This window comes from Myodes glareolus, chromosome 13 (assembly GCF_982192425.1).
Source record: "Myodes glareolus chromosome 13, mMyoGla1.1, whole genome shotgun sequence".
NCBI classification, from domain to species: domain Eukaryota; kingdom Metazoa; phylum Chordata; class Mammalia; order Rodentia; family Cricetidae; genus Myodes; species Myodes glareolus.
Window position 1 is genome coordinate 4,469,037 of NC_142038.1, and position 60,948 is coordinate 4,529,984.

A 60,948-nucleotide genomic window follows, 5' to 3' on the forward strand; every position below is an offset into this window, starting at 1 on the left:
GTTTTACTGAATAGTCATGATAAGGTGGAGATGGATATTATATTATATTATATATTATTAATCTCATTGATTTCAGAAGTTCCCCTAAAATAATTTTTCTTCCTCCAAAATGATTTCCTGGTAGCAGTTGATCGATCCCCATTCTTCACTGCCCTTCTCCTCCAAATCTCTGAAACTCACTCAATTCCTCTCTATCCTGAGCTTTGCCACTTTGCACACGATAGCCCAGCAGTCTGCTGAAGAAGACAGACCACCAAGTGTGAAGTTAGTGTCAGTGCCAGTGTTAGTGCCAATTGAAAGCTTAAGAAATGCAGACTTAACTAAGATGGAGGCCTCAGGCAGTCCTGCAGTGGATTGTCAGATCATGTTAGCCCGTGGATGCCCCTCTAAGGATTACCCTTTGCAAGTCCACCAAGGTGAGAAGACCCACCCACTGTGGACGAGACAGTTCCTTGGGATGGGACCCAGGAAGGACAAGGAGCTGCTCACAAACACACATCACTCTGTTTCCTGACTCCAGATGTGATGTGACCAGCTGTTTGAAGCTGCTGCTGTCTGGACTTCCCCAGCATGGTGGAATGGGAACTGTGAGCTGAAATAGACCCTCTCTCCCTAAGCTGCTTTTGGGGGATATGTTAGCACAGCCACAAGAGTGTGTCCCTCACGGGCTTCAGGGAGGTGTCTATACTACAGACCCTCCTGGAGACGAGATTCCCTGACTCTAAGGTGGTTGTAAAGTGTGCCACACCATCACCCTATCACGTTCAGGACAGTCTCCAGCCAATCTCACAATATACTCAGTGTTTTCTCATAAAGGAGGCTTCATGATAGATGGCTTTTCTGGGCTGTAGGCTGCTGTGTTTTGAGCAAATTGGAGGTAGAGTCTAATAACTCAACTGTAGTGTTCTGTAGGGTAGGTGTAAGTAGTGCATTTCCAGTTCATGATATAATCACGCAGTGATGGTTTATCAAGGCGGTCCAGATTAGCTGGAGAACAGCTGCATGACTTCACTTACTGCTTTGAGTGACCGTTCCTCCTCCCTTCTACCTCGTATGAGTGCCGTGACTGTCTGGTGCATCTTTGAGTCCCTGTCACCCAGCCTAGCACCTGACTCCCTGGCACCTGGGACTTGTGGAATGAAGGATGATGGGTAAAGTTGACTCCGTAATTCCCCACCCCCTTTCCGATTTCCCTCTCCTTGGCCCACCCAAAGTCAATGAAATTCCACAGCTCGCATGACCTAAGAGGGGTGACCGCACCGAGACCAGGCTCCACACAGTAGAGCATTTTCTACCTTAGACCTGCACAAAGCCAGCAGTTGTCACCTCCTTTCCTTCTGGATAGGGCACAGGACAGGAGGGACCCACCTCGAGGCAAACGCATTTCTAGGTTTCATGTTTCCGTGGCTCTGCTCTCTGCTTTCCTTGGCTTTAACTCAAGCCTCTTGGGCAATTATTTTTGGCTCATTCAGAAATGGCTTTAAGCCAAGTTTTCATGTCCTGAATACTTGATGTAGGGCTTGTCTGCTTGTAGCATTTACGGCATTACTGCTGGTTTCTTGGTAGTAAGTCTTTCCGTCCCTAACCCAGTTTTCTGCTCGTGTTCCGAGAAGTCAGCTAGCCCAATAGTGTACAGAGCAGAGATGAGTTCTGCAGGTAAGAGAAGTTTCTCGGATCTGTCTAGAATGTCCACTGGGTTTGATCTGTTCAGATTAGCAAGAGACCTTTCGGATCCCTAATGGTGTGGTCAGTGGAGAGGCTGAAGAATCCAGTGTCTGTCTGCTTCCTGTTTCCAGTGGCTGCAGAGTTCACATCAATGGGACTGAAAATGTCTTGCCTTCTGTCTCCGGGCTCTAGCACTCTGTGTTCTTGCAGATATCTTAGACTTTTTTTTTCTCTTTTTGTTAATTAGAAAACTGAGACACAGGAGGCCGGGAGACGGCTCAATGTATAAGTGGACCCGCTGCATAAGCATAAAGACCTGAGTTCTAATCCCAAACAAACAAATAAGCAGCCACATATGGCCACCTGCACCTGTAACCCATTGAAGGAAGACGGTGGAGACATTCAGATCACAGGAACTCTCTTGCCCACTAATGTGTGCACATGTACACACACATGCACACACACACATAATGCCACACACAAAAAATAAATAATACTGAAGCATATGCAAGTAACTTGTTGTACTGTCTAGTTTTATAGGAACTCGATACAAGCTAGAATCATCTGAGAGGAGGGAGCTTCAATTGAAAAAATGCCCCCGTAAGGCCAGGCTGTAGACAAGCCTGTAGGGTGTTTTCTTAATTAGTGACTGATGGGGGTGGGCCCAGTCCATTGTGCATGGTGCCATCCTCGGGTTGGTGGTCTTGGTTTTATAAGAAAGTAGACTGAGCAAGCCAGTAAGCAGCACCCCTCTGTGGTCTCTGCATCAGCTCCTGTATCCACCTTCCTGTCGTATTTGAGTTCCTATCCTGACTTACTTCAATGATGAACAGTGATCTGGAAGTGCAAGTCAAATAAACCCTTTGCTCCCTGACTTGCTTTTGGTCATAGTGTTTCATCACAGCAATAGTAACCCTGACGACGACACCGTCTACACCACACAGCTATGCAGAATTAGGAGTAGGCTCAGATTCTAGGGGAGGGGTGTGTGGGCTGTCTCATGAACAGTGGCCTAAAGTTACTGTTTCATCATAGGAGGTCAGCTGGAGGAAAACTGATTTAACCTAGGTTGCTTGTTTGCTTTTTTTGTCTTTTTTGCTGAAAGGCATGAAGTTATATTTCCTTTTGAGAGCCTTTTCTCAAGTGGAATATACATTTATCCCAATCTTAAAGGAGAGAAGAGTGGATGATACTCACTAAAGAACAATCAGCTTTGCAACAAGTCTGGACTTTCTAGGCCCCAAGCGGGAAGCTAAACTCTCTGTCTCCAGGAAGGAGAAAGGCTTGATTCCATTTGTGCATTTCCCAGAGCATTTATGTGCTTTCTCTGTAACCTAAGGAGATGTAATAGCATTTGATATATAGATGGGTGCTCCAATGAGTGCCAGCCGACTGGAATTGCATGTCAGCCCAGGTGAAGAACCATCTGATGAAGGACACCCAACATAAAAGCAGGGCTCTGCCCCACCTGACCAGGCCAAACCAGGAGTGGTCCTCATACTCTTGTCTTCCCAACCTTGCCCACAGATTCCTTGAGCCTGGTAAAGATGACCAGTACTAATACCACCATATTCTGGGCCATTACCATGAAGACACGGGATGCTTTCTTAATACATTTCTAGACACTCACATCTGCATTGCCGGTTTCTGCGCTCACTATAGCTCCTGTCAGGCAATATTCTTCATAGAGGGTCACATATCTTTGGTTTGATTGATCACTCCATGCTTAGTTTGATTCCCAGCACTGTTTTTAACAGAAGCTCTATCAACTGTGTTCTTAATCACTTACTGATTAGAGGAAGACTGCTAATTTTATGAATTTTAATAGGTATTTCATCTGTAGATACCCTCTGTGGGCTTCTGTTCCTTGTGTCTGTTGATTCCTTGTGTCTAACTGTGCCTTCTGACCACCATCTTCCATCCCCTTTCCTCTTGACCCTTGCCCTAGCTTCTTCCTATTGCTGTGAGAAAAATCACTCTGGTCAAAAACAACTTAGGGGAAAGGGAGGTTTATTTGGTTTATAGTTCTAGGTCATAGACCATCCTTGAGGAAAATCCAAGCGGGACTCAAGCAGAAGCCATGAAGGAACACTGCTTCCTGGCTTGTTCACTGGGTCTCGCCCTGGCTTATGCACAGCTGGCTTTCTTATACAGCCTAGACCCACCTACCTATAGACGGCACCATTCATAGTGGAATGGCATTACCATATCAACCATCAGACAATCCCTCGGAGACATGGCATGGGCCACTCTGATCAAGACAGTTCTTCAGTTGGAATTCCCTCTTCCCAGGTGTCTTTGTTAGGGTCTCTACTGTTGTGAAGGAACACCATGATCACAGAAACTCTTTCAAAGTGACACATTGAACTGCAGCGGCTTACAGTTCAGAGGTTTTATCGGCATGCTGGGACATGGCGGCATTCAGGAAGACATGGTGCTAGAGAAGGAGCTGAGAGTCCGACATCTTGATCCACCAGCAACAGGAAGTGAACTGTGTTCCATAATTAGCATAGCTTAAGCAAAAGGCCTCAAAGCCCACCTCCATAGTGACACACTTTCTCCACTAGGGCCACACCCACTCCAACAAAACCATACCTCCTAATAGTGTCACTCCCTTGGGAGCCATTTTCTTCAAACCACCACACTAGGTAACTCTAGATTGTATCAAGATGACAACAAAATCTAACTAGAACACCTCTGTAACTATGTGCCCCTGCTTCTGGGTCTCACATTTTAGATGGACACCTCTGTAACTATGTGCCCCTGCTTCTGGGTCTCACATTTTAGATGGACACCTCTGTAACTATGTAACCCTGCTTCTGGGTTTCACATTTTAGATGCCACATGTAAGTGGGACCACTTGCCTGGATAATTTCATGCAGCACAATGTCCTCCAGGCTCATCCAATCAATCTTCAAAATAACAAACTATTTGGGATTTACTTCTTAAGACCGTCACATGATTCAAAAACTAACAGCAAATTTATTTTTTCCTGTGTTTGTAAATCTTTCATATTTTTTCTTATATTTGTGCATTGCCGTGGTCTGCATCCACTTCCAAATAGATTCTTACCATCATAATATTGTGTTTCTTTTCCTTGCTTTTTATTTAGCACAGGTTGACTCCTTATACCTAGCCCATGGCCAGCCTCAGCAACTATGGTCAGACTTCTGTCTCTCATAATTGCTTTAACTAGAAGTGTTTCCAGCTCCAGCATTGAAATGTAAAGATTGGTACCAGGGAGAAAATAGTCCCTCTGCTATCTGAAGTCCTTCCCAGCCTTTGAGGTTCCTGCTGTGTTATGGATTCTGCCTACTGAACACATGAACTCAGGAGGCAGGGAGGGAGGAGAAGAAAAGGAAGGGAAGGGGAAGGAAGGGGAAGGAGAGGAGGCATATTCCACCCCAACTCCCATAATCTGGAAAATGAATACAGAGACTTTCAATGGAAACAGATTTCAAGTCATATGATTTTTGTGGGAGAAAAATTGGGAGTGGATATGATCAAGATAAGCTGCATACACATATATTGTCAAAGAATAAATAAGAGCATTCTTAAAAAGAATGTTGGATACCAATTAAAACATCCAAAGTTTTTCCTGGGAATTAGGCTATGGAAGGGGTGTCTGGGCTAGGGACACTTTGGGAGGCTGCCTTCCTTTTTCCCATGCCCCATTCTGGGACTCTGGCAGGGCTGTTTTCTGCCTATTCAAGGCCTCCCATTCATTGGACTACAATGCCTCACTTGATCTAACCGATGACCCAAATAGCTTCAAGTAGCTCTCCATGGGTGGCCAACTAATTACGGAGGGTGTCTAGTTACAACTGCTCAGACCAGGCACCTTGTCTATCCCATAATGGCTTTATGAAGGAGATGGGGCAGTGTCCTGATTAAGACGTTCCTCTAATACCCTCTCTGGAGAGGAGAAGGGAGAGGCCTGTCTGTCCCAGCCATGGGCACTGCTAGGGGAGGAAAAAGAAAGAAAAGTGAGAGAGGGGAGGGTGGCAGAACACCTCTGCCAGGGTCTCCAGCCATTGAGCTGGCCAGTCTGCACCTTTCTAGGCTTGAGGGAACCACGCATGCACGTAAGAGATTCATCCAGACCAAGGAGAGGCAGAAATTGAGAGTTTCCAAGACACACTACAGTCTGTCCCGAGTGTGCAAGGCCATAAGCAGCAAACTATACAGACATTCTGGGGGGGACTTGATGGGAGAGAGGGTATATGTTGGCGCTCGGGGAGTGTTTCCGTGGCACTGTGCCCTGGTTGTTTAGGTATTGCCATGTGAGACACGTGTGGGCTCCTATCTGGATGGGTAAGTAGACATTTCACTGCTTTCATGAGCAATGTTTTGCAGGAGGACTGGCTTCCTGTAAAAGGCAGCTCAGGAACCCAGAGATTATAGTCCTCAGGGTGAAAGCCTGCTCCTGGGACATTCTTAGGCTGGCAAAAAGGCTCACTGGACAATGGTACTTGCCACCAAACCTGATGACCTAAGTTTCATCCCCAGAATCTACATGATAGAAAGAGAGAACCAACTCTCTCATAGTGTCCTCTGGTCTCCATATACCCAGTGTGGAGTGTGTGTGTGTGTGTGTGTGTGTGTGTGTGTGTGTGTGTGTGTGTGAGAGAGAGAGTATGTGTGTAACTAATAAATATGATTTTTAAAAATGGCATCACTACACCCTAAGACAGACTGCATAAGGGTTTGTTAATTATTTCTGATTCTGCCCAGAGGTTAACAGAGCTCTGAGACCAGCCTGCTTTAAGAAGGCCAGAACCTGGGCGGTGGAGCTGGCTCAGTCACTGAGGTGCCTGCTACGCAAGCATGAGGCCCTTGATCCAAGCCCTCAGGAACCCCATGATGAAAGCTTGCGGGTAACAGCTCTGAGACTCAGGAGTGGATGTCGGCCACTTCCTCCTACTTAGCACCCAGTGCTGGCCGCTCTGGTGTGGGTCTGCCCTCTGGAGCCATTTGCACCAGCATCGCTCGAGAGTAAATGGCTATGGTCCACAGCTGGGGTATCTGGGACTCTTGTCTCGGTGTGAATGTGATTGAGCCCTAGGTCACCTATGATCTGGAGCAGCCCATGGCTGGACACCAAAGTCAACACACATAGGAGGCTCTGGCAGGAGGCAAGGCTCTTCCAGGGCAAGTAATCACTGGCAAAACACAGGCACAGCCATGGGGTCACAGAAGAACACAGCCAGGGACAAGAGCAACCGAAGAAGAAATCTATGTCTGATCTCTCAGATGCCATCTGCTCCTGTCAGAAAGGAATTCTTCCCTGAAGTCAGACCTCGGAGCTCCACAGTGAGGTCCTGTTACCATCTACCCGTCTTGATCAGGTTCATCTTTTCTACCAATTAAAGAATTAGAAAGCAGGAAAATTCTCTGACACAGCAGGCAGTGACAGGCAACAGGTTTATTAAAAGTGAAGATGTATGCACAGCAAGACACTGGGAAACACCCACCAGGCCTTTATCTCGGGTAAGGAGGGCAAGGAAAGAGCTGGAAGTTTGCCACCATTCTTATCTGTTCTGTGGTCTCTTTCTCTGTCTGCCTGTCAAGGATCTAGCGAGCTCCTAGCCCCTCAGTCAGCGTGCAAATACAATCAAAAATTATCAGGGTAAACCAGAGTGACCCAGTAAGGCCCCATTATGATGAAGAGCTCACAGTAATGTGTATACTGGAAAGAAACCAAATTGTACGTCGGAGGAGAGGAATCTATAGTGCACTGACATTCTTTCCAGGCAGAATAATTTGGGGAAATAATTGGCTTTGCTCCATTGGAAAAGCTTCTGGGACACAAACGGCACTTAAGACAGGGCCTCCCCGCCCACTTGCTAAAGGTTCTAAGGTTTAGCTTCCACCAATCTCAACATACGTCCTAGCCTTCTTCTTCTTCTTCTTTGTGTGTGTGTGTGTGTGTGTGTGTGTGTGAGAGAGAGAGAGAGAGAGAGAGAGAGAGAGAGAGAGAGAAAGAGAGAGAGAGAGTGTGTGCGCGCGCGCGCATGTGTGTGTGTATGTGTGTGAGAGTGTGTGTGCGCGTGCACGCATACATGTTGGTGACTTCCTCAGTCAGGGTCTCTCACTGAAACTGTAACATTTTCTGGACTGACTGCCCAGCAAATCCCAGCCCCTCCTGTCTGTGTCTCCCCAGTGATGGACTTACAGCTGTGTACCCCCATACCTCCTGTTTCTGTCTCTCCAGTGCTGGGATGGCATTGTGTACCCCACATCTAGCTCCTCCTGTCTGTGTCTCCCCAGCGCTGGGATAGCACTGTGTACCCCACACCCACCCCCTCCTGTCTGTGTCTCCCCAGTGCTGGGATAGCACTGTGTACCCCACACTCACCCCCTCCTGTCTGTGTCTCCCCAGTGCTGGGATAGCACTGTGTACCCCACACCCAGTTTCTCCTGTCTGTGTCTCCCCAGTGCTAGGATGGCATTGTGTACCCCACACCCAGTTTCTCCTGTCTGTGTCTCCCCAGTGCTAGGATGGCACTGTGTACCCCACACCCAGTTTCTCCTGTCTGTGTCTCCCCAGTGCTGGGATAGCACTGTGTACCCCACACTCACCCCCTCCTGTCTGTGTCTCCCCAGCGCTGGGATGGCACTGTGTACCCCACACCCAACCCCTCCTGTCCGTGTCTCCCCAGTGCTAGGATGGCACTGTGTACCCCATACCCAACCCCTCTCTGCTGTGCTTTTCTCCCTCATGTGTGTCTCCAGGCTGAGGTGACAACCCTCATGTCCTTGTGTTCAGCACAGGGGAGAACTATCAACCGAGCCGCAGAGACGAGATTAGAGTGACCATTTTAAGTAGGAAAATCAGGCTTGGGAATGTTAACTGAATTTTTATGGACTGTAATCACCCTCCACTCTCTATTTACAGAGCTTGCTAGTTAGAAATACTGTCACATTCAATAAACGTGTGTGAGCGGCAGCTGTGAGGCAGGCACCGTGCTGGATGCTAGAGTCAGGAGTCCCGGGCCGAGTGACGGGAATGCGATCGCAGAGCAATGGCAGCACAACCCTGCGGTAATTGTTCCTGACAGACAGCCACCTCTGACTCTCAGACAGAAAAGACAAGGGGTGCTCCAATCCGTGCGGTTTTTTTTTTCAACAACAGCCTATATGGCCTGCCAGGCTGCAGCCTTCAAGGCTAGCTGTGCCCGATCTTTTCATCAGCACATCATGCTGACACCCAAGACTCCAAGCCAGCAACAAATCTTCCACATTAAAAATCAGACTGGGGTGGTGCAGCCAGGACAGGAGCTGTCTTCCAGGGGAACACGGACACACGTCACCATTCAGCCTTTTCCTTTCCGACAGAAACGTGAGCCGTTCCCCGAGACCCTGACTTTTTGCAAGGACCTGCATGTCTTTGCCCTCCCTGGGGCCTCCTCTTGGCTACCCTAGTCACACAGATTCTTTTTCCTTTGGGAAAGCTGGCGAGGGAGAGAACACATTCCCACACTCAGGGGGAACTCAGAACTGCATTTCCAAGTCATGGCAGGCATTGGCCGCTCAAAGGGGTTTCCATCTTAAATGACTTTATTTGGTGTGAAAGACAAAGGCGTTATTCGCCCTTTCTTTAAAGAAAAGAACGCCCATCTGTACGAGCGAGTTAGTTTCTGTACCATTCTATCCACAGTCTCCATGCGCTTTGAGAAGGCTTCCCTTGCTCTCCACCCTTGTCAAGGCGTGTGGTGATTTGTGCTCTGTGAGCCTGTGTTGTAATATCTGCAGCTGTGAAGCTGAGAAATGCCCCCAGGTTCCCCTCAGAGAGCACTTACTTCACAGGAGAATAAAACTTCTCAGAAGAGTGTGACTTTGGGCTAAGGGGGAAACTAGGCAGGTGAAAAATTGTTTCTTTTTGAATCCCTGATGCCTCAGTGTGGACATGACCTTTGGGGCTTGGGTGACAGCAGTGATGGGCACAGGTCTCGACGTCTATGACGCTGGCCCTCTGATTAGACACAGAGGTCGAGTCAGTCAGTAGGGGACTCTGCCTTTCTCTTAGGTGACAGTCGCCTTCTCAGTCTCAGCGCGTCTGACATAATCACATCAGACATGATTATGGATTATTCTTTTATGTGTTCAATAAATATATATTGTCCACAATATGCAGGCCTGGTCTACGGCTGAATATCCAGTCATGAACAAAGAAACATGAATTCCCGCATTGATGAGACGCCTTTCTGAGTGGGAAAAGAGACAATAAAAATATCAACAGTACTAAGAGAGAAGTCAAGCAGGGAAAGGAGTGGGAATGATGGGAGACCTGAGAAGTGAAGTAGCGCTGCACATCACATGTCCCCCAACACCCGGAGAAGACATCATTCCCCAAAGACATGCCACATGTCCCCCAACACGCTGGAGAAGACATCATTCCCCAAAGACATGCCACACGTCCCCCAACACACCCAAAAAGACATCATTCCCCAAAGACACGTCACACGTCCCCCAACACACCAAAGAAGACATCATTCCTCAAAGACACGTCACACGTCCCCCAACACGCCGAAGAAGACATCATTCCTCAAAGACACGCCACACGTCCCCCAACACACTGAAAAAGACATCATTCCGCAAAGACACAAGGAAGCAGGAAAGTGTACAAGGAAATCCCAAGGAGGGACAGACCCTGCAGGCAGAGGGCTTGAGAGAGCATATATAGCATGTCTGGCACATTTGGAAACAGCAAGGAGGTGGCCAGTGTGACCAGAGACTGAAGAGATGGAACGCAGAAGTCATGAAGGAAGAGGAGTATGAAGGCCTTTTGGCCACGTGAGACATCTTTGCTCTCTCATTCCAGTGAGACGAGAAGCCAATGGAGGTTGGTTTTTAAATATATTCATTCTTTGAAATTTTTCAAAATTTCAAATCAACGCCACACTCTCCTCTCAGACCGCCTTGCTGTGTCCCTGTTCCAACTCCATGTTCTCCTTTCACAGCCCCCTGGATCTGATCAGGGTTATCCATTTCTGCATGGAAACAGTAGGTATCGCTTCCCTGAAGAAAACTGGCTCTTCCTACTCCAGCGACCCTCAGTTACCAAGCCTTCTCAGCCAGAGGGGTGGGTTCATGAGCCCCTCGTTCATCCATGCTTGATCTTCTGCATGTCCTGTTTAGACAACCAGAGCCATGTGGGCTCACGAGTGCAGCAACCCTGTTGTGTCCAGAAGGCAGTTCTAGCCATTCTGCCCAACCTCGGCTCTGAGTCCTTCTGACCCCCGTTCCTCCATGTTCTTGGAGCCGTGTGAGAAGGGATAGATATGGGTCTTCCGTCTAGGGCCGAGCAGTACACATCATTCTCTGAGCCCTGACCAACTGACGCTCTGGGTTAATTCATATCTACTGCAAAGAGAAACTCCTCTGTTAATAGTTAAAATCTGCACTAATCGACGGGTACAGAGATAAGTATTTAAAGGCAGTTTCGATACTGTGTCAGTTTCGAATAGTAAGTTCACCCCTCTGGTTCACAACATCCCGGGAACCAATTCTTAGCACGGTTTACAGTAAAAGGAGTTCCATGCTGTGGAGTGGGCCTTACATTAGATAAAGGATTTTGAGACAGACAGAAGATCCTAGATAGCAGGGTTGAGGGAGTGGGTGTGGCGAATGCAATCAGAAATGGAGATGATAGAGTAATGAAAACAGACCTTGGAGCAGTAGGGCCACGATCCTAGAAATGCTTACCCAATGCTACCAGAAGTGGGGAAGGCCAGGAAAGAGGCTGACCTTGCTTCCTCACAAAGGAGCCGATCCTGTGACCTGTGACCCTGATGCAGTGACGCTGACTTTGTACTTCTGACCACCAGAATGGTAAGAGTCACTGATGTTGTTTTAAGCTCCTAAATGTGTGGCATTTGTTGTATCAGTCTTGGGAGATGCAGTAGTTTGGATGTCATTGGCCTTCATTAGCTCACAGGTGCAGCTCCATTGCAGTAGGTGTGGCCTTGTTGGAGGAAATGCATCACTGTAGAGGTAGGCTTTGAGTTCTCCTACTCAAACTTCTCCCCGTTTGAGAGGCCATTTCCTGCTGCCTACAAGATATAGGACTCTCAGCTCCTTCTCCAGCACCATGTCTGCCCGCACACCACCGTGTTCCACCGCGATGATAATGGACTGAACCTCTGACACTGTAAGCTGCCACCTCGTGAAAAGTTTTCCCTCGTCAGAGTTGCCGTGGCCGTGGTGTCTCTTCACAGCCATAGAAGCTCCAACTGAGACAAAGGCCCTGGCAGAGCACGCAGATGAGGTCCTTTTCTGATGCTGTTAGCAGTGTCTGAAAGCAGCAGCTTAAAGAGGTTTTATTTGGCTCACGGTTTGAGAATTTTATTTGTGCCCACTGTCGAGAGTGAGACGTTGCGCTTTGAAAGAGAACTTGGACTTTTAAAATGTTGGAAGTGTTCAAGACTGTGGTACTTTTACAGTCAATTGAGAAAGCACCTCCATTAAATTGCCTTGTAGGCAAGTACAGGGAGGAATTTCCTTAATTAGTTACTGATGTGGAAAGGCCAGCCCACCGTGGTGGCGCCACCCCTGGGTAGGTGGTCCTGAGCTACAAAAGAAAGCAGGCTGAGCAAGACGTGGGAAGCAAGCCAGTAAGCAGCATTCCTCCACAGCCTCTGCGTCAGTTCCTGCCTCAGGTTCCTGCCTCAGGTTCCTGCCTGGGCTTCCTTCAACTGTGGACTATGAACTACAAATAGACCCATTCCTCCCCAAGTTTGTTTTGGTCAGTGTTTTTATCACATCAGTAGAAACCTAACTACGATACTACATTTATCCCTAACAGACTTCAGGGGCTCTTTAGATCTGAAGATTGTGGCTGGGGCATGATTCTGCACATAGACCCGCCCCTTTTGAGATACTGCAGCTGATCATAAGGTCTCAGATCAGAGTTGCCATCCACAACAACAGCGCCATGGCGACCGGGAAAGACAAGGCTTCTTTTGTGAAAGGGTTCGATGCTGCGAAGGTGTGTTCCTGCCCATTCTGTCTCTGTCAGTGTCCATTATTTATTTTCAGTTTTTCTTTCCCAACTAATTTCTTTGTTTAATCCCCAATAAACCTTCTTTTATTGATTCCCATTTATGTCTTGCAAGGAATTCAAAGGCTTAACGTCGATTTTGATTTCCAAAGCTGGAAGCAGTTGAGAAAAGAGCTTTCTTCAGATCAATAGTCCCTCTCAGCTTGATACTGAGCAATTAGTAACGACCGGGTATAGGATTTGTCTACAGAGAAGCAGGAGCCAATAGGACACAGATAGAAAACTAGTCATTTTTCCCTCCACCAGGTTTTTATGTAGAGACCGCAAACGCCTAAAGGAGCAGAAAGCTGCCCCTTCCACTGCGTCCCATTAGCTGTGGACGTCATTATGGCTTTGCCAGTAACTAATGAAGTCCACTGGGCAAGAAGCATCTCAATGCCTCCTGCTGCCAGCCCTGTACCAGCTCTTCATTTCCCCTCACTGACGGCAAACTGACAGCTTGACTGTCCGCCTCTGCACTGTAGAAGGGACTCACAGCTGCTAGTTGACTTGTTGGGATCCCACCTTAGTTGACCAAGGAAGCTTTAGGCGGCTTCTTCTCCGAATGTAAAACCAGGTGACTCTTCCAGGACTGCCCAGGCTCCTGTCTGAGTGCTTCTCTCCCCTCACATTAGAATCCCTTCCTGGCTTTAGAGACTCCTTTAACAGAGGATGGCAGGGCTGCTGGTGATAGCCGGTCACCCTCCCACTCCCAACACATGGAGATGAGCAGATCTTCCTAAAAAGTTGGAGGAGAAAACAGAGATTTAGTGCAAGTGGTGCAGGGTGTCTTCCGGGAGCGAGGCAGAGCTACCTTTGCAGGCTCGGGAGGCCCTAAAAAGAGACTGGGACCTTAACAATGTCAAACACGCCCACCGGGAAACAGCCAGGTGTTTTCCACTCTCCTTTAGCGGACACGCCTGGGTACCGGAGTGACCTCGGCTGTGTGAGCTCCCCCTACATTACTGTGGCCTCTTCCTCTATTACAGATGTTTTCTCTCCATCGAAACATCAGGCTGGCACTCACATTCTCTCACTCATTCACACATGATCCAGACACACTCAAACACACTCACATCAACTTTCACACTTGAATACACATTCATACACGCACACATACAGTCCTAAACACCACCCACATTCAAATACATGCTTGCACACACATACACATAATCACACACATACACCATGAAACAAGTGTGCCCCCCTATACACTAGTAATCAATTTTAAAAGGGCAGTCACAGCTCCCCTCGTATTTCAAGCTGAAGTAACTACAGCATATATTCTTTAAGGAACTACTACCAGGGGACGGAGAGGTGGAGAAGGGAGTGTACGGATGATATCTGTATAATAGAGAGACAAACAAATGGATGGGTAGAGAGTGATGGGTGAAGAATAGATGGGTGGGTATGTGACCCGCTGATGGATAAAGAATTAGTAGTTACTCTCTTCAAAGCCGACCTAACTCCAGCCTTTCTCTCAGAGTAGGCGCCCAAGAATTCCTGCTTCCATCTTTTTTCTCACACAGCTGTTCTTCCAGCAGTGAGGAGACAGCTTCCCTGACAACTTCATTAGGGATCTCAGACCTGCGTGTTCCAAGGAAAATCCACACTAGGATTTATTATGGTCCCATCTGAACCCTGAGGAGCAGCAGAGGGAGCAGCTGCTGCCTTCTGAGGCCCTTGCCAAGGACCTGAAAGTTCGCACACTCCTGACCATCTCCCTACCTCCACATGAAGTTTCCAAGTCACCATCTGGTGCTTCCTGTCCTCCCTAGTCCCTCCCATTTGGCCCCTGGTAGGGAGCTTGGAGCCCTGGGAAGGTTTGAGAACACGGCAGAGGATGGGTCCAAGAACAAAAGGTAGAAGCAGCACACAGATGTGCTGAAGCTCACGTCCAACAGACCTCACACCAGCTCAGGCTGGACGCGAAAGGACGTGCGTGCATGCGTGCTCACACCTCTCCTTAGTACAGAAAGGATGCAGCTCAGATTGTAGTCACAGCTTTCCTCAGAGTTCAGAAACCAACACATTATCTCAGGAGGTCAACAAACCAAAAGCAAGCAGCAAAGACCCGAGCAACAGCCTGAGCAGACGGCCATCAGAAAGAACACCTCTCACTTCCTTTGCCTGACACACCCGCACCTTCTGCTTGTTTCTTAAAAGCCTGAGAAAAAGGCTTCAGAAATCCCATGTCCATGATCAGTCTCCCTGTAATAGCAACCACCAACCACAAGCTTGCTCCCTCTTTGAAGAGGGAGGAGGGGATTTTTTAAAGCCATGCCATGTGTTCCTACTTAACGCTTAGCTTATAGTTAAGATACAGCCTACTAATCTGTTTTAAAATTACAGCATTTGTTTATTTGTTTGTTTGTTTGTTCTGAAGGATATGGTATGTGATAACAGTTAGATTCATATATGATATGTTGTGTGTGTTGGTACATGTATGACACAGTGTGTGTGTGGAAGCCAGAGGACACTCTTACCAGTCAGTTTTCCCCTTCCACATGGTGGGTCCTGGGGAGTGAACTCGGGTCATTAGGCATAGTGGCTCGTACCTCTATCCACTGAGCTACCTCACCCTCTCCAAGCCTCACTCATCTTTGCTACCCAGTTTTTCTTATCTCAAACAAAAAGGGGGTAGGAGATGATAAGACTGCATAACAGGGACTTGAGAGCTGGCTCAGCCATCAAGAGTACTTACTGCTCTGCAGGAGAGCCAGGTTCAGTCCCTGGCACTCACATGGGCTTCACAGCTGCCTGAAACTCCAGTTCTGTGGAACCCCATGCTCTCCCCTGACCTTGGAGCACTGCATGCATGTGGTACACATACATATACCCAGGTACACACATAGAACACATAAACATATAAGTCCTATTTAAAAAGAAAACTACCTAAACTAATTTAAAAGCAATAGCAGAAGACAAGCTAAAATTGAGCTGGATTTGGTATACAAAATGAAGCCTTATTTGGGTGGACCGGGCAAGCCGCACTTCAGATGTTACGTCATACAAAGAGTGAACGCTTGGCTCAAATATGGGGGTTTCTTCCTGTGCTGGGCATGGCCTGCAGAGAAGCTTTGTTTCTCCAGGGTCATTCACATAAGGCTTTTCACCACAGAAACACAGGTAAAGATCACTACAGGCGAGGTGCTCAATCACATGTAGGGCAGGGTTCATGGCTTCCCACACAGAACGTCTCTACACTGATGACCAGAGCAAAAATAAGCTTGATTTTTATAGACCAGGGCTTTTTCCCCAAGGCTTTGGCCCATAATCTTATTAAATGGAACAGTTCAAAATAAGTTTCCCTGGGAAACCGAGAACTGAGACCAGAAAGTCCCTGCTTTGGTTTTAACGTAGTCTCTCAGAGTTCAACCCCAGCATCCGTCTCCAGGAACATCCACTTCCTGGATGCGTGGACATGGGCAGCCAGCTGTACTCAGCTTGTTGAAGACTTAACTCTCTGCTGCTCTACCTACAGTCTACGTCTTCTGGAATGGCAGCTCTGTCTTGCAGCCCTGGTGGCTGGAAAGCTTGGAGAGTTCCCAGAATTTCTGTCTGTCCGCTACCTAGTCACAACACTCTGTTCAGAAGCTGGCCGTTCACTGGGCATGCCTGGGAGTCCTACTAACCCCTCAGCCCCATGTTGTCTTCCTGGTGCCTTTAACTCTGTTCTCCACAGAGCTCCAAACCCTGTCTCCTGACATTTCATAAAAGTCCCATCCCCAGAGGAGCCCTTTGAGCTCCAGTGCAGTCTTCTCTCTGCTTGTCACCGGGTACATGCGGTCTCCTCCCCCATTCCTCTCATGCCACACTGGGCCAGCTTCATGACCTTAGCCTAACTGTCTGGACACCCTCCTCTCCAGCCACTCCAGCACACTCTATTGCTTCCTGGCCAGAGTCCACCCATTTGTCCTGTTCTGCTTCTTCCCAGAGTACTCAGCATGTCTTCTCATACATCCCCTACTGCTAATACATAATTCATAATACATGTTTTTTATTATCTGCTCCCAGGTGCCCAGTCCTGCAAGTGAGAAATTCTCCCCTCGGAACAAGAAAAGCCAGCGACCTAGGCCAGCCTGGGATGTACTTTCTCTCGGCCATCTTGGTTGTGAATGTTCCCACACAGCCCAGAGTTCTGTGCTCTTAAAGTGGTTCATCATTACGCTATTCAAGAATTAAATCTGGCCATTTGCCGTCAAGAGCCTGCATAAATTACGTCGTGAAAAGGAACATTGTGATTGTTTCCAGGCTGCAAACTGCTTCGGGAAGATGTGGCTTCTGTAATGTGCTCCACCTCCTGGGGTTCTGAATCACCAAACCCGAACTGAAACACAAAGTTCTTACAACCCAGGCAAGAGTTAAACTTTTGATTAATAGCTTTGCCCTTTTGCCCTTCCGCCATATGCTCTCTTGTTCTAAACATTCGTAGCATCCTTCATTGTAGAATTAGGGAGGAAGGTTGTTTCTCTCCTGGTTAGCCAGGGCTTCACCTCTGTGTAACATCAACTCCTGGCTGATCAGGTCTCACATGGAGAGCTGTGGGTAGGAGCATCCTGAGTCCCCTCCCATTGTTACTCCCTGGCTGGTCTTCAATCCAAAAATGTCAATGCCCTTGCCCCTGCTCTCTCCCAGGACATCTCCCACACCCTGTTCGAGTGATGAAGCTTTGCTTGCTCCACGAAAAACAGGTCTCCTCCAACACTACCCTGCTCCACACTCTCTGCTATCCAGAGAGATTCTATTTAAAATCCTGTTGTCCGTAGATTTGTTCTATGCCCTGTGCTCCCAAGCTACGCCAGTCTGGTACCCCAACTGTGGACAGCTGCCTGTTTGTGTGGTGTCCTCTTCTGTCCTCTGCAGAGCCAGAGACCGCTGAAGAGGAAGGTGATGGGGGAGCCAGAGACTGCTGAAGAGGAAGATGACGGGGGAGCCAAGTGGTTAGAGCCTCCAAAGAGCGTGAAGGAGCTACCCAGAGCTAAGCTTCTCTAGTTCAGGACTCAGAACCAAAATACTTGTTTCCAATCAGGGCAGTTTCCCAAACTCTGAGTCTCCCGCCTAGAAAACTACAAGATTGGAGGAAAGCACTGGGCAGACTCTTTCACTGTGTCTTGGGTGGCTTAGGGAATTCCCTGACTGGGGTGACAAGGGAATGAAGAACAGACAAACACTTCTCCAGAAAAGCTGGGCTCAGGCGGGCCGTGTGCTCATAGGAAGACTTGTCGCCAGCAACAGTGGCCCGGTAACTCAGGCAAGGAGGTGGGTTTGTTGTATGCAACTAACAAGGAGGCAGGTTTAGCTAATCTGGTCGGAGGTCTCTGTGGGGGAGCTGGCTCGGGTTCATCCAGAAGGAGGAAGCTGTGCTCCTAGTTTCTGCACACACTGACCAGAAGAAGGCTTTGGCATTGCTGTGATTCTCAGGTGCTGGAGTCTTTGACATGGCTGTACTCCTGCCGATACACATCCCCTTAGGACTTCAGTCTCTCCTCACAACCTTCGAAAGGAGCCTGAAGGTGGTGGTCAATGGGTAGGGAGGGATGGGATGGGTTGTACCTTTAAGAGACTTGTATCTTTGTTATCTTTGTTTTGAACCATGTACGTGTCTTAGTTAGGGTTTCTAATTCTGTGAAGAGACACCATGACCATGGCAAGAGTTGTTTTTGTTGTTGTTGTTGTTGTTGTTTGTTTGTTTGTTTTTTGTCTGTCTCACAATTTATTTAACAATAGGTAATAAGAAATCAAAATTAACAGTCTATATAGTGATCCAAAGTTCATATTTGTAAGCAGTCAACTTTAATTGCATGATTTACAACAGTTGAGAAGTTTTGCTTTCTATTTTCAAGTTTTATAGAAAGCGTATGGGGGGCAGAGGAAGGAAGAGAGCAGGTGAAGAAACCGCATATGTTTGTATGTTAAAATCAGCCCACTGGAGTCGTTTCCTACCGTAACTATTAATATTACATATTTTCGTTAATCAAAAACTAATAATAAAATCTATTGGAGGTGCAAGGCAGGAGCATATGGTTAGCTTCAGGCCTCAGTCGTCTCTCATTGTACACTTGAACCACACACACAAGGGGGGAAATCGGCTGGGTAACCAGCCCTAACAAAAACATTTTCTTTGTAATCTATTATCCCTCAGACTCATGGCATGTTTGCTTTAAACCACACATGGCCACTGCACAGTTTTTACATGTTCCAAGGAAATTGTCTTTTAGGCTAAGAAATATTTTAAAAAATTGTTCTCAGTACAAAAAGTCTTGTTAAGAGAAAATAATGTTTTGCTCCCTAAATACTACAAGGTGTCCTTAGTGTATGTCTAGTGTACTCTGTGAGAGGTTTGAATTCAAGTCTGCATTATTGATGCTCAGTCCTGGGTCCATGGAGCTTGTGCCGTAGATGTTTGCCATGGCTGGGATGCTAACGAACTGTGAAACCATTGAATTCTGGGCTGGGCTGGTAAAATGCCCTTGTTCCATGGGGTTGGCATCCTGGGCAGCTACTGGTCCAGGATGTGGGGAACTGGTCTGTGGAGAAACATGGTATGGAGAAGGCTCAGGCTGCATCCCCCGAGATGGACTAGAATGGAGGTGCTGAGACTGTGGTCCCGGAGAAGGGAGAGACTACGGAGAAGGCACTTGATTGGAGAGAGAATTAGGGATCTGCTGACCTTGCAGGTGTGAGGATTGTGTCTGATTTGGGAGCATTTGCTGTTGTGGACTCTTAGGGTTGGGCTGAGCAGGAGACCCCATCTGTTGCTGAAGAAGTCTCTGCTGATATGCCTGCAAACTGGCTTCTGCCTCTGCCCCCAAAGCCTGGGAAAGCTGGCCCATATTCCCTTGCTGCATCTGCATGTGGAGCTGTGTCCTTGCTGCTGCTGCTGCTGCTGCTGCTGCTGCTGCTGCTGCTGCTGCTGCTGCTGCTGCTGCTGCTGCTGCTGCTGCTACAGTGGGTAGCCAATTCCTTGGGGCTGCTGAAACTGGTTGTGTTTGGGCCATTCCGGGTTCAGTCCCTGGCCCTGCTCACCTGACATCTTAAGATGTCTCGGTAATGTGAAGGCGTGGCATTGGAATTCATGTTCATTTGCTGAGCTTGGGTCATTTCTCCCATGGGTGACAGGAGCAGTCCTGGAGCTGCTGCAGGGGCAGGCCAGCTCTCTGGACACCTGCCTGCATAGGATTCATGTTCTGCAAGACTGGGTTGGAGTGGACACCTTGCTGACCCCATGGCAACTCTTACCAAGTAAAACATGCACTTGGGTCTGGCTTACAGTTTCAGAGGTTTAGTCCATTATTGTCATGGCGGGAAGCAAGGCAGCATGCAGGCAGACATGGTGCTGGAGAAAGAGCTGAGGGGTCTACATCTGGATCTGCAAACAGCAGAAGTGAAGGCTTCACTAAGCCTAACTCGAGCATCTGAGTCCTCAAAGCCTGCTTCCACGTTAACACACTTCCTCCAAGGCCACACCCCCTAATAGTGCCACTCTCTATGGGACAAGCTCTCAAACACACAAGTAGATGGGGGCCATTCCCATCTCAGGAACAGTAGTTCCTCAACCTCAGAGGAGTGAGTGGGTAAGGGCAGCTCTCATTTAGAGTTCATGACTTCAGGTAAAGAGCTACAGTTACTAATGCCCTTGGAGGCCTATGGAAATCAATAATCTTTCCTGGACAAAACTATGGTTTCCAATGACAGCATGCCTATGACATGCTCACATGTCTGGCCAAGCAAGGCTTGCTGCTTAAGCAATGCGAGACAATGCGTTAACATACCCAGGACCTCCAGCGCCAGGGGGAGATGCCAAGGACTTAGTAGAAATTGACTTTTAAAAAATTAGGGGTGGGGTATAGGCCAAATTGCAAAGCCCTACTGCAGCTTTCTAAGCATGCCCAGCCTATGAGTAGTGACATGCAGGCACCCATGCAGAGACACGGCTAGGGAATGTCTGCCCTCTACACCCTCAGGCCTCTGAGTGTATGTTACCTGGTTGTCAGGCTGCTCCAGCAGGCCACTGTCTCCTTTCTGCACAAACTTGCATGCACCTACACCTGCATTCCTGACAACCAGGAGCTAAGATTTGCACCAACAGTGCTTCTAGAGAATACCTCTAAGCAGCCTGAGCCTTAGGGGTATTTCTGGTGGTTCCTCACATGATACTCTGCCCTAAGAGGAGCATTGTGAGCCAGGTAAGAGGAGAGAAAGGTCAGAGGCAGGCTCGGGCCCAGGTATGCTCATTGTGGATGCAGTTTGACCTAATGTTGCTTTAAATAGTCAATGGGGGGGGGGGGAGTTGTGTTAGCATGAGTGCACACACGTGTGAGTATGAGAACACAGATAACGCAGGTCTTTGGTTTGATCTCTGTCTATTGTTTAGGACAGAAACTGGTGGTTTAGAAGCTTAAAGTCTCCTGTTACACTTTGGTTTGCTTTGCTTTGTTCTGACAGCCTCACTCTATAGCAAAGACAGGTCTATAATTCACCGTGTAGTACAATCTGTCCTCAGATCCTCCATGAGCTTCCACACCCAGCATTTCAACACTGGCACTGCCCGAGATTATAGACATGATTTGTTATGATGACATCAGGTTCTCACTAAGTAAGGTTTCCCTTCTGGGGAACGGCAGCCTCACCAGTCTCCAGGAAGCTCCTGCTATCATAATCTGTAGATGATTGCAGTAAAGTAGTCCCACACTAGCTCAGAGTGGAATATACTGAAGGGTTCTTTATTTAGGGGTAGACTCACAGATCAACAGTCCTCTGCACAAGCGGGGAACAGGAACTGAACCCAGCAGCCAAGAGAGAGCCATGCAAGCTTTACATCTGCATTTATAGTACAAGAGACCACTCCCAAGTGGGCTGCTATCTTAAAGACTACTGGCTGAAGGAGTTCCCACAGCATTAATCTGGTGTGGGAGAATTGTCTGTATTCTGTCAATCATATTTTAATAAAATGCTGATTGGCCAGGCAGGCAGTATAGGCTGGAAAGCCAGACAGGAAGTAGGGGTGGAACAAAGAGACTGGGAGTATTCTGGGAAGCAGGAAGCTCCCTCCTCCATTCCTGTGCAGACCACTGAAGAGGCAGGATGTTACCTTCCCAGCTGAGAAAGATATTGAGCCGTGTGGCTAACGTAGTTAAGGATAATGGGGTAACAAAAGTTATAAGAGCTAATAAGTAGCCTGACCTAATAGGCCAATCTCTATATAACTTATAGAGATCTCTGTGTGATTGATTTTCTTTGGGCTTGCCAACTGTGGGGTACTGGGTGGGACAGAAACCCCAACAAGCCGGCCCCTCATGTTACATTAATCCTCTGGTGAGGTGGCAAACTTTGCATCGTGTATACTTTGCCACCAGGACAAGAAAACACGGGCTTATTGCTTTCACTCCTCAAGTGCACGCTAAAACACTTAGTTTGGCTCTGTCTCTTTCATCTCAACTCCTGCTGTAAAAATTGGCCTCGTGTATAAAACCCACAGAGGCAGCAAGATCTTTGTGCTCCCCAAACGAGTGCTCATAAACCGCAGTCTGTCATTGGTTGCTTCTAAGTGCTCCCTGGCTGCCCTTTCTGGATTTCTGAAGGTGAGGATGAAGCGCACAACAAGACGCTCCACAGAGAAAGGGCTCTGGAGGCCTGAAGAGCCTGAAGGAGGTGGGGTCAGAGGCTGTCTTCATCACCGTTCACTGCCGTGAAGCTGCACCATGACCGCATTTAACTGGGGTTTGTTTACAGTTTCAGAGGGTCAGTCTGTGATCATCACGGTGGGAAGCAGTCACTGGTGCAATAGCTGGGGTCTTTGCATCCTGATCCAGCGGCAGCAGGCAGAGAAAGAGAGACGCTGGGTCTGGACAGGGATTTTGAAACTCCCAGCATCACCCCTAGGGACACACCTTCTGCAACATGGCCACACCTCCCAATCCTTCCCAACAGCGCCCCAGGTGGGGACTAAGCATGCAAATATGTGAGGCTATGAGGGCCTTGCCATTTAAACCACCACCGGGTGGCTGGGGAAGGAGTGCAGTCCCCAGAGCACTGGTCACTTCTTTACCATGGACACCCACCCGAGAGGTTCACAACTTGAGACCTACACAGTCACCTGTTTGCTAGGTGAGGAGTGTTTCTCTGTACCTGGAATAACTAAGATCTAGTGAAGAATTGGTCTACAGATGATTCCAGCAAATGTTTTTTTAAAAATAATAGCCAAACTTACAATTCAGCAGAAGGAATGTTTGCAATAAGCAAGAACCCTGATCAAAAGCGCCAATTTAAAGAATGGTGTAGTTTCCTCAGAATTATGCAACCTCTTATTACACTGTTCACTCTGGTTTCATCTCTCAGTCTTCAAAGAAATGCCAGGACCTGGTCAGGATGAAAGGGGGAGTGATTAAAGGGAAGAAAATGGCACCACAGGAGGGCTCAGAACCTTAAAGAGGCTGAAGGAAGGCCCAGGGAGTCTGAAGCAAGCCAGAGAGTGCAGGGACTTTGTATTCCTGTATGTTCTCTCATAGTTGAGCTCAACACCTGGAAATGTGCTTTTAAAGAGGGGAAACTATGGCTCTGCTCTAGCAAAACATCCAGGTCTTCTCTAATGGTCTGAACAGAGTTCCAATAAGTATCAGCCTCAGAGACAGAGACAGGAGAAAGCACAGTAATTCTGCCAGCACTGCTGAGGTCAGATGGAAACACCAGCATCCTCAGCTATAGGAGGGAAGAGACAAAGCGAGAGGAAGGGCAGAGCTTCCTGAAGAGACACTGGAGCCACCAGAAGGACCCTGCAGTGTCATGAGGATGTGTGGCAGGATGATGACTTCTGGATGTGCTGGAATTCTATGTGGCCTAGACCACAGAACCCTTCAGCAGTGCCCAGCGCTTAACAATGACACAACACCGCCATCTAGAACTTCACATTCAAGAGTCAAGCAATCCAGTTACAAAAAAAGCAGAAATAATCCCATAGTTTTTAATATAAATTTAATATTTGCATTGACACTGACCTGGGTTCCACTTCCTGTACTTTTCAGGGGAGTGTCTTTTACTCTAACAAATTGCTGAAGCGGAGCTTCATTAGAAATACTACTAAAAAGCTAGAAAGGTGGCCCAGCTGGTAAAGACGATTGCTACCCATGTAAACTGTCTACAGGACTGTTCCAAGGTAGTGCTAAGGGGAAGGATTTTATTGTAGATATGAGGGAGAGAACAGGCAGAGACATCTGGAGGATTCCAGAGCGGAGAGATAAAGTGGTAGACTGAGCATCGCCAGCAGACTGGACCTGGCCAGGAGAGAGGCAGAGTAGAGGTGGATGGGGAAGGGGTGAGAGATAAAGACCAAGAGAGGTCAAAGAGAGGAATGTTGACCGAGGTTTCAGTCCTGCCTGGTCCCACAGCCATTCAGTCCCAAAGAAACACACAGAGGTCTGCATTAATTATAAACTGGTTGGTCTATTAGCTCAGGCTTCTTATTAACTCTTATAACTTACATTAACCCATAATTCTTGTCTGTGTTAGCTACATGGCTTGGTACCTTTTATCAGCGAGGCGTTCTCATCTTGCTTCCTCTGTGTCTGGGTAATGACTTCAGACTGAGCCTTTCCTCTTCCCAGAATTCTCCTGTTCTGGTTGCCCACCTATATTTCCTGCCTGGCTACTAGCCAATCAGCATTTTATTAAACCAATAAAAGTGACAAGTCTTTACAGGGTACAAGTCCATTGTCCCACAGCAGGGGAAGACAAGAGGAAGCACACAGAGGAAGTAGCCGGGTTATAAGGAGGTGAAGCTGCGGGAAGGAAAGCTCCTGATCTGGAGGGAGCTTAGGGTAAGGGGGAAGCAAGAAAAACCAAGAAGAGCTAGGATGCCAGCACTGACTCCGAAATGTGTAACAGGTACTTGTGATGCTGAGGGAGCCTGGAGGCCAGTATGCATTTTAATGATGTAATTATCTCTTCTGCCATGGTAAAGGAAATGGCTCCTCGGGCAGAGGGAAACCAGCTTCACAGGTGCAGAGGGTGCTGGCTGTTGTTTAACTGACAGAATTTGGGGAAATGAAGTTTCCTTAGACCTGACACAACCAAGCCTGCCCACATGCCTATGATCCCTGGAAACCATGGTGGAAACTCACTCCCACAAGTTATCCTCTGATATGGTAAGTTACACCACATGTGGGCTATTACACACACACACACACACACACACACACACACACACAATTAAACTTAAAAGTGCATGTATAGGCTATTTTCAAAAAGATTTTTATTCATTTTTATTTTGTGTGCAGTGTTTTCTACATGTATGTATTGCACCGGGGGTTGTCCAGTGACCATGGAGTCCAGAAGAGAGTATCGTGTCCTCTAGAACTGCAGTTATAGGTGGCTTTGAGCAGCCATGTGGGAGCTGAGGACTTAACTAGACTCCTCTGTAAGAGCAGTAAATGCTCTTAAATGCTGAGGAATCTCTCCACACCCCATAAGAAGCTACAATTTTCATGAAAAGTCAAGATGAGTAGCTTTATTTCTGGATATAAAACCAACCAACCAAACAAACAAACAAACAAAACAAAACAAAAAGAAAACAAAACTCACATTGAGAGGCTTTCAGGGGAAATACTTCAATCCCACCTTCACCTTGTTCCAAAGTGGTTTGCCGTCTGGATGGGTTTCCAACTGAGGAACGAGTTTTCCCTGGTTCCAGGGAGCAAAGCGGGTGAGCAGACATGGTAGCGTGTGCCTTTGCCAGCTGAGCCATCTGGCCAGCTCTTCTGTAGCATTTCTAGTGAAGCTCAGCTTCAGCAATTTCTTAAAGTAAAAGACACAACTCCTGAAAAGCACAAAGAGCTGGACCCAGGTCAGTGTCTTCCATGTGGGCTTTAAGTCCAAAGGGTGGGACAATCGTTCAGAACGTGTTCATTTACCCAAAACTGAAAACCAGATACAGCCTAGGAGACAGACGGCCCTTTATTGCACCATTTCAAAAAGAAGCCATCAAAGTTTGATGTCTTAGATCTGGAATGTCCCCCCAAAAGCTCTTGCACTAGAGGCTTGGTTCTCAGCTGATGGTGCTATTGGGAGGAGGGGGAAATGCCCACAGGTAGAACCAGTTAGGGGGGAAAGGTCACTGAGCGCATTCCCTTGAAGGATATATGGAAACCTTCTCTCCCTCTCTCCTTTCCTTCCATCGCTCTGTCCTCCCCCCTCCTGCAGCATCCTGACCCTCACACAGGTGCTCCCCCCATGATGTACCCAATGTGCTGACTCCCAACAGGCAACCAGGCCCACCAAGCCTGGACTGAACAGAACCTCTGAGACTACAAGCCAACAGAGTCTTTCTTTCTTAAGATCTTCTCTACACACCATCATCATCTTAGGTTGGGGAAATGGACAGGAGGCGCTGTTCCCTGAAGGTCAACAGTCACTAAATAGTGGGCATAAAAAGTAGCTGGGTTTTGTTTGTTTTTGTTTTAGCCTAGAGTAGCCACTTCACCCATCTCCACTTCCTCACCAACAGCAGGTGGCCAGAAGTTACTCAGAAGGCAAAGTGCAAGAAAGTAGCTGCAGAATACAAACTATACTATTTATTCTTTCGTAAAGGTGATCTCACGAGTACCGGGAAGACGACTCAGCTGATAAACTTATTGCTGTGTATGCCTAAGGACCTGAACTCTATTGCAACCAACTAAATAAAGTGCAGGCATGGCCATGCATGCTTGTAACTCTGGCCCTGGGGAAGTGAGAAAGGAGTAAGGAACCCTGAAGCTCTCTGATCAGCCAGTTCGGCTGAATCAGTGAGTTCAAGATTCAGTAAGAGACCCTACCTCAAAAACAATGAGAAGAAACAATTGAGATGGGAAGCAGCAAATAATCTTTTGTGTTGAGAAGTCAACTATATGTCATAGAAATCAATTAAGTTTTACCTCTCTAGAAAAAAAGAAGAGAAAGAGAAGGAGGAGAAGGAGGAAGAAGAAGAAACAATACCTAATACAATAGCAATACCTACTGTCAAACTTTCTGGCCTCGACATGCATATGCATGAGAACACAGACACACATAAGCATACACACACGGGGTGGAAGCAGACAGACAGACAGACAGACAGACAACTCCATGAAAAATGGGCAAACTATATGCACGGTATAGTAACCACAAGAAATGAAACAGCTGTTTGAGAGCTCGGCTCCATAGCACTGGAGGAAAGAAAGCATGCTTAAACTAAATCTCAGTCTTACAATGTTGCCAATAAAGACCTGGGAGACAGATGCTGCTGTGAAAACCTGCCATCTCAGAGAGGTAGTGGATCAACCAGCTGGCCTTCCTTCTTAGCTGGCATCTCAGAAAGAGAGCTTTCCTTCCACCATCCCAAACCAAAAAAAAAAAAAAAAAAAAAAAAAACCTGCCAAACTCAAAATCCCTCCTCACTACATCCTGTGTGTTTCTCTGTTTTCCTCTCTCTCTCTCTCTCTCTCTCTCTCTCTCTCTCTCTCTCTCTCTCTCTCTCTCTCTCTCTCTCTCCATCCTGTCAGCTAGTTGCTGGCTCTACCTCTTGACCCAAGGTTGATTTTATTTAATTAATTCAATCTTTGGGTTCACGGTGTGGTCAAATATCCTGCAACAAAAACTAGAGACCTGAGTTAGCCTTACCCAACAGATAACAAGATCAGCTAATAATTTGTGGTCTTGGTGAGGAGGCAAGGAAAAGCAACATTTTTAATCATTGTGATGAGAAGGGCGAGTTTTCCCAGAGATATCCGTACTTGTCTACCCTCAATGCACTCTGGGCATCCTCAGGAAGAGGATGTCTGGGACCCAGATGGTGACTTCCACCTGTCAACCTCAATGTGCACTGGGCATCCTCAGGAAGAGGGTGTCTGAGACCCAGACAATGACCTCTCACTGTCTACCCTCCAGATGTGCTGGGTGCTGGCGGTGGGGGGTCTGCATCACTGAACATCGACTACAGCCACACATACTCTCTAGGATCTCTTTAGCCAATGGAAACTCCAGCACACCTGTAGCTGAGACCAGAGCCAGCAGTGGACAAAATGGGACATCCTACAGAATCCAAGAGCCCAACCCTGAGGTCACATGGACTGGGGTAGGAAACCAGGAGGGAAAACCTCTAGCTGATATTTGTCATGCCACTGAGAAACATCACCACCAAGAAGGACAGCAAGGTCCCATCAGGCCCCCCTCATGGGTGGTGTATTTGTTAGGATTCTAGAGGAACAGAATTGATAAGACGAATGTGTGTGTGTACACACATGTGCATAGTTATATATGTATACATATATAGTCATATAATATATAACTAATATACAGTATGTAAGTATACTTATATAGATAAAATGGGAGCCCTGCTCAGCAGGCCAGGCCATGTTTCCAGCTGTGAAACTCCCACTAGTATGAGCACCTTGAGGTTCCACTTACTTCTGCCACAGAGTGACCCACAAACTGAAAGCAAGTCTTCGGGTACGAGCAAATTGCTGATGCATGGGATGAGGGGTGGGAGAGGCAGGAAACATGCACCTCCAAACAGCCTTCAGGGTCATGCGTCAGGGCTGGTGTGGCCTCTGGGTGTCCTGGATCCTCTCGTGTCCTGGCTCAGGGAAGCAGGATGCAGCCTGGGTGCCCAGCCCTGTGACGTGTCTGCTGAGGAGTTAGAGGGGCTCCTCTGGATTGGAATGGTGGTGTGTGAAGGGAGAAGATGAGGGTGTCTGTCATTCTGTACATGTTTAAAGCTCTGAATTGTGCCTCTTCCTCCTTGTAAGTCGCTGACACACCTTCCAGATCCTCAAGTCATCACATCTTTCCCGAGTCCCCTTCTCCTGGGACTTGTAGAGGTTTGGTCTGAGAAACCAGAGCTCCCTGTTCTGAGCAGAAGCAAGACCCTGCTGAATACACGGCTTACAGTTCCACCCAGTACTCTGCTGGGGAATGTATAGAGTTCAGCCTCCTTTGTGAGAGTCTGCCATTGCAGAAGACCTTCACCAAGTCCACCAAAGAGCACATGGGTCCACAGCAGAGCCTGCGTGTCTCAACCACGGCCAGGCCTTCAGTTGGTTGGCATGAGCAAGCTGCTGCCCAGGTGTCTGTGGTCAGAGCTCACCCCAGCAATCTATAAGACACGCTGCTTCTGCAGGTACGCGGTCTCTGCTCAGACGGAGAATCACAATGCGTGGTAACATCTACAAAATGAAAAGCGCGAAAAACTGCCGCTCTGCATACTCTCCAGTGCAAATCATGCTCCCAAAGACACAGCATTTTATTGCATTTAATTACAAGAGAAAAGTAACACTTCTCTGCCAGCAAGATTCCTAGAGGACACATTCAGAAAGCCACCCCCCCACACACAGGCTACACAAACCCACCCACTTACTCAAGGCCATATGCACACACCCCTTCATACTTAGACGCCCCGGGGATACTCACAATGATTCAACGGTGAGTACGGATTTACAGGCAGACTGACTCATTCATACGCATACACACACATACAGGAACACTCATTTGTGAGACTATGTGCGCCATCCACTCATGTACACACAAACCCACATGTGTTTATGTTTACACACATTAACATACTCTATCCACAGTGCCCATTCATTTGTACAAACATGCTCTCACACTCATGGGTGCACATGTATGCACACACTTATTTGCAAACACACAAAGTGAGAGTATGCCCACACACTTTAGCTTGCTAATGGCTAACAGGGAGCAGCTGCCTTTTATCTCCAATGGCAAGGTATGGTTGCGCTCATCAGAAAATTGCACACTGTCAGCTGCACAGGTCAAATACTCCAAATTCCCTCCCTTGGCCCACTTCTGAGGAAGTGACAGGACAGAAGTCAGCACCAAATAAAGTTGAACCAAGCTGAGCAGGAGCAAGGGTGGTCCACACCACAGTCACAGAAGGGAAAGTCGGTTGCACTCTCCAGAAGAACCTGTCAATGGTGCAGACAGGCATTTGCATGGTGACAACGGAAGCCATCACTTGAAGTCACTTCCTCCATCCACTCTTGATGACTAAGGCAAGAAAGCAGCTACTTCTCCACCTCCTGCAGTTCTCTCAGAGTGGCCTGCAGGAGCCACCGAAGCCTCCAGAACACGCCGGAGGATGCAGTCCTGGAGTTCCCAGAGGGACCCTCTTGGTGAGCACACTCCTGAACAGCCTGCTGTAGCTGCAGTCGAAGCTGGGGGGAGACGGCGGGGCTCCTGTGAGTCGAGGAGAACCAGCGGCGAAATATTTTATCACAGATGACCTGAGGGCAAAGTGAGAAGTTAATTTGGGGAAATAAGCCATTCTTGGCTTCCCCTACGTCTCAAGGACACTCTTTCCTTGCCCCTTTGGGGAAGACTCACAGAGAGAGCCTTACCATCGAGCATGAGTTTCCTTCCTAAGCCTTCAACCACTCAGCACTGGGAACAGGGTATGTCTGAAAGCACAGACGGTGTCCTCCCTCTGAAGCAGAAAATTCCATTTCCAGCCCCAAAGCAGAGGAAGAAAATCCTGAGTGATACTTTAAAAAGAATTAAAAGTATTTCCAAAGAAAAGAGCAGAGCCAAGTCGGGCAAGGAGTTGGCCCCTGGCAAGGCAGAGAGCAGAGGTGCCTGTTCTGTCCCTCACCTAGATGGACTGCCCCGCTCTCAGGAGATAAAATAGTAATAACTGCCCATAGCAGCATCCTGAGAGTCAGCAGGTCATTAGTGGAGAGGGGCATGCAAATGTGAACTTCCATCTTTGTAGTCCTTGGACACCCACGGGAAATATACATCTCAGGGGGAAGCTGTGCAGGCACAAGGCCATGCAAGAAGCTTCAAACTGCTTTACTTTAGGGAAAGAAGAAAAGCAGCCACTGTTTCATAGGCTAATAGGCCATGAAATTCCGTGAAGACAAGAGCTCTTCAGACTCCCCACACATTATCTGCCAACAGGTTTCGAGGTCCCACAACCCCACAATGGGGAGCAGTAACCAGGAGCTGCACAGAGAAATTGATCCCCAACCCCACAGTGGGGAGCACTGCCTGGGAGCTGCACAGAGAACTTGGTCCCCAAGCCCACAGTGGGGAGCACTGCCTGGGAGCCACACTGAGGATGTGCCTAACTTTCCTTGACCAGGCTTTCTGTCCACTTCATTTACCAAACACCTTTATACAAAGCAAGTTTCGGGGCAGCCAGGACTGTTACACAGACAAACCTTGTCTCAAAAACCAAAGGTGACATTTGAAACAGTGGTTTTATTTCTCTTTTGACTAGAAATCACCCTTTACCTGTGCAAAATTTTAAATTTCTAGAAAGACATGCCATACATAGTATCAATCCTCTACAGTAGCGTCGTAGGCAGGAGCTGCCAAGTAACAAGTTAACCCCAACGCTGGGCTCCTCTTAGAGGACCTGGAACCTCTGAATGTTCTCAGAAACTGAATCTGACCTGGTCAGACATGTAAATGGATTACATGTTAAATGTGCCTCAAAGGCCCTGTGCCTCCAGCTGGTGGTGCTATCCGAATGTGTCAGGGTCGTGAAGAGGTGTGAATGGGCGAGGTCACTGGTGTGTATCCTGGGATGGAGGTTTCTTTGCTTCTCTACCTCCATGAACTGAACAGCTGTCCTTTGCCACACGCCCCAGCCAGGATGCTGTACCCACCACTGACACAAAAAGCAAAGGAGTCAGCGGAACATAGACCAAAACCTCTGGAACCATGATCCAAAGTGAAATTTCTCCATGATAAGCTGATTGGATCAAGTGTTGTGTCACAGTGGCTGAACACTGGCTAACACGAGAAAGAACATCTGTCTTTCCAATAGAATACTACTTAGTAAACATGAGATCATATTATAAATGCTGATTTATAACCTGAATTTTTCTGTGTGGTGCTCTATACTACATCACAAAGAAAGCGCATTTCACCTCTGGATCTATATTCAAAGACAATAGTGATGTCCCGGGATGCATGTGTCCACATTCAATCCAGAGCCATGGTGTAGCCACGGTGGGGACACTCATCTAACTCCCTGAAGCTTCAACTGCTAATTAATAGCATCTTAGTGACTATTCCCAACTGGCAAAAGCATGTCATTGTTGAGTTTTAATTAGCATAATTTTAATTAGTCTTTAAATGATGAGATGAAATGATTTCCTAACCCCTACAGTTGACTGAATTTTGTCATCTGCATCTGTCCTTTGGGCCAGTTTTCTTTGGTTCAAAGTTCCACTTGCTTCTCAATGAATCTGTAAGAGCCCTCTGTGTCCTAAGGAAACTTGGTGCCTCTCTCTTTGTTCAAATTTATTTATTTAACATGTGCAGTGTGTGTGTCTGGGTGGTGTGTGTGTGTGTGTGTGTGTATGTGTGTCTGGATGGTGTGTGTGTGTGCTTGTGCCCGTGTGTGTGTGTGTGTGTGTCTGTGCGTGCCTGTGTGTGTGTATGTGTGTCTGGATGGTATGTGTGCGTGTGCCTGTGTGTGTGCGTGTGTGTGCCTGTGTGTGTGTGTATGTGTGTCTGGATGGTGTGTGTGTGTGCGTGTGCCTGTGTGTGTGTGTGCGTGTGTGCCTCTGTGTGTGTGTGTGTGTGTCAGGATGATGCGTGTGTGTGCACACACGCTAGTGTGTCTGTGTAGGTCAGAGGAGTCAATTCTCTCTACGGCATTAATTCCTGGAGTCAAAACCAGAGTTGGGCTTGACGAGTGACATTACCCACAGTAATGTTTCTAGTTTCTAGTCTCTAGTTTCTCTTCACGCAAGACTTGTGGATGAGATCAAAGATGATGTGGACTCAGATGAAAACCATATTGTCTACATGGCTCAAAGACGGGGGTATCCCAGACCCATCATGGGGTAACTCCACATGGAAGGGGCTGGGATGGCGCCCCAAAAGCCCACACCATCAATGAACCTTCTGAAAGTGGAAGCAGCCAGTAATTTTGGCCCTTGAATCAGCAGTCTGTGTAGACTATGGTGGTAAAACTGGGGTTTTGCCTGGCCTCGGCGGATCCACCGGATTGATAGCACCGCTGCCCAGGACCCTCTTTTGTGGCATGAAAGCCCACAACGTGCTTTCCTGAGCAGCTGGCCTAAACTGTCTTTCCTCAGCTCAGGGTTCCATCAAACCCCCACCCTGAGCACTGGGGAGGATGGACTAGGGGTGAGGAGAAGGGAGTGATAGAATTAGTGGGGAGAATTTATTAGGCAAGGGCACGGAAAAGACACTAGATGTGGCAGGTGGCCGTGAGGTAATCCCCTGTGGAAGCAGTTTGGACATCCCTCTGGTTACACTCAGCACCTGGGCATCTGGGGGCCCAAGTTCACACACACCCTTCTGAAAGCATCTGATGAGGGTAGAAGGGGGCAATCCTGTCCAAGAGAAGCGATCGTTCCCAGCTGATGGGATTGGGGTCGCCTACCTGCAGGTTGCTGTTCACACGCTGGGCTCCACACCTGTTCACTCTCAGATCACACTTGGAGAAACAGTCAAAGAAGTTGCAGTCTTCGTCTCCTGTGCAGTTTTGCTCGAGGATTTCCCTCATCTTAGGCTCAAAGAACGCCATGTCTACGTCGATGGCTACCACCTGAAATCAGAGGCACGTGGCAATAGTGATAGCGTGGACGGCAAACAGATAATAGCAGGGCCCGGTAGGAGAACACGTTTCTGGCTCTTTTCCCGTCCTGTGACCACGATGTCAGGAGACCACGCCCAGGCCACGCCCTGGGAAACAGCTCATTTCCCCAGAGCATCCACAAACTTGCTTGGCACAAGTTAGTATCATGGATCATGTCCCAAAGTTTTACTGTAAAAGATCCTTTGATGTCACTAACTTGAGCCTAGGATTTGGGACTGTGACCATCCTTGTCACCTTCGTCTTTGGACCTTCCCTGGATTTTAAATGTAGAATATGCACAATAACTTAAAATGAATTTTCTTTCTGATGCTTTCTTAAAGTTTGTTTTTATTTGCACTTATGTGTATGTGTGCACTTGTGTGCATGAATGTGTCAAGTGTGTGCAAGTATCTGTGGGGCTGAAAGTGGACAAGGCTCTCCTGGAGCTGGAGCTGGGTTACAGGTGGTTGTAAGTCACCAGGCCTGGGTTCTGGGAACCAAATCAGGAATCCAGAAGGCTGCTCTGTTGATAAAACATCTAGTACCCAAGTCAACTGAGAGGTCAGATGAGCCATGGGAAAACCACAACTGACATTAGAATCCGCGTTAGAATCTGTATACACCCAGAGAGAACAACATCAACCACTAATTCCACTGTCAAAGTAAGGACTTGGGGACTGTGGAATTTCAGATTTATCCTTCTGGCTTCCAAAAAAACAGGCTTCAGAAAAATGAAGAAGAAGAAGAAGAAGAAGAAGAGGAGGAGGAGGAGGAGGAGGAGGAGGAGGAGGAGGAGGAGGAAAAACTTACAAATTATGCAGAATTTCCTTCACCACCTGGATCCCCCCCAAAAAATGAAAACTCAAATCTGCTAGAATCTAGAGCTTGCCCAAGTTCAACAGCTAATAGCTCGAGATAAGTCGAGATAAGAAATCAGAACAAAATGTGTCATCTTTGATGGAACTGGCGTCCCATAAGCCCCCACAGGCCATTGTGAAGATGTGAGCCCTCCCCCCCTCGTAGTATCTCAGAGAGGGCTCTTTTGCTGGTTGTCATTTGGCTTCAGAAGGCTTGTTCATTGATTCTACTTTCCTTTTCTTTTCCCCGTAGGATCGATGCTGGGAGTGGACTGGCTTCCCGGGGATTATCAGGAAGGACATCAATTATTTTAAAATGTGCGCAGAATAATGAGAACAGAGCACAGAAAACTTCTCCCTCTTCAGTGATCTTCGCCTAGTAATGAACTCAGGCATGGCAAACAATTCGTTGCTGTTGTTTGTTTTGAGGGAGTTGATGTTTTTCTTGGTTTTTAATAATATCTTTTCATCTAGTCTTTGATGATTTCATACATATCTACTATGTGTCTTGATCATATCTACCCCCACTTCTCCCTTCCTACATGACTACACACACACACACACACAGAGAGAGAGAGAGAGAGAGAGACACGCATGCACACATCCCGTCCTTTTGTTTCTATTTGGGGGGAGACACTGGGGAGCCCAGGGGCAGCACAGAAGCCAGTAAGCATTCTACCACTGAGCCACACCCCTAACCCTAATTAAAAGACGGTGTTTTTCTTTTTCTTTTTCCTTTGGCAATGCTAAGAATCGAACCCAGGACTTTGTGCATGCCAGGTTGGGCTCTACCACTGAGCTACATCCCAAGCCTATACAATTTATCAATCTTTCCTGTCTCATTATTTGGTCAAAATTAATAACTAATCTCATCACTCAGCTTGGTTAGAAACACTAAAAATTAACAAGGACTGGGGGCCGGAGAGATGGCTTGTCAGAGGACCCAGGTTTGGTTCCTAGCATCCACATAGCTGGCTCACAAACATCCATAAGTTCAGTTTCAGGGAACCTGGTGCCTCCTTCTTCCCTCTATAGGCACCAGGCACACATGGTTCACACACATACATGCAGGCAAAACACTCATATACATAAAATAAACAGCAAAAGATTTTAAGTGGTACACAGAAATATATCAGGCAAAACACCCATGCACATAAAATAATAAAATAACTTATTTAATTAATTAGAGCGATGCTAATGAACCTATTGTCTTTATAATTTATTGTTAGGGCAAGGACCATTCTCTCTTAATTTCTGGCACTCTCCCCAGTCCCTGCGCGCCTCAGCCCCATTTGTAACACTGTTCCTCTCATCTCCCGGTGACAGTCAGATTTATATTTTAATGTATAGTCTGTAGCCGAGAATGAATTGCAGCTCCTGTGTCCCTACAGTAAGAACAGCAACAAAACAAACAGGAAACCTTTCCTAATATTTCTCAACAACAGGAGAATCAGAGACTTTAGCCTGCGCAAAATGACCCAAGTGGTACCCTCTACTCAAACCTCCTCTGGGCAGCAGACTGGAAACATGGTGGCAACCCTCTCAGGAGCAGGAACGTCTCACCTGCTTGAAAGACTGCCCGTGTGTTTTGGGGTCACCTTCACTTCCCAGCTGTTCATTTGCAAGTGTTTCATAAAGCCTGAGGTTCTGCACTGGGAGACTTGGGATCTTCCTTTCTTCTGCCTCGGGGGTTAGATCCCCTCCCTCTCCTCAGGGCAGGCTTCAGCCAGGGCTCAAGAACAGAATCCACCTTCTGGAAGTCAGAGCAGGGGTTCTCAAACTCGAACACAGACCAGAGCCACCAAGAAGGTGCCTGGTCCATTAACTTGCTTGCATATTTTTGAGACAGCATCTCATCATGTAGCCTGGACTGGCCTTGAACTTACCATTTTCCTGTTGGCCTTTCTGAGTATTAGATTGGATCACAGGTATGGCGTCAGCTGTCTCCAGAGTCTCAGACTCAGTAAGTCTGAGGCACAGTGTGAGAATTTATATTACGGGGCTGGTAAAATGGCTGAACAGGTAAAGACCCTTGTCACCAAACCTAGGACCTGAATTCAACCTGCATGGTACTGAGGACAGAACTGACTCCCATCAGTTAACATGGGTGCATATGCTGTGATAGTCACGACTTCCACACACAAAATAAGTATGTAAATGCAACAGAAAAATGGAATTTGCATTGCTAGCAAGTTCTCTCATGATGAGGATAACCAGTAATAAGTCCTCAGGGAGGAGGGGGACTCTGGTGACAATGCTGAGGAGCTCCTCCCTCCCTCCCACTGTGGATCACAAATGGACCCAACACTGTTCTCTCTCACAGGTAATCATAACTGTCAAGGTCTCAGGGGGGAAATGGCTAGGCCATGCCCAGAGGACAACTTTCCATATCCCACTGTCCCTACAACTCAGGTGGTTATGTGCCCCATCTCAGGTGCCTGTGTCCCCAGGGCTCTATTCATACCTCAAGTGACTGAGACAAGACTTTCTGGGTGTGGGGGGCAGCTATCCATCTTTCTGCTGCACGATCCTGCTAAGGTGGGGAGCCTTGGCTAGAAAGGCATCTGCTCTGAAACAGCAGCTGGCAGGACATTGTCTGAGGGGCTTCATCTGAGAAGCCCTAGTGAACTCACAGCAAGGATGTAACACACCACTGAGCACCCCATGGAGTGCCCTGCCCAGTGTATACGCTCTGCTGGAGCCTACCAGAACTACCTCGCGCTCTATCTTTTCCCACTTAAAGCTACGTCTGGATTTTCATCCCCTCCGGGACAGCCCGGGACAGGGCATCAGGAGATGGCAAATTTAGTTCCCTAGATTTCAAACTGCTTTTAAAGGTCTATGCCAATCCCATGCAGCCTGCCATGAAATCCCAGGGCCCAGCAAGAACTTATTTTGTCCCTCCATGTCCTAACCAGGATGAAGAGCCTTGCTCCACTATCAACCGGTCCCCACAATGAGCAATCCGGTTTGAGAAGCACTTGCAGCAGAAGAACAGAGTTACTGCAGGAGTAGCCAGAGTGCAGCCCTCCCCACCATGCAGTGCACCCTTTGCCCGTGATGGCACAGTCAGCCCTGTTACCACTTCCCACAGTGGCCAGCACCTGACCAGGGGGGCAGTGAGACCACCGTTAAGAGGCTCAGAACTATTTCTAGCCAAGAGAAGAAGTCTGATGTCATCTTATAAAACATACAGTCTCTCTCGTCACCTCTTATCCACCATACAGACCTCTGGTGCCACTGCAGAGTCCCAGAGTAGAGGATAAAAGTGCACCTTCCATCTGCAGGAGCTGTGGGGTCAGACATTCCCCGTTCTCCTGGGGTCTTTCCCTGCTAGCAAACAACAGACCTCCACGTGCCTCTCTAGATGTCTTATTGCAGACTTAAAACTGACTAGAATCTCTCCAGAAGAGCAATGCTGGAAGGCACTGACTATCTCAGCATTCTGGTCCTGTGGACTCAGAAGGCCTGGCCTGGAAGACCACAACCATCTGAAGTCCAGGAAGCCTCCCGACCCCTGCAGACCACACAGATCCTGTGCCAGCACTAACTGGTCATCAGGGCTGCCCTCAAGAAAAGAGGCACTTCCTCCTCACCCTGCCTGGCCTCTGTCTGCTCTGGGCTCCTTCCCCAAACTTTTACTCTAGAGGCAGAAGATACATCTATTTAAATCAGCTTGTCAAAGCAGCAAGGAAGTGGTCTGGAATGGGAGTGACCAGGAGCCACGAGGCTGCCCACTTCCTTCTGAAAGCCAACGCTTCATTCCTTCCACGCTGACCAGTTGCCTCTCTCTACAGCAAACCGGGCAGCCTGCTTTCCCTTACCGTGAAGTCCCTCTTGATGGCAAAGTTTTCGGGCTTGACATCACAGAGGTGGAGGCGGTGGGAGAAATCACTGTCGAAATGGCTCACCATATCCAGGAAGCTGAGAGCGATGTGGCTAATAGCTTCCGCCTGGCCAGCATCACCCAGCGGGAAGAGAGCCCTGTGGTGAGGGCTACCGGCAGCCAAGTACTCCACTGCGTAAAAGTGGCCACAGGAACCCAGGACCGGTAGGATGTGACGGCTTAGATCTGGCAGCAGGCTGAAGTACACATATTCCTCTTGCTGGAGCAGCGACCACGCACTGGCCAGCTGTTGCCGCCAGCGAGGACCCTGCCTGGCGGGCCACAGAGGAACTATGCTGTTGTTGGGCAGCTCCAAACCTAGCGTGTTCTTCACTTCACCAGCCACCATCAGGAGCAGCTCAGCGTCAGGGATGCCCGGAGCACCTGGCCCCGTTTCCTCCCCCAGCAGATTGAGGGGTGGGAAGCTGGAGAAAGCCTCCCTCTTGGATTTGAGGACCACAGTTCGGCCTCTCCACTGGGCCTGCAGCACCTTCTTGCCACGCTCGTAGTACAGGCAGCGTTGGTACAGCAGTTCCCCGGCCACGCACAGGTCCTCCCTCGCACAGCGCACCCGTGAGCCAGCCGCCACGGTAGTCCTGGCACTGGAACAAAGGGAACAGTGGGTCACAACAGAGCAGGGATAAGAGGCAAGGGACAACGCATATTGGCATCCTGTACTCAAAGGCTTTGCCATTAGGTGAGGGGAGAAACTGCCCAGAAGAGAACGCTGGAGGTCCCTGGGCGGTGGGTTCCAGCAACCTCCTGGACCTGTGAGCTCCCCAGCCAAGTCTCTACTAGAAATGCTGATTAGGTATTGCACCCCCACAGAACACGTAGAGACTATTTCATCTGCCGTCACTCCTCTACAACACCATAGTTCGAGTACTTTGCAGTGGGCATCATAAGAAGCACAGAGGTGGTCCAAAGCCTGGGGAGAGATGTACATAGCTACTATACAGACATTGGGCTGTCATAGAGGGGACCAAAACCCTTGGGTTGAGTGCTGGTACCCCGTGAGGATCCAGAATGACTTCCCCGCAACCCTAATTTGGTGACAGTTAGGGAGGCTCTCAGGATGATTATGTCACCCAACAGAGTTGAGGACCTGGCATTCAAAATCACACATCTAGAAATCAAAGGCTCAGATATATCAGAGTGCCCTCCCATAGACAGACACACAGTTAGATATGTCAGCATGCCCTCCCATAGACAGACACACAGTTAGATATGTCAGCATGCCCTCTCCTAGACGGGCGGGCTGTTTCACATTAGTCAGCTCTGAGGCTCCTGAGTGAATTATAAGATGTGTCTGAAAGTCGAGAAAATAAACTTCAGTACTCGGACACAAATATCGTAAAAACCAAAAACTGTCTGGAAGCCACAAGCATTCATGACTCATCTGGCCACGTGTGGTGTCAAGCGAGGCTGAAATGATGAAGCATGCACAGTTCCTGTTTAACTCTGAGACTGTGTACACCCGCCTTAGAATTCCTGATGGCTGCTGCTGCCCCATCTCTGTAGCAGGCAAACGATGTGAGTTTCAAACCTCTGGAACCCCCAGCAGTCGGTAAGAAATTGTGGACATTTATGAACACTGAAGACGAAGTGTCCGAATGCCTGTTAACAAAGAACACACTTGTGCTTCGGTGCCTGACTTGTGAGGCCACTTTAAGACAGTAACTTCACAATCGCCCAAAATCCTGAAGCCTGGAGCAAGGTCTGAACTGCTCCTTCCCACTGGCTTCCTGCTGAGAGGTCCTCCTGCAGTGGGGGCCTTTAGAACTCTCTAGACCGCAGAGACTGAGGCTCACACTAGTCAGACACCAGGTTACGAGTCTTCGTGTACCAGAGTTCCGCAGATAGAAAGTCTGGGATCCAGGACTTGGAGAGGTGGCTCAGCCATTCATCATGTTGTTCTTGCTGAGGACCAGGGTTCAGTCTCTAGAACCCACATAGTGCCTCACAACCATCTTCAGTTCTGGGCGGTCTGACACCCACTTCTGACTCATCAGGCACACATGGGCTGTGCACACATAAATGTAGTCACAGCTCAAATACATTAAATAAAATAAATAAAAATTTAAAACAGAAAAAAGGTGCTGGACTTGATCTCGCAGCTGCAGAATGGCACCGTATTCCCAGAGTTTTGGTGGAGGTGGTAATGGAGCTAGAGGTGATGGTGGAGGAGGATGTGGTGGTGGTGGAGGTGGTGGAGGTGGTGGTGGTGGTGAAGGTGGAGGTGGTGGTAGTGGACCTGGAGATGGTGGTGGAGGAGGAGGTGATGGTGGTGGTGGTGGTTGTAAGAGTCTGCACTTTCCAATGGATACCCACACCCGGTTCAGGCTGTGCGCTTTCCCGAACTCGAGCCCACGAGAATGGACGATTGTCCTGAGGGTTGAAAAAGAGACACACACAAAAGAGACCTTTGCTCATTTACCAGAGTAAATGGCAACTTTATTAAACTCAAGTCGGGTATTTATACCAGTGGGCTAGAAGGATCGAAAATGCAAAGCCTCCTCCCATCCAGGAGCAGGAGGAGAAGATTAAAGTCTTCCGGGCGCCTGGAGCAGGATCAGCTGGGGAGCCAGGCTATGGGCCTACTGCTAAAGCCTTGAAGACAAGTAGAATCACCATAACAAAGAGAACCAGGTTCTTGCTAAGTTATCCCCTCAAGCCAGAGCTAGTGCAGAGTCTCCAGGGGGCCGGAGGTCACACGGCCCTGCGAATCTGCCAGGAGAAGGGAAAAACCTTGGCAGCTACAGGTGGTGGTAGCTGTGGAGTGATATGCCTGTGCATATGGAGGCCAGAGGTCAACTGTGGGTTTTTTTCTGGTTTTTTGTTTTGTTTTGGTTTGGTTTTTTTGAGGCAGGATCTCTCAGCGAACTGGAACTCACTATTTTGGCTACACCCACTGGCCAGTGACAACTAGGATCTGCCTGCCTTTGCCCACCCCAGTGCTGGAGTCACAGGGCATGCCCCCATGCCTGGCTTTCAGTGAGCATACACACTGAGGTCCCCATGCTTGCACAAGCACTTGGCTCACTGACACATTCCCAAGCCCCTTGGACTGGAGTTTTAGGTCTGGAAAACCAACAGCCATAATGCAATTGTATACAGGTACTCAGATAAAGTTGTTTAAAACGATCTTTCTCATGTGCTGTGTGTTCTTGGGTCTTAACTTCATATAGAAGAGATGCTGTTCATGGGCCTTAACTCTGGGACCTCTTTCCAAGGCATGGGGGCAGGGAGTGGGCATGGGAATGTCAGAAACCTTTGGGTCATTCTCTCTGCTTTTGTGCTCTGGTAAGGAACAGCCAGTCAGGCTTCTAGAGATCTTCCCTCATGGTCTTAGGAAGGTGCTGGGACAACCAGAGTGAGAAAATGTGGTCATACAACAGTGTGTGTGTACACGTGCACATGCGCACATGTGTGTGTGTGTGTGCGAGCACGTGCATGTGTGAGTGCATGCATGTGTGTGTGCAGTGTGTTGTGCGTGTGTGTGCGTGCGCACATGTGTGTGTGCACGTGTGTGTATGCGTGTGTTTCCCCCACTTTATCTGGTATTTATAGTCTCAAATCCCTATAATGAACCAGATAAGAAAATGCAATAGTTTCTTGAGTCCTTTCAAATTAAACAAGAGAAGCTGTGTGATACCCAAACGTGCCTTGGATCAGTTCCACAAGCATTTCTCTGATGTTACTGCATTAGTAATTTAATTGAAAAATGCTCTTGTGTGAAGTACGTGGCAGAATTGATAGAGTGGGGTGTGTGGTAAAGGAGAAGACCTGAGCTGGGCACTGCACAATCTCACAGTGCTGCAAAGGGGCAGAGGAACCAGTCCCTGGGGCAACCTAATGCCCTGGAGACAAGGTCACAGGCAACGGTCCTGGCTACCAGGACTCTCCCTCTTCCCCTCCAAACTGTGGCTATCATTGCCACAAACCAGAGTTACACCTGCAGATTCTGGAGCCAACGAGTCCCATGAAGATTGACCTGAAACAAGGCCTTGAAGCTTTGTCCCCCACCTTGACACAGTCAAATTAGCAAAGACACCTTTTGGAATTAACCCATTTGTGAGTGAGGTCTCATGGGGCCACCTTCCCACCACAGCTCCCAGACTCAGCTCACAGCAGAAATGACAAGTTTCAAGACTCCTGAGCAATGGCAGAGTGTGCACAGCGTGGACAGGAAGGGAACACAGCAGTTTTGGCTCTGCCCCTCACAGGCTGGGCAGCTTGTTTCTAAGCATGTGCAATGAGGACAATGTCCAGGGTCGCAGGATGTCACAAGGTCCAACAGTCAGAAGCACCATCCCTAGCACTGTGGCCCTGGGCCTTACACGCTCCACTCTCCAGCCTCCCAGAGCTGATTACGAGAGAGCAGGGTCAGGGCTTTCTCTTGCAGGACAAGGACCGGCCTCAGCACTAGCAATGAAGGGACCTTGCTCAGCAGGCCATGAAGCAGAGGGCCGTTCTGTCACAGTCCAAGTTTTGACGAAGCACCAAGCGAAAAGGTACTTCAGAGTGAAGAGCAGTTAAAGCACCTGCCTGGGGCCAGACTGGAATAGTCTATCTAATGTACTATCCCAGGGCTTGGAAGATGACTTGTGGGTAAAGTGTTGTTGCCCAGCCATGAGGACCCGAGTTTACATCCCCATTAGGTGTGTTGGCACTCATCTGTAACCCCGGGGCTTCTATGGTAAGAAGGAGGCAGAAGCAGGAGAATCTCGGATATATATGGTGGTAAACAATAAAGAGACCCTGTTTCAAACAAGGTGGAAAGTGGAGGCCAACACCCAAGACTGCACTCTCATTTCCACGCATGCTCTGTAGGATGTACACATACTCATGCACATGCTCACAATGCACATATACATACGTACACATGCACATACATATACATGCACACATATACACGTGCATACATTCATAAACACACATGCACATGCATGCACATGCACTCATATACACATGCATACACATATACACACATGCACACACATACATGCACACATTCATAAATGCACATACACATGCACACACATACATGCACACACTCATACACTTACACACACATACATACACACTCATCACACACACACACATAAGAAAGTCTTAAAAAATGCTATTTCAAATTTGGCATAGTGATCATAGCACTGGGGAAACTGGAACAGAAGGATTGCCACAAGTTTGAGGCTAGCCTGGGGTCTATAGTGAGACAGGCTCACACCAACTACACTGCCAGAAAAGTCATTTTCCTGTCTGCATCTCACCTTCTTCTTCATCTGTTTTAAACCTTCTTCTATCAAACTCTTAGAAAACTTCCTCGATCCTGCTCTCTGTCTCTGTCTCTGTCTCTGTCTCTCTCTGTCTCTCTCTGTCTCTGTCTCTCTCTCTGTCTCTCTCTCTCTCTGTGTCTCTCTCTGTCTCTCTCTCTGTCTCTCTCTCTCTGTCTTTCCAGCTCTCACTAAACCACCATGTAAGTGCTGTCTGTGTCGTGCCTACCAGCCTATTGCTTTATATACACATCTGCTTCCACAATAAAATAACATAAAAACTTTTGAAATGTTCAAGAAATTCACCCCAGCAAATTTGGAAGGCAATTTCCAAACAGGAGTCAGAAAATACTTCGAACGACGGTGTCGTTTCTGAGTCTGTAACAGCCTAAGGGCCTGCTGCTTTCTGGCTTGCTGAGAAGTCCAGTATCAGAAAGGGCAGGATGTGAAGTGGGGTGACCAAAGGCCCCTAGACCTGCCAGCTACTACAACATCTCAATGTCCAGGAAAGAGAAATTTACATTAGAATGAGCACTGGGAAGCATACATAAGTGCATTTACTGCAGAGTGGCCATTGTAACTTTGTGTCTGATGTACACAGCTCATTTATTGCAGAGCAGCTTCTGTAACTTTGTGTCTGATGCATGCTTTGTTTCTTAGCTCCCACCTGACATCTATACATGGAGAACTCTTTTGCCTGTGGTTGGCTAATTACCAGAGCTAAACTACACTCTCTGGAGCTTGACATGTCTGTGTCTACTGGATACAGAGAAAGATAGTCCAGCAAATCAGAAACCAATAAACTCAATGTACATAACGCAAGTTTAAAGGGGAATTTGGAAACTTTCATTGTGTGAGTGCTAATGGTTGGGTTATTTTTTAGCAGCATATCCCATTGTTTCAATAAAAGTTGTTTAAGTCTGTAATAAAAATTGGACTATTTCTCTCCCTCCCCATTTCTAAGATTACAAGCATTGTATCACCATGCCTGTCTGGCTTTTTACATGAGTTCTGTTGCCAGAACTCAGAACCTCATATTTGCAAGGAAAGTGCTTTACCAGTGAGCAATGTCCCTAGCACCCTGTCTCCTTGGCTGGCAGAGTTCTATAGTAACAAAATTCACAGCAAATCTGTGCTTCTTGTGGGCATACACAAACACACACCATCACATCCTTCCCCTCCAACCCCTCCCACGTCCCCTTCCCAAATGTATAACCTCTTCTTTATGTAGCCTATACACTATAGTATACATAGTATTTATGTAACACACATGGATATACAACTTATGGAGTACATTTGGCATTGTTTGTATGTACATGACCAGGGCTGACCACTTGAGATCGGACCACCTACGAGATTGATAAGCCGCACTAAGGAAGGAAGGAAGGAAGGAAGGAAGGAAGGAAGGAAGGAAGGAAGGAAGAATCCTTAATGTAGGCAGCAGTACTAAATCTTGTCTCCCCATACCAACTAACTTGTCTCCCCATACCAACAATCTATGGGGAGATTGTTGAGGCTTTGGAAGCAGCAGCTATGGAGGGTGAGGAATCCCCTAAGCTGCTTCTCACAGTTTGCAGCATAGGGGGCAGCATAGGTTTACCATCTTGGGGGCTCTATTGTCCAAGGCACAGAGTAGCGTCTTAGATCCTCAACGTATTAATTTTAATCAAGCAGGACAGTGTTATGTTGCCTTCCTGGCTTTTTTTTTCTCCACCTGCAAAATGGGGGGTTCTAAAAGCAAATACTTCCTAGAGTTTGTAGAGATGATGCAGTAATATGGCTTGTACTGTTGATCATGTTGCTGGTCAAAGTAAACACAGTCACTGGCTGTGAACATCCCCACTCTCATTTCTGCTCTGTAAGGTGCTCGCCTGCAGAATCTAGGGGTGTTGGTGATTATGCCCCCCAGCCACTCTTCAATCCCCCAGAGCTTCAACAGACAGCTCTCTGAAGAACTAAGGCTTTAACATTCTCACAATCAACCCAAAGGGAGTGTCCTTTCCTCAATTGCAGCAGAGCTGAAAGGCCACACAAAGGGAGCAGAGAAGACCCAGGGACCCAGGGCTTGAAGCTTCCAAAACAAGCCAAGCTGACTTTCCAAGGAACTCTTGCCTTTGTGAGTGTTGGAGATCCTAGGGGAACTTGCGGACCCTCACCCATCCACTAGTCAGCCTTTTAACACCTAGTTGCTTTATTCTACAGGTATGCTTCCCCTACCAGTTAGCAATGCCACCTTCCACTTGGGGGCTGAGAACACAGACTGCAGGCATGGGAGACTCATCAGGACTCCGGGCTTTGCCAGAGAGAACCTCTCTTTGGCTCTAATGTCTTGTGTGTTCTGGGTACTCGGAGTGAAAGCTAATGAGAGTCTGGAGGCCAGTCAGAAAAATAACAACTGGTTTTATTATGTAGGATGAAAGCCAGGCAAAATGCAAAGTGTTGGGGGAGCCAAACACAGAGGCCCGATTCAGATGCAGTCCTCAGAAGCCACAGTGCCAGCCTCTGCTTGGCAGCTGCCTGGCATTTTAGTCTGTCCTAATTTAGGGTCTTAAGTAAAAGTTGAGTCCGAGTTTCTCAGTTTTGCCCCAGCAAATTCATAACAAAGGCATCAAGAAAGGAGACGTGAGGGTAAAAAAAAAAGTCATTTGCTATATGAAGAACTCACACAAGTCATCCATAATGCTGCCCTCCCCAGAGGTTCACCTGTGTGAATTCCCGCAAACTGGGGAAATAGCTTTGGCAAGAGTTAAGATCGAGAGTTGTCAAAGACAGGCTCAATCTTTTCGGCAGTCTGTCAGACTAAAAATGATCCCACATGGCTGCATCAAAGACAAATTGGTAAAGCTCCTAAACCAAATTGGTTTTAATTTACAGTCTGGAATGCTGGGAAAATTGTGACTACCAATTACTTAAATCCTATCAGTCAGTTTAACTTCCCTTAGGCCTTTCTCAGCATGACCAAAGCTAAATAAATAAATAAATAAATAACGGTCTTTGATTCCTATTTTAATCTAAAAGGTTATATTAAGTTTGTAAACGGGACCTGGGTCTTAGCCAAACTATTAAATTTTGTTGTCTTAGTCAGCCGGCGTCACCAAAACAGCAGAGGAAGATCTCTACAGCAAAGGGATTTTTAGATGGTTACCGCGAAAATCAATGAGATCTTGCAACTTAAAACCTGATAAAACTTCAATTAAGCTGTGAGCCATGGACAGAAAGTCCATGTTCCTGTCAAGGAAGCAGGCTAACAGGGTGACAGGAGCATCCTTTAGTTCAGAAACATTCTTTGGTTGCTTAATTTTTCCAATCTCCTTTGAAAGAGTCTTAGAAAAAAAGGACTTAATACCCTTCGAAACTCCCACAATCTGAAAACAAAACCAAACCAAAAACATCTTTATAAGCAAGTGTGCTGAAAAGCCCCTAAGCATTTCTTCGAGATTTCAAACCAAATAAACACGTGGTCACTATTTTCAGACGTGAACAATCACTGGTAAGAAGCAAGTACAGACTCCTTTCTCCTCCTTCCTAAAGGTCTGTCAGGGCTGCCTGTGCTCCAGTCTCCCTTAAGCATGACTTCCCAAGCAGAATCCGGGCGGGGTGCTGGTTGGGAGGGCGGGGGTGAGCATTTTACTTCAGGGAGGAAGGCCCAGGCATTCAGCAGTCCACTTATGCGATGTTTCTTTCTGTCCACAACTGCCGGGCCAGGTTAAGGAGCAGGTTGGCAAGAAAATTCTCTGACCCTCACGCTTTAGGGGATCATGATAAAACAGGGGACGCTGGTTACCTGGCTGCTCAGATTCTGCGTCCATTCCTCAGAACCCGAAGAACCTGTCTTTTTGTCACCGGGAGAAGGAGTCCGAACAGTAATCACGGGGTTTGATCAGATGGGGGTGATCCAGCAGCCCAAGTGGGAACACTGAAGGGCGGTGGCCTAGCGCACGAGGTAGCCCAGGAAGAAGGCGTATCCTCCAAACCTGGCCACCTGGACTGGATGTAGGCACCAGAGACCAGGAATTGCCGGCAAACTTTCTTGAGGAGCTGAGGCTCAGGATGTCCTGCCGGAATATTGTCTCGGGATTCAAAACTAATCTGGATCCCCACAGCGGACCCCTAGTCCTTTGCCTAGGTATTTCATGCACGCACAGGGACCTCCACTCGCCTTGGCGGGTGTCCCCTGATTAGCCCATCCCCCGGTTGGGTTGGTCACTACGATACTGCAGCATCACAGGTGACGCGGTGACCAAGGACCCAGGGAAGGTGGCTGGGAACCCAACCCGGACGCGCGACAGTGGGCAATGCGGCGGCGGGACCTACCAGCGCGGCCAGGATGCGCCGGCTCTTCTCGTCGGTGCAGCGCTCCGAGAGGACGCTCGGGTGCGCGCGGAGCAGCAGCGCGGCCGCCAGCACCCAGCCGGCGGTCCACGCGGCGAAGGCGAGGAGCGCGCCCCGCCGCCAGCGCCCGCATCGTGCAGTCCGGCCCCGCGCGCCCGCGGCCAGAGCCATCGCCAGCCCCGCGCTCCGGTCGCCGCTCGGCAGCTCAAGGGGCGGAGAGGGGGAGGGGCGGCGGGAGGGGAAACTGGCCTCCGGGCACAGCGTCCTCCGAGCCCCGGCGACCCGCTCCCGACTTCAGCGACCTACCCACCCTGGCCACCTTTCCACTTTCTTCTCCACTTTTCTGCCTTAAGACTAAGCCTCTCGCTTCTCTGGATGGCCTCACTTCTTCCCTCTTTCCTAGACTGCCGCCCCCTGACGAGCCGCAGCACTTGCCCCTTCCCAGGACCCCAGACCCCACTGGACCTATTCACCCTCTAGGCTGCTGCACTCTGCTCATCCTCTCCACCAAGTCTGACCTCAGCTTAGGATCCCTCCCGACTTCCGGGAGAGAGATTTCAAGGTGTGGGGAGAAGAAATGGGGACAGTGAGGAACCACGGTAGGCAATACCCGGACTGCCCCTTCCAGGGAGCGAGGGATCAACTGCAGCCACCGGGACTGCGCTGAACTTGAGGGCTATCTTCTCCAAGTAAAGAGGGACGAGCTGTCAGCGTTAACACAGCCGGGAGAAAGGTTCGCCAAAGCGTTTTCACCAGCTAGAGTATGTGTTGCGTGCACCCTTGGTATATGCGTGAGCCCCTGCTCTCCAGACCTTTCTCCAGAAAAAAAAAAAAAAAGCGTACACGGTGGGTGGCGTGCCCGGAGTCCTGCCGGGTATTGTCAGCCTTGAAGGGCTCTGAATAAGCTGGGGCCTCTCGCCCAGGCATTCACCAGACAAAAGCGCCTTCTGCGGGATTCTGGAAGCCACATCCAGACGCCCTCCTGCTGCCCTGTGCCCTAACTTCTCAGGCTCGATTTCTCACCCTGATTTAAGCATTCTCCAAGGACCTCTAGAGAACTAGCGTCCCAACTTAGTCTATTCCGAAAGTATCTAGTTAAACTGTGCCTTGTGGCTGGTTTTGGGGGAGCTGCCTCCCAGAATTTTAAAACAAAGTGAATTCGACTTTAAGATACACTTCGGATATACCACAAATAAGTATTCCCTGAATACAGCAGACTCTGGAGGTTTGGGGGACCACCCAGTGAATCACAACAACCTTTCACAAGCTCCCTCCAAGGGAATCCTACCACCTTCTGCTTCCCCGGGACACGTGTGGCTGTGTGAATGGTCTCAGAGGCAGAGGTGTGGAAAAGTCTCCTCGCCAGTGGTTCCGGAGCACAGGAACAAAAAAGTGCAGGCTTCAGCCGCTCCAGAGTGGTATGACATGCCTTCCCTTTCCCACTAGGGAAGGAACAAGAATAGGAAGGAGAAAGAGGTTGTTAAATGGTGGGATGTGTGAAATGCCAGCATCAGGAAGATGAGGAGAGGAATGGGGAACTTTGGAGCAGGCCATGTACTGAGGACCCCTACATCCTGCCACAAAGAAAAAGCAGCAAAAAATATCACCCCTTTCTTAGGAGGAGGACGGATTGTAAGACTCAGAAAGTTTCCAAAACCTACAAGACTCAGGAGGCACTTCCCTGTGACCACATCACCAGTAAGCAATTGTTGGGACAGAGACAAAGACATGGTATTTAAAATTAAACTTTTTTTTTTGAGATTATGTCTTTTCCCCCTTCCCTTTCCTCCCTCTAAACCCTTTCATATACCCTCCCTTTCTCTCTTTCAGATTCATGGCCTCCTTTTTCATTAATTGGTGTGTGTGTGTGTGTATGTGTGTGTGTGTGTGTGTGAACACATATATTCCTAAATACCCTGCTTATTCTGTATAGTTATTTTGTATGTATGTTTTCAGGGCTGACCATATTGGGTAACCAACTGGCATGCTCTTTCCTGGGGAAGACAATTCTCCTAATCTTTTTCTCTTTTTAAACTAAGGAATAAAAACTATGAGGAATGTAGGCCAGGTGTGGTGGTGCACACCTTTAATCCCAGCACTCAAGAAGCAAAAACAGGCAAATCTTTGTGAGTTCAAGGCCTGCCTGGTCTACACAGCAAGCCAAAACAGTCAAGGCTACATAGTGAAAATCATCTCAAGAAACAAAAACAAACAAACCTATGGAGAATGGGAAGCAAACCTTGATATTAAAATTAATATTAGGATTAAGTTTTACTTTGTGACTTTTAAAATATATTACTATCTTTTAGCATTTTTGAGGTATATAAAACAAAAATGTAACTCCACAATAAAGGGATCCATTTAACATTTAACATTGTTTGAACTCAGAAATTAGAATGCTCTTTAGAGTCTTCGACTGCGGCTCTACACAGAACTGCCACAGTGTTGTGCACTTTGTATGCTGCACAAAACCAGGAAAGGTGGGGTCCAGCAGTACTCATTCCACTGTGCCCTTTTCCTGGGAGCGTAGATTCTCTATAACCCAAAATAACTGGTACACCTGATGAGGGCAGGGGATGGAGTTCTATGGGTTAAAAAAAAAAAAGTGTTCAATCTAGGCAGTACGATGTGGGGGGCGTATCAACTTGATTTAAGCAGGTTGGAATCTAAGCTCCTTTCCCCACTCCCTTACCATAGAATAAACACTGGAGTCATAATATTGAGAAATGGAACAATGATTCTTCCCATCACATAGTAAATTTCCTTACGCAGATCTTCATGGAGTTGTTTTCCTTTGCCTTGAAGGCAATGTAGGTTTAGCTCCGTATCACAGAGTCCAAAGTCCTCTGAGCAGACAAAAAGCCCCCCAAGACACTCCCAGATTCTAGAGTTCAGTGCTCATGGCCCGCACCCGAGTCTCTACCATTTTGCTATGTTCATCACTGTGACAAATACTGGAGAACAATTAAGAGAAGGAAGAACTTCCGGTCCACAATTCAGAGAAGGAAGGACTTCCGGTCCGTGGTTCCAGAGACGTCGGTCCACCGCAGTCTGGCTCTATGGTTCCTCGAGGCCGACTATTACAGTACCTAGTGGATGTTCAGCAATGGCCGTCAAGAAACAGAAGCCAGAGGGAAAGTGGGGATATAAAGATGAATCCCTGGTGACCTACTTCTTCCAATCAGCCCCTACATCCTACTTCATATTACCTTCCGATACCTCCATCAGAACATCGATCAGTCAATGGATTAGCCCATGGATTTGCTCATGACCTAATCATTTCTCAGTGATTAGAGCTAGCAGCTCGGGACCAAAGCTTCCATACGTGAACTTTTGGGGTACACCTCACACACAAGCCGTGCTCCCTGATGCTCAGCACAAAGAAGACCTCCTGCTGCTGAGATATTCTGTTTCAGTGGAGCATCCATGGTACTGCCTTGACACTGCATGGTCACTGAATTGGAGATTCTCAGTGGTGGGGCCGTATCTTACCGTGTTCTGTAGTCCTCAATGCGGTACCCAATGCAAAATTCTCTCTGACGTGCCTGATGCACCAGAGAGTAGACTAGGGAGCTAGCATTTCCTCCAGAAGATCAGAAAGCTGTAAACCCCCTGAAGAATTTTTTTTGACAAAGTGCTCCTAACACATAAATATTTCTGTCTGATTTCTGGAGGCTAAGTTGAACAGTGCAGACGCACTGCAGGATGGGGAATACGTTTGAACATATCTTCTGGGCTCTGAACTTGTCTCTAGACAGCTGAGCTTGTCACTCAGGGCAGGATATGAATATATTGCTTGTAAGCTATTACTGGAATAAACTGTAATTTTACAATTTCCTGGACACGTGAAGCTATTAATTCTCATTCTGCTAAATTTTATGAACTCACAAACACTTCTAAAAGGTTCTTGACAACAAGAACTTTGGTTTGCAACTACAAAGTGTTCTATTTAATTTTATTTATTAGCTCTTTCATTGCCACTGGAGACCCAGATGCACAGACTGAGGAAGTAGTACTACCCCACGCTGTGCGAAGACGTCCTCTGGTCTCTGTGATTGTAAACAGAAAGGGCACCGCTAGAAGCCCATTTACTCACTGCTCTGTTCAATGTTCTCAATATATGATATATATGTACACACACACACACACACACACACACACATATATTGCATTTCTGTTGAAGTGAGCATGGAACATGCTCTGAACAATCCACTTTTCACCTGTATGGTAAAGACATCGAAGTAAATCAATGCAAAGGAGGAACCCTCATACGCTGAACTTGGGGTACCAGCCAGTTTACCCACTGTGGAACTCCACATGGAGGTGTCTCAGAAAACTAACACTGGATCTACCGTATTACCCAACTTTGCCACTCCTGGGCATTTCTCTGAAGGACTCCAAGTGAACACATCACAGAAAGATTAATTTTGACCACTAGTGTCAGAGGTTTCAGCCTGTGGTCACTGGCTGTTGTTTTTTGGTCCCTCCATGATCACATGATGTGAAGCAAAGCTGATCATTCCATATGGCCAGGAGACAGAGAGAGAAAGGAAGAACTAGGGACCAAGTGTACCTTTCAGGACCACACCCCTAGTGATTTACTTCTGCAGTCTAGACCCTACATCTTGGTTTCTACCATTTCCAAATCATGCTTTCAAATTATGGCTCCATTATGGACCTGTCAATCCCTGGGGTCCAGTCATTTGCAAAATGTCCCACCTCTGAGCATTGCACCGGTGAAGCAAGCACACGAGTTCTAGGCCCATTATCTAAACAATCACACTCAGTCCATATCATCACTGTCTACACAGGTATCGTGCCCCAGGCTAAGAACAGTTCCGACAGTTGCCATGTTTTACCAGACGTTTGAATGACTTTGGACAGAACACGATTTTAAGTTACACTAAGTTACACTAAGTTTGCTCGGTCCTCTTTGTTATAGCAGCAGTGACTACCGCACACATGGTGTGAGTTTCTGGCCACCTTGAAGGGAGTGAGAAGGCCCGGCTTTCTCATCATCAGTTAATAACACTGTTACACCCCAGGTACAGCCCGGGCACTAGAAACATTAGTGGCATCGTCATTTGGGGATTACTTTTCCAGGCTTGCTTTGCTTTCCTTTAAGTGAAATGGACCCAATTTTCAAAAATGAGACTTTTATTTGATAGTCCATGGCTTGGTGAGGTTCTAAGATCTGAATGCTGAGAGATTGGTATACAAGGTGACAGATTTCCAGAAGGTGAGAGGACCAGGGAGATGTGGTACTGCCAAGGAAAGGGGAGTCTAGTACCCCTCAATACCCCAGTACCTGCTCTGCAGTGACTAAGAGCATAGCCAGGCTTGGCATCGGGCTGTTCTTTGACACATAGCCGATAACACCAACAACACCAACAACACCGGAAGTAACCTAAATGTGCACAGTAGGGATTAAATAAACCTTAGTCATCCATCTGCCTAAAGATACGACATAAAAATTATGGCAGAGTATGTTTCTAGGAAAATATTACAGGAGAAAACTGTCATTTCTATTTTTTCTGTGCCCAAGTTTCCTGGAAAAATCACAGTTGTTCACTGGCCACCCCAGTGTTGTCCACTCTATAAATGTGAGGTGGATGTGTGACAAGCCCTTAAGGGTGTCACATCTTCCAACCACGTGAGTGGTCAAGGCCGCCTCAGCACAAGACTCCAGTCAGAGTCAAAAAGACGCTAGCCTCAAGTTTTGTGGGACTGTTGGACATGTGGGTGTCTGCATGTGTTTACATGTAGGGAACTGTATATGTATACATGTGGGGACTGGATATGTGCACACATGGGGGACTGTATATGAACATATGTGGGGGCTGAATATGTGCACATGTGTGTGCAGGTACACATGCTTAAATCTGGGTCAGAGGATGATGTACAGCCCCCTCTACTGTCACCCTCTGACTTATTCCTTTGAATCAGGGTCTCTCCTTAGACCTGGAACTCCTGGTTTTCGTCCAAGATGGCAGTTCTCAGGTCCCAGCCATTCTCTTGTCTCTTTCCTCCATGACACTGGCATGACAGACACACTCAAGACACACTCAGCACATTAGCAGGTGTCGGGGTTTGAGTTTAGATCCTCATGGCTACGCATGTGTTTTTAACCACTGAGCAATCTCTCCATGTGCTAGACTTAACTTTCTAAGAAACACACAACTTATTTTTCCCGAATGATTACACCATTTCATATTCCCATTGGCTTTATCAAGGATACCAGTTTCTTTGTATCCCTGCTGACAAGCATTAGTGAAATTGACTATAACATGCCAGAGGCAATCCAGTGCCATGTCCTGGGATCGTAAACTGTATTTTCCTAGAATATTCATTACTTCTATTTTCAAGGGGCAGAAGTGGCCCTACAACTTGAGCAACTGGTTCTATTGTCCCACAGTTAGGTCCTTGTATGCCAGAATTACAGTTTAGGAATTCCAGTTCAAATCCACAAGCCTTGTAGGACCCAGTTTGTCAGAAGCGAGGTCTGTGAAGGAAAAAAAGGATTAGCTGGTCCCAGACTTGGGGCTGTCAGGAATGTTGGGCGATCTCCTGGGAATACGAGGGGTTGTCCTGTGATCTCAGAACACCAACAACACTGCTGAAGGCCCAGAAGCTGCGAGGGTGCAGCTCTTCCTGCCCGTTTCCTCCTTGCCGAGGACCTCAGAGGGAGCTCTCCACGAAGCCTCTGCTTAGCTGATGCCTTCCTTGTTTGCTGAGCTTGATGGGAAAGCCTTTCACTAAGTGAATCACTGTGCTCCTTTTTGGACTTAGTTTGGTTTGATGAGCCTCTGGGGTTTTCCAACCACTCACAGTTGCACTGAGATTTTTTGTAACTAAACTTTAGGAAATATGTAACCTTTCTTTGGCCTCCCTGGCAGGTTCAGCTGCAGCTTCCAGCTGCAATCTCCAGCTCACCCCAGCCCCAGCTGCTCCTTTGGATTCCCCTCCAGCAAAGCAGAGACACATGTAACCCTCATGCTAACCTCTGTGCACGGGTGTCTTCCTGCAAGCACTTGTCGGAGATGCACAGCAAGCCCACCAGCTTCACACAAGAGTGATGTACAGGGGAAAAAAATGTGTCCTGCCACTTGGCGTTGAGATGCTTATGCAAGCATCCTTTGGAAAAAGTGACACCCCATAATTGTCATTTCTCATTTGGCAATGGCAGGAAACTCATTGCCAAGGTCTGAGCTCAACCATAAAACATGCCTGAAGGAGTCTGCAGCCCTGACTCTCTCCTAATGAGAGCTGGCCCTCCAGCACCCTCTGGGCCTAGGATGTGAAAATCAGAGAAACCTAAATATCTGCCCTGAAGGCGCTTCATCAAATAAGTGGACTTCACAATTAAAGAATTGGGTCCTCCTTACAGAGGGATGAGGGGCTGTTAAATGGCAACATGAGAAGCCAATGTCACAAGGCCCGCACTGCTGGGAGATGCTGTCGGCCTTGGTAGAGAAAGACTGTCTCAGAGACTGGGACCAACGACAGAAGAGCCACTGTCCACAGGATGAGCGTGGCCCTGAGTGCGGGCCCCAAAACCCAGGTTCAAAAAAAGCTGGGCAGGGATGTGTGCGTACAAACCCTGTCCTGGGGAAGCATAGAGGAGCAGATCCCTGGGGCTCACTGGCCAGCCCAGCAGACCCAGCAAGCTCCTGGATGAGAAACCCTGAGCCAAAGAACAAAGCATTTGGCTCCCAAGGAACGACACTGGAAGTTGACCTCTGACCTCCAGAGGCACACACGGTCAAGAACATGCACACATAAATGAGGGAGGAGAGAGTGCTTTATTACACAGAAAACTTCGTGCTTCCCAGTCCTGCTCTTCAGGATCAGGTCTCAGGGTCTCCCTAAGTTCGTCTGGCTTTGATCTGCACTACTGCAGCACACTCCTGAGGTCCCTGAAGACCCCAGTGACCACGATGTCCTCAGTGGAGTCCTGGTCCCCAGAGCATCCTTTCTACCCTCTCTGAGAACCCAGCAAGGCTTCTCTTTGTTTGTTTCTTTCTAAAATGAACTTGGTCCTGGGTGGGTGGGGGAGTGCTTTTGTTTTGTTTTGTTTGTTTTGAGACCAATCTCCCAGTAGCCCAGGCTGTCCTTGGACTTTTTAGGGGAAGATGATCTTAACTTTCAGTTTTCCCGTCTCCACTTCCAAATGGTTCGGTTTACACTTGTGTATAACGATTTCAAACTTGGAGGGGGTGTTTTTATTGTTTGCTTGTTTGTTTGTTTTTGAGAAGGGCTAGCTCCATGGTACCAATAAACGAGGTGGGCGCAATGATCTCCTACCCATTCCCCACCCTCACAGGCCTGACCCCTGGTTGTCTTCATCCTCCAAAGACACCTCACACCGGGATATGCACAGATGCTTTGAACTCTAAGACACGTTAAACAAGACTCTTTCCTATCAAACACTATAGAACTGTTTTATGACAAAGAATTCAAATCTTTTGTTCCCTCCCACCCCACAAAACCTTTGCTTGCTCAAAGACTCTGGCACATTTTTGGATTAAAGTGGCCGATCCCTTCTCCCCTTCAACACCTTAGTACCTGATTCTCTTTAAAGTCAGCTCAAAGTGGCCAAAGACCATGAAGTGGGCTGGCAGACAATGGGGAAGAGACAGAATAAAAATTGCATGTACTTCCTGCACTGGTGTGTTTCCTGCGCCGGAGTGCGCCCCGTACTGGTGTGTTTGCTACTTGCAGTGTGGCCTCTCCATCAGGAGTAAATTTTGCCTTGTCAAGATGCTTCAGAAGGAGAGGTTCTCTCTCTCTCTCTCTCTCTCTCTCTCTCTCTCTCTCTCTCTCTCTCTCTCTTTCTCTCTCTCTGTCTCTCTCCCCCTCCCTCCCTCCCTCCCCCCCCCCCCCCCGCCCTCTCATGCCCATGGTTCACTGAAGGTCCATTCTGGGTGTGTTACAGAGACATATTTCCCTGGAACCCAAAATGCAGATCAGAGTTCTCAGAGACTGTGTGATTGTCTAATCATTCTACCCTCCCCTGTAACTCCTGGCAACCACTGATCTTATTGGAATCAAGCAACATATAGCTTTTCAAGCTGGCAATGTGGTCACATTCTTCTATGTCTTTTTGTGGCTTGAACCCTCATTTCTTTTAGCACCGAGCAGTATTCCATAATGGAGATGGATTAGCTTATACACTCACCTACTGTGAACCTTCTTGTTTTCTTCTAAGTGTTGGAAATTATGAACAAAACTGCTGCAAGCATCCACGTGCGGATTTACATGTAGGTATATGCTCGTAGCTCATTGGGTGAAACACACAAATGAGATGGGGGATCACACAGTGGAACACGGATGGTTTGGTACCATGTTGCCTTCCCAGCAGCTGCTGCATTTGGAGGGGAGCAGTCTGGCATCTGGTGCACCCATGGGTAGTGTCTCTTGCTGTTTTCACTTGCAGCTCTCTGACAGCACACGTTGGCGGGTTTGTAATGGGCATCGTCAGCATGAGCTTAGGGAACAAAGACAGCACAAAAACAAAAGACTTGTTGAAAGTATTTTAGATAATTTGTTTGGAATATTTCATGAAAAGCAATGAAATTGTCGCCACCAGAAACCTAAATCTGTTAGACTCCCTTTTCCCTGATCTATTTTGAGAACTATTTCAAGTTGACTTTGTTATGAAGAGCACCACTAGGATTGAGCGCTCTGGGCTGGCCCTCTCTGGCCTCACCTCCGGTAGCAAGTTCTATCCAGGGCATCATGGCAACACCTCTCCCTCTTCTTAGGGCCACCACTTGCGCGGCCCTGTGTAGTCTCTACGTTCAGTCTGTTCTCTCCTACCTCTGCCAAGCTCTGAGCTGCTACCGTGAAGAAGGAAGCCAGGACTCTTTGACTGTCCTGTGAACAGATCAAATCCAGGACCATTCCCACCTCCTGCAGCCCCCACACTACCCGTGTGTCCCTCAGACGCTGTCACTGTGGAACCCCTGGTCCTCCCTGGCTCATGTGACCCTGCCCTTCCCGACAAACTCCAAGACTGACTGCTGGAGCGCTCCTCCAATTCCTCCTGTCCCCACCCCTTTACTTGTCACTTTCTGCCCCATGTGTGAAAACTTGCTTGATGGTGTAATGAGTATATGTGCATCTGTGTGTGTGTTTGTATGTCTATATGTGTGTGAATGTGTGTGTCTATGTGTGTTGGTATGTGTGTCTATCTGTCTGTGTGTGTGGTGTGTGTGTGTGTCTGTCTGTGTGTATGGTGTATGTGTGTCTGTGTGTGTGTACATGTGTATGCATGTGTGTATATGTGTGTGCATCTGTCTGTCTGTGTGTGGTGTCTGTCTGTCTGTCTGTGAGTGTGGTGTGTGTGTGTCTGTGTGTTTGTAGTGTGTGTGTATGTGTGTGTCTGTCTCTGTGTGTGTGCATGTACATGCATGTGTGTGTGTGTGTGTGTATGAAAAAGAAGTTGGCTATCTACTGAACAGAGAGTGTCTTAAAGACACACACAATGTCTCACCCCTACAGCAAGCATCCCCCTACCACATCTCAAGATGTCAATGAGAGGAGCGTCCTTCCTGCCATCTCCCTTCACCACCTCCAGTCTGGAGACTCAGATCTACAGAAGAGCCCATAAGAACACGGTACCATGAAAATAGTAAACTTGTGGAAGATGCATCCTCAAAGAGGAAGGGAGGTAAAATCTGCTTCACTGGTAATGTCAGCCTTAGGATGCTGAGGCAGGATTGGGAGTTAGAAGCTAACCTGGGCTACACAGAGAGACCCTGTCTCAAGACAACACAAGCAAACCCAGGAGCTGAGGTGATCGGGATTTTAACTTAGTGACAGAGTTCTCATCTTCTAGCAAGTGACAGTTTCTGAGTTTGACCCCAAGCATGGAGGGATGGGGGAATAGGAGCCCAAAGCAGAGGAGGAGAGGGGGAATAGGAGCCCAAAGCGGAGGAGGGAAGGGAGAGCAGAAACAGGAGAGGACAAGGAAGGAGACAGGAGAAAAGGGAAGGGGATAGAAGGAGAAGGCATGAAGAAACAAAATGGACAGATCCTGGGGTATATAGCATCCATGGAAGATGATCTCCGTCCTCCATATGCATACACAAGCACACACACACACACACACACACGCACGCACACATGCATGAGCACACACACACATGCACACATGCGTGAGCACACACACACATGCATGTGCACACGCACACACACATGCATGTGCACACGCACACACACATGCATGTGCACACACACACATGCACACACACACACACACTGACTGAAAGATGGTTCAACAGTGAAGAGCACCTGCTGTTCTAACAAAGGACCCCCTTGATTTCATTCCCAGGACTCTCATCTGGTGACCTGTAACTTGACTGTAACTCCAGTTGAAGGGACTCTAACGCCTTCTTCTGACCTCTGTGGGCATCTGCATACATGTGGTGTACATACAGATAAGAAAGCACACACACATAAATAAATAAAAATAAATTATTTTTTTTAAAGTTATACTGCGCATGGTAGCACCAGGATTCACCTGTTGCTCTGTTGTGTTTATGTTCCCACCCTGCAGTTCACACCAGCCCTCTTCCATTGCTCGGTGGCCTTCCACTCCCACCCTGCAGTTCACACCAGCCCTCTCCCGTTGCTCGGTGGCCTTCCACTCCCACCCTGCAGTTCACACCAGCCCTCTCCCGTTGCTCGGTGGCCTCCCACTCCCACCCTGCAGTTCACACCAGCCCTCTCCCATTGCTCGGTGGCCTTCTGCTTCCACCTGCAGCACACTAAAGTTTCTTCCTGACCACCAAGTTTTTTTAATGAAGGACTAGCAAAGCCCCTCCCAGCCACTCCCTAGGTCCATGTGCACTGTGTTAAATCTTCTAAAAGATCCTGGCACTGAGACAATGGATCAAGGATTAAAAAAAATCACCACAGAAAGATGAACTGTGAAAGCAGTTCATAACAGATTAATGATATTATCTATTTTCCCTTGTTGACATTAATATTTAATGATAACGCAGATGCCTGAAAGAGATATAGCTTCCCATTATAAAACACACATTTGCATTGCATGCATAAATAGTATTAGATTTACCGTGCTATCACTTTAAATAGCAGTGGCAGTCAGTACGCCCAGACTCCAGCAGCCACTGTCATTGTCTTTCTTAGCCTTGCAGATTCAGACTCTGACCTCATTAGGAACTAAGTCCCATGTCTCCCCCTTTTATATCCCCTGGTAACCTCTGGTCTGCTTTATCCTCTGCGAGTTTGACTATGGAAATGTGAGACGAGATCTCCCGAAATAAAGCCGTATCTAGGTTAAAGATTCTGCAGATCAATTGGCTGCTTAGAACCTCAGGATAGTGGAGAAGTGGAGTATTGCAGATCACGAGCCAAATTATCTCGGCCTGGCTTTAGCTCTTTTAGTAGACATTTATCACTGGTCGCTGCATTTGACTGGTCCTTTTGACTATCATGCAAAACCCTTAGAATGTATTAGTTAGTAATTAGTGGGTCACTAGCTTGTATAACCCTCAAGCTAAAATTGTCATCAGACAGACTCCGAGACCTAGAGCAGAGATACCCCTGCTGTCCTGTGACCAACCCACCTGACGGCCGCACCAGTGGGCCTGCCTTCTCATTAATTTACTGGTGACTTTGGTTCTGAGACTATGAAAGTTTTTGCAGCTTCTTACGTGGTGAGATGGGACTTCAAGTTTCCGGGCCGTGGTTGCCGAAGGAACTAACTCTTATTCTATTTGGAGCAGTACCTGTTTTGTGTTGACACAAACTAAATTATAGCTTAGATCTTAAGTATCCTCCAAAGTTGCGCATGTTCAAGGCTTAGCCCCTACCTTGAACTACAGAGTTTGCAGGACCTATAAGAGGCAAGGCCTTGTGGGCAGTATATTCAGTCTATGGAGCTGTGCCCTCCAAGGGCATGGTGAGAACATGGTCTCTTTCTGGATTTTCCTCCCCCATATGACACATATCATGTGTCAGCGACATGGAAATCAGCTACCCATAGGAAGTGAGGTAAGCATAAGTAACCATGCAGTCCAAAAATGAGAAAAGAATGTAGCTCCATCAACAGCCAGAGAAACAAGTGCAATGAACTGAGAAAGAAAGAGTGAGAGAGAGAAAGAGAGAGAGAGAGAGAGAGAGAGAGAGAGGATAAACGTGACCCAACTCATAACCACTTCCCTGCCTAAATGAACAATGCATGATGTTGCCTTCCTATTGATGCAGGGCGGGTGTGAAAGAGGTAAGGGTCCCTCTGTGGCTATTTGAAGAAGAATGGCCCCTGATTGATGGGG

General features: G+C 47.8%; 1 protein-coding gene and 1 long non-coding RNA gene across 2 annotated transcripts; one reads left to right on the forward strand and one right to left on the reverse strand.

Moving 5' to 3' along the window:
• Window positions 1–29,716: 29,716 nt before the first annotated feature.
• On the forward strand, window positions 29,717–34,639 carry LOC146891854 (uncharacterized). The gene is made up of 2 exons (XR_014996876.2): window positions 29,717–29,847; window positions 34,404–34,639. It is a non-coding gene; the product is annotated as an uncharacterized LOC146891854 (long non-coding RNA).
• On the reverse strand, window positions 29,740–47,708 carry Dipk1c (divergent protein kinase domain 1C). Its single transcript, XM_048419522.3, has 4 exons — window positions 47,627–47,708; window positions 37,975–38,638; window positions 33,099–33,263; window positions 29,740–29,958 (listed from the first exon to the last, which is right to left on the reverse strand). The coding sequence occupies exons 2-4, from the start codon at window positions 38,383–38,385 to the stop codon at window positions 29,740–29,742; spliced, it is 795 nt and encodes a 264-aa protein (XP_048275479.3). The 5' UTR covers window positions 38,386–38,638; window positions 47,627–47,708.
• Window positions 47,709–60,948: the final 13,240 nt, after the last annotated feature.

Excerpts from the sequence above, each read along its gene's own strand:
- Dipk1c (XM_048419522.3), bottom strand. The coding sequence starts at position 38,385 with ATGGTGGCTGGTGAAGTGAAGAACACGCTAGGTTTGGAGCTGCCCAAC. Across the intron at positions 33,264-37,974 it reads CCATCAAGAGGGACTTCACG|GTGGTAGCCATCGACGTAGA; the intron begins GTAAGGGAAAGC and ends CTCTGATTTCAG. Across the intron at positions 29,959-33,098 it reads GTGTGAACAGCAACCTGCAG|GTCATCTGTGATAAAATATT; the intron begins GTAGGCGACCCC and ends CTTTGCCCTCAG.